Here is a 72,089-nt window from a genome sequence, read left to right as displayed (position 1 = left end):
TCTGTTTGGGAATTTGCAACGTCAGAACTCTTAGTGAAAGTTGATGACTCGGGCGACGTCGACCGAATGACGTTGAATACTCAGTCGCACACAAGAGACATTTAACCATCCAGCCCCAATCAAAGCCACCGCTTCTGCGTTTCCAGCAAAGACGATGGCCTCTGGAGGCAAAGTCCTTCTATATGGGCAGTTTGACACATCAATCAAATGGCAACTGTGGCCTCAATGTGCCTGTGATGTTTTCTCCATAGAGCTCAAGGGAGGAAAAACTGCAGTGGTGTCACTATGCTGAGAATTTTAAAGATTGCGGGAGCATAAAGATACTGCATTCTGTAAAACGATCTGCGTTACAAAGGACAATACTGTAAAGGATGTTTTTTGTAAAACCTGGAATATTTGCAAACTAACGCCTGAGTATAAAAAGCATGCCATAAGAGATTTAACGATCAATACATCACGTTTGGATGTAGACACATGGTTCTCGCTAGTTTTGTGACTAGCCATTATGTGTCATGACGAAACACACAGTCAGGAGACACTCGAGAAACAGTGATCCTCTTACATGATGATTATGATGTGTTTTTATTAAAATGCAACGTGATCACTAAATATGCTCAAAATACGAATCATTTTCTATCATAAACGCATTATTTCACTTCATTATTTTATCAAACTGAAGTTCTCTTGCCAGGTATTTTTTTATCGCATTTTATCGTTTGAATGCAAACACATTAAGATCAAAAAATAGTTTGTGCTAGCGATCATTGGTTCTCGCTAGTCTTGTAACATGGAGCCACTGGGGTGCCATTTTTTTTATCTAGATATGTTTAAATTAAAATGCAACATTGATCGATAAATACACTCAAAATACTAATAGTTTTCTCTCATAAACATATTTTCACAGTTTAGAAGTCATATTTGAAACAACTGGAGTTGTATGATTACTTTTTTTAATGATGAATGGGCTTCAAAAAAATGGGTACTATTCAATGCCATTACAAAGCCATATAATTCCTCCATATTATTGTTAGGACTTTAATTGTGCTCGGCTGAAGAAAAGAAGACAGATACACCTAGGACAACAATAAGGTGACTAAATTATAAAGTAATTTTAATTTTATAACTTATAACTATACCTTAAAGCATTTCTGTAGATCAGTCGTAAAGCATTGTGTTAGCAGCGCAAAGCTTATGGGTTCGTTGTCCAAGGAACAGTCATACTGATAAAAATGTATAGCTTGAATGTGCTGTAAGTCTCCTAAGATAAAAGCATCTGCCAAATGCATAAATGTGAATATAATCAGTTAAAAGCCACTTGTCATGCACTCAACTAGTTTAGTACGACAGCATTTATTTACTTAATGCAAAAGTAACTATGGCACACTATGGTCACGCTGGTCACATTTTTGAACCTGACACATTAAAGGGCACATCTGTGCAGAGAGCGCCAGAACATTTATCCTCCAAAATACCCGTGGCTTAATTTGTTTCTGAAGTGATTATGAGTATACTATTAGCTAATTAGGAACTCTCATTAAAATTTCCTACGACTGCTTGTAATGCATTAAGTCGCACTGATTGAATATGAGATCCTTGATGGCGGCTTGCAGCAGCGGTAATGCATCTAAAAGTTACCCATCGGCATGCATTTTCCAACAGCGCTTGTTCTCTGAACATGGGCGTAACGCAGTGAATGCATCTTTATGTCTCAATTACAGTCCGGTGCAATGAAATTGTTGCAGTTATAGAGCACTCTGTGGCAAGTCTGAATGGTTTGTGTATTGTTTATGTCAAGAACTGAGTGGTTGTGAAAGCAAAAAGAAATAACATTTAGCAGAGTACATGCGTTCATTAAAGCAGAATGTTAATTTCATAAAATGCAAAACAGAAGCATTTCCTAGTGGTCTTAAACCCTATCATACGATATACATATATTTCATAAATTATGTATGTACTCTTTAATCACAGCAGACAAGGTTTGAAAGCGTTTTAATTTGCTTCCCTGTTTTGCTTTCACACCTACAGCTCTGATATCAGTCAATCATGTGACTGTTTATCCCAGAATCCCTTGCTCTCTGTGCTCGCCCTGTGAGATGGTCTATGCTGTTTCGAGGTCACCAACAATAGCCAACATCATAGATAAGCCCTGAGCCACAGGACGCCCAAAGAAAGAGCACAGAATAAATATAATGTGTGCTTTAAACCCATGCATTCGCTTCTAAAAGGAGGCAAGTTTCAGGAGCCGTACATGACAAATGACTGAAATGAGTCAATGTGGGGATGCTGGGGGCGGATATGGAGAATATCTCCTCCTTAAGGGGCTGTGCAATAGGATGCTTTTCATCTATACAGTATACTGTAAAGACAACTAGCTCAAGAGCTCAACACCTAGACTTAACAGTTTCTACTAAAAATAAAATAAAAAAAATACTTATGCAGAATACAAAACTGGCAGCCAGACGCTGCTATTTAGTTTCTAAAATGCTTTGAGATTTAAAAAAAAAAAAAGTGGGTTGTGTGGTTGCTAGGTGGTTCATCACTGGGCTAATTTAAAAAATGCTATTACCGTCCCAGGATAAGGCACAAGAACCTCCTTCATACAAGTCGATGGAAATTTGCCTTCCTATTTAATCACACAGTTGAGCAAAGTAATAGGAAGTGGTAAGCTACACTATATATTTTGTGAAGTAAGCAATACGTGCGAGCTGCTGTGCTGTATTGTATCACAGTTAAGGGCATTGTTAGGCACGACGGAGTACCTGCAACCCCTTCAGCCATGACTTATTCACGATACAGCACTAGCCTTAAATACCATTTTGCTTTTTTAATACAAATATTGAAGCAAAACAATAAGTATCAACGCAACTTTCAAGAAGTAAAATTCCTAAAAGCCTTCTCCCGCTGGAAAAAATTATCCCTGACTGACTGAACAACAGAATGTTTCATTTAGCTTACATTACATTGCTAAGGGTGCTGTGCAATGATACACAGAATGTGTATTACTGTAAATAAAACAAAGCTATTGACCAATCAGAATTAAGGACTGGAACTAACCATGTACACTAACTTGTGAGCATGGACCATATCGCACGGGTATATTTGTAGGAAAAAAAAGGGTTAAAATGATTTTTTTCTTTTATGCCAAAAATCATTAGTATATTATGTAAAGATCATGTTCTTTAACATGAAAACTTGACATTGCCACAACAACAAAACTGACCACTTTTTACAGTGATTGAATTTGTCATTAAAATGTTTATTAAATGTTATTACCAGGGTCGGACTGGGAACAAAATTCGGCCCTGGCAATTTCCTCGTGGAACGGCCCACCACTGGACCGACGACACCCCCCCACTCCACACACAAGCCCACCGATACCAAAATCGCCCCTCTAACCCAATGCTTTGATTTATTAAACATTTATATTAATTTCACAGTATAGTTAAAATTCAACCACCTCAAACTCTCTTTGCCATGAACAAAGCTGACACTGTTTGTCGAAGCACCACAAAAACACTTTACTATTTTTGCACTGTTATATGAAGCAATACTTGTGTAGATGACGACCCCTTTTATCAAACTCTATTGAATACAATAATATGTAAAGTATATTAATGATAGACAGTGCAGGTCTATAGATTATAAATAGGTCTATAGATTATAAATGTGACCGGTGTTATAATGGTTTATGTAGCTTTCTTCACTTTATATTAGATAGAGCAGAAGCAGTAAAAGTGCCTCTCTTTCTATTTCTCTCTTGCAGATTAAAAGATTACCATCTCTTATATCTAAAATGTTTGCTCAGAAAGCAAAGATGGTTAATTAATAATATTTATAAAAATATAAGAAAGAAAGTGCATTGTGACTTTCAAAACAAGAGCCAGTTGTTATAGCCATAGAAACCAGGGCTGCGTTCCCCGAAACCTTCTTAGCTCTACGTCGTTCTTAAGTTGTACCTTAAGCTGTTCCAGCGTTAATACGTGTTTCCCGAAACGTTCTTAGTTACGTATCACTGCTGTAAGGCGTTCGTTCGGAAGGTTGGTCTGGAGCACTCTTAGCTATATCTTATCCCACTTGACTCCGCTAGGGGCCATCACTGTGATAAAAGCTTGTGTAGATTGCAGTCTATATAACTAAATATCTGTAAAAAAAAAGTTGAAGTACACTCCGTGTTAAATTAGGCAATTTTTATTTTATTTAAAGAATAAAATATTCACATAATTAGACATTATTACACTGATGGTTGTTAGATTTTTCATATTTTTTTTCCAAAGGAACATCAGCTTCGAACTATTATTACAGGCTTAAGAAACTATTAAAAAAGAGTTTGGGTGGAGGAGTTGGTGAAACTATGGCATGCAGCTACACAGCGAATCTCACTAGTTCATTTGTGCATTTCAAATCCGTTAAATCTTTAGTTTACCGGCTATTTTAGCTGCAATAAAACAAATCAAGTAAAATCGCAGACCACGGGAGCACATTCATCACGAAATCATAATTGTTGATTTCCCTAAATATTATTATTGATGTTAAGTCGACTTTGCTTCGAGGTTTTTTAATGTTTTCTAACTTTGAGGCAGCTGCATGCCATATTCTTTATAAACAGTCAAAATAAAATGCTCCACTTGATTATTGCTTGTATGAGGTCAACAAATTTTCCACATTAAAACTAATCAAAGCTAAAACCTAAAACAATCATAATATATATTTATATATCATATTTTTATGTTATATTTAAGGTAATCAGACAGGCGCGGCTCCAGAAATGCGTCCATTAAGCGTTATCTGCATTGTAAACGCGCTGCTTGCGCAGTGTCCAAGCACATAAACGCGTGAACTAATGAACAACAATTTGTTTTTATATATTTTAAGTGTAATGCCAAGCCAGGTGACTTGCAACCCCTAATATAAATTATCCTTTAAAGTGAAGGAATAATGGATGCATTGGAGCAGTTTATGCATTATACTTTTGGACATGAAGTTGCGAGTTTTGCATGGGTTTGATATAAAATAAAATATATAAGGTTTATATTTAGTTGTTTGCAATTTGAAATATTTTTACCAGATATTCCTAATAAATGTAACTTGAACTATTTCTGAAATGTTTCTTTAATAAATAACACCGCTCTCTCATAACGCAGCGAAGTACCTATTACATAAAGTGAACAATTGATTGTCGAGCAATCGATATCAACCCATTCAGCACCATCGCCATGGACAGCACCTGGTAACGTCGTACGTAAGAAAGTATACCTTAAGAAACCCGCTAAGGTACAGTTCGGGAAACACGCCTAGAAAAGGTATATGTGTAGTTAAGGTTTAACTTAAGAGTCTTCGTAGCGCGCTAAGAGAGAACGTTATCGGGAAACGCAGCCCAGAGCTTTAACGCATTAGCGCCGACTGGTCGATCAGACCCAGGACCCGAAGTAGCATAATTACTGGGACCGACCCAGACCCAACTGCCCCTTTAAAACATAGACCCGGAACTGTACGGGTCCTCTGTGAAGACCTCTAATGCATACAACTCTGCTCAAGTTCAGAAACATGGACACAACGTGACACTGAGCTTGCCTCGGCTCACAGCCAATTCATAGAGAAACAGAGAGCACGCGAACACATACCGAACTCGTTGGAAGAGACACGTGCTCGCACTCAAATGTCATTATCAAATAGTGTCATTATCACGGAAGAACAAAAAAAAGTTATGCCAGATATTTGGGCGGTTGTTAATATACCTGGGCGACTTTTTCTCGCGGATTTTCTTCCGCTCCCCATTTCTTCTTTTTGGAGCCTCTGTTTTCCATAATGATTTTTCTTAAGTGCAAGGCTAAATGATGCGCTATCATCACTGTATTTTCCACATAAACCCAGCGGCTGCTTGGCATTTGAGGGGTGGGGCATGGGTGCGCGATCGTAACAACACACACTGAACCTGTCATGAAGAAGCCGAAAATATTTTCCTATCACCCGCCCCCAAAGCCAAATGCAACTGCATTTATACATGACGGGCCGAAAATAAATAACTTAAACATTTTGGCATGAAAAAAAAAAAAATCTCGGAGGCCACCGGCCCACATGTCGAGCGGCCCACCGGGCATTTGCCCGGTTGTACAGATTACCAGTCCGAGCCTGGTTATTACTATGTCAAATAGTTTTATAACAGCGTCATGAATATTTTTCTTGACCTCAACTACAGTGGTACAAATATTATTTGTCATTAAATGTCATTAAGTGTTAACACTATGTCAAATAGTTTATAACAGTGTCATGAATATTTTTCTTGACCTCATCTACAGTGGTACAAATATTATTTGTCATTAAAATGTCATTAAGTGTTAACACTATGTCAAATAGTTTTATAACAGCGTCATGAATATTTTTCTTGACCTCAACTACAGTGGTACAAATATTATTTGTCAATAAATGTCATTAAGTGTTAACACTATGTCAAATAGTTTTATAACAGCGTCATGAATATTTTTCTTGACCTCAACTACAGTGGTACAAATGTTATTTGTCAATAAATGTCATTAAGTGTTAACACTATGTCAAATAGTTTTATAACAGCGTCATGAATATTTTTCTTGACCTGAACTACAGTGGTACAAATATTATTTGTCAATAAATGTCATTAAGTGTTAACACTATGTCAAATAGTTTTATAACAGCGTCATGAATATTTTTCTTGACCTCAACTACAGTGGTACAAATGTTATTTGTCAATAAATGTCATTAAGTGTTAACACTATGTCAAATAGTTTTATAACAGCGTCATGAATATTTTTCTTGACCTCAACTACAGTGGTACAAATGTTATTTGTCAATAAATGTCATTAAGTGTTAACACTATGTCAAATAGTTTTATAACAGCGTCATGAATATTTTTCTTGACCTGAACTACAGTGGTACAAATATTATTTGTCAATAAATGTCATTAAGTGTTAACACTATGTCAAATAGTTTTATAACAGCGTCATGAATATTTTTCTTGACCTCAGCTACAGTGGTACAAATATTATTTGTCAATAAATGTCATTAAGTGTTAACACTATGTCAAATAGTTTTATAACAGCGTCATGAATATTTTTCTTGACCTCAGCTACAGTGTTACAAATATTATTTGTCAATAAATGTCATTAAGTGTTAACACTATGTCAAATAGTTTTATAACAGCGTCATGAATATTTTTCTTGACCTCAGCTACAGTGGTACAAATATTATTTGTCATTAAATGTCATTAAGTGTTAAAACTCTGTCAAATAGTTTTATAACAAAGTCATGAATATTTTTCTTGACCTCAACTACAGTGGTACAAATATAATTGTTCATTAAAATGTCAAGTGTTAATACTCTGTTAAATAGTTTTATAACCGTGTCATGAATATTCTTCAGTTCATAATGTTTTTTTTATTTCCTCCATGTGTTTACAAATAAAATCAATCATTGGGTGATTGGTCCATATTGCTGGAAAAACAGTTAATTATATTAAATTATTTAAACGTTTTGTTAGTTTTTTCTTTTATGTCATAAAATTTCATCTGTCTGAGGAAGAACATGTTCTGTTAGTTGTCAATTTTTTATGTGCACATATGTAAGTATAATATTTTGATGTCTCTGTTGCATTTTGTTAAGGTATTTAAAAGTATTTGACAGTATTAACACTTAATGACATTTACATTACAGTTACATATAGGCCTAGTGTAAACCCATAAAGATATAGTTTCTTAAATTTGATCATTATTCTGCTATGTCATGTTTATGATTGATTTATGACAAGTTATGATGTATTGGTTTGTGTCAAGTTGTCATAAGACATCTCAAACAATGTCATCTTTGCATTAAAAATGACATAATTGAACAAATGACACTTAATTTTCTTAATTTTCATGGCACGTGTCAAGTCATGATTATGAAGGTGTCATGTCAAGTCTTATGAACATCCCTTCAAGAAAAGTGTTACCAGATAGGTTGTAAATTTCCTACCGTATATATATATATATATATATATATATATATATATATATATATATATATATATATATATATATATATATATATATATATATATATATATATATATATATATTAGGACCGGGACTCGATTAAAAAAACAATCTAATTAATTAGAGGCTTTGTAATTAATTAATCGAAATTAATCGCATTTTAATCACATATAAATATTTGACCTGAGAACATTGAGAAGTTATTTTTTCACATGGATTTTTAGTATACCATGAATAATGACTGAATACATAAGCTTAAGCAACAAAATAATGTTTATTTTTGTTCAACCAAGTCGTTTTACTCGGAGTCGGGCTAATGTCCACGCTAGCTGCTATGTTTTGCATTGAGATGATACTTGAGGCTCGATGTGCTGCGGGTGATATGTGAATTCCTTGTTGCATAGCTTACACACAACCATGCTCTTATTGACGCTTCCATCCGTTCGTTTTTTATAAAAGAATTTCCCATCCATGGGGGCCGGGGCCAACCAAAGCGATCTCATCAGCTTCTTCATTCATGTTCACTGTGGTTTGTTGTTGTCTGAAGTCATGAATGCTAGTTGGTGCTCCAGTATAATCGGTCCACCGAAACTCATCCAATGAGAAATGTTCCGCTGTGCAAAGATAAGTGCGATTAAAATGCGTTAAAAATGTTTAACACGTTATTTTGTTGTCTAATTAATTAATCTTAATTAACGCGTTCAAGTCCCGGCCCTAATATATTTATTTATCTATATTTGATATATATATATATATATATATATATATATATACAGGGTGCGATTTGTGAAAAAAACAGAGGGGGGGATGTTTTCATAGGCGTCGATTTCGGCGACGGTGGGCACCCACCATATTTCGTCATGAGTTATTTTGTACCCACCACTAGTTTTTACTTTTTTGACTGTTTTCAGTGGTTAAGAAGAGCAATATGAGAGAGAAATTTGGTAATCATTGTCTGACCTAACAAAAATCCATTATAATATTATTATTATTTTTTTTATATATTTCTAATTAAAATATTTCTAATATTCAGAAATGCGCTCTCCGCTCACGAGCTCTGATCGGAACAACCCGAACCTCACTGTCTGCTGAACTTGCGCAGAAACATCAAAATATAACCAGCTTTTTAAAATGGTTTTAAAACTTAACATTTAGACTATTTTAGCGCAAATTATGAGCTTATTGACGATTTTTTATAATTCTTGACATAATGCGTCTCTGTCCACAGCACATTTCAAAACATTTTAATTCATAAAAATAAATAATGAGAACATGAACTCATCACTGCATTTGCAGGAATTGTAAAATATTTTTTCTTATTAACTCATGAAGCAGCCTAACGCAATATTTTTATTCTAATAGCTTATCTTTCCCCACACATATGAACTGTGATCATGCACAACGAAAAACGCGTAAGAATTAAATCTTGAATGGCAAAACTGTATGGCACAATGTAGTGTCAACTTAAATATAAATATGAACAATGTCTTGATTGCAAAGTTAAACCATTACAGTAGAAACAGTTTTACTGCTGCTTTTAAAGTAATAATATTAACTTTACACCGCAATGCGGAGCTACAGTGAAATGATAGAAAAGACAGATGCATTATGTATAGTCACTTAGCCTCATTTGCGCAAACTGGACGCGCCCTCGCCTCGCTAAACGCCTCATCTGCGTGTAACTTCGGCCATTCTCAGTGGTGTGACTGGGACACTAACTCTGCTTGTCATCATAAACAGATAATCAGATTGTGATGTTTATTCCCGCTTTAATAATATGCGGATGAATATGCTGCCTTACACCGTTTCGACACACAGCTCCATAACCATCTCGCATGTGTTGATAGGCTACTCGTGAGGTGTAACCGGGTCTGTAACCAATCAGATAGCGCCGTGGGCGGGACATTGAGCAAGTCTGCATGCAGAGTGGTGAATACAGAGAGGCTGCGCGCGGCAGCTGTATCAGAGCCAGCCAAAGCAGCGCATTTTAAAACAAAATTGACTTTAATCAAACCACGGATCAGTGATAAGTTTTGTGATCCGTCTCGCCACAAGTGTAGTAGCACTGATCACTTTGAGGGGGGGATAAATTTATCCCCACCGGGGATAAAAATAATTAAGCAGAGGCAGGGATACCAGGGCTCTCAAGTTTTATCAAAAGTTTGGAGTGAGATTTCATCTGTTAGGGGAGGAGCCACTTAAATATTTGCAGCAGCGACCCCTCGGCCCCAACCAATTCTCTCAGGTTTTTGGTAGCAGTTAAATTTAATATATTGTTTATAATTGATTAGCACAAATAGAAATTATAACAGTTGGGAAATCTAATTAAAGACAAAGTCATAGAAATTAAATACATTGTTTTATTTCAAAAATACAAATATATAAAAAATTGCCCCAAATGAGCCAACTGAACAGCAACATTGCAGAACTTGCCCTGAGCATTTTAGTTAATTTTCATCTCAAAGTAGCACAGTTATGTAAACTTAGATATTTTTAAGATTAGCTTAAGAAGTATTAAACTAAATGTTTTAATAGTAAGTAGCCTACAAATTAGTTCATGGAGAAAGAGCACTTATTATGGAAGTGTACTTTTTCACATAGTGTGCTTTCTGCTGGCGCTCGTCAGTTTGACTGGGATCCGCTATCTTTGCCTAACAATAAAACTTTACCAGACTCTTATCAAACTTTTGAAGGAGTAACCCCTGTCAATACAATTTGATTAGCTGCCTAAAAAGTGGAGAGATGTTCGAATCAACAAACACCAATGCGCTTGAATCGGATTATATCATTATTGTCAGAGGATATTGCCTTCAATGGACGAGCACAGGTAGGTCAAAACTTGCTAGCAGCTGGCTAGTCAATGTTAACTACTTATAAAGCTGTAATTTGCCTTAGCATGAGGTATTATTTAGCTATCTTCCTTACCAGTATTTGTTTTTTTGCGTTTTAACGCGAGTTCAACCATCATTTGGCCGCGGGATTGTGCCATGGTTTGTTGTTTCTGTGTGTTACGATCGGGGGAAACCGCAGTATCTGCGGTATCAAAGCTGGAAAAACAAAGCCAGAACGCAGTAACATCACTTACTGCGGTTTGCCTTGGTATTAGCATGGATTTTGTAGTTACTGCAATTTTGACACCCTCATTTCTCTGAAACGGGACAAAATTGAACCAGGAGACTTTGTCACAAGACAGAACAGATGTCATAAAGCTCATTTCAAGCCTTAACTCAATTTCGACCAAGTGTGTAGTTACTGCGCTTTCGCTTTGGACGGCAGTATTAGTATGGTTCAAAAACACTATAGTATTTCCTATAATATTTTTCACCTGGGATTGTTTCAGGTAGCCTCTAGTGTTTAGTACTTTCCTAAAGTTAAAGCTAATTCTGATTGCAAAGCAGTTCGATTTTTTTAATCAATAATAATTTACCTCGGCTATATTTCCCAACAACAGTTTTTATTATCTTTGATCACATTTTTGTGATGTCATCCAAGAATCGTAAAATCAAATTGCTATAAAAAAGAACGCGTTACCTACCGCTTTCATCGGATTCTTCTCTTCCAACTGCCACTTCGTCTGTGTGACGTGAGAATCTATGTTGCCTAGTAACGAATGTGCTTGCAGCAGGATCACGAAATTTACCCAGAAACAACAAATTCTGATTTCTGATTGGCTGGTAGGTGACAATTATATCAGGATGTCTAGTGACCGTGTCCGCGGCTCGACAGATATGAACTCGGCAGAGAACTTCTCTCCTGTGCCTCGTTCATTAATTGTATAGAGTGGGAAAAGTTTTCTTATTTTTTCAGCGTGAGAAATACAAGGTGTGGCGTGTGAGCGTGTGAACTGACTGAAATGCGTGATTCTCACGGTGAATGCGTGAGACTTGAGAGCCCTGGGGATACATTGACCAGAAAGGGGGAAATCCCACGCATCCCCCCCGGCAAATCGCACCCTGTATATATATATATATATATATATATCAAAGATTTATTTCTGTGAGTGGATGCAGCAAAATCGTAAACAAAATTGGCCAGAAACACGCCTACAAACTTGTAAACTTCCTACTCGTTCTTTAGGGATTTCCCATTTAACTTTGGTTTCCATTCAACCTTACAATTTCCCAATTAAAAAATGTACCCTTATGATTCAGGGTTACTTTTATAATGTTTAATAATTATGTTTTTTTTTTTCAAATTACTATTTAACTTTTTGCCTAAAAATTTTCTTCATTGGCGTTGTGTAGCACTTTCATTTTTTAAGAGTGTAAATCATAAAGAAATAATTCATAAATCTCTTATAAAGTAATTAAACAAAGGAATTTTGTTACTCTGTTACAATAATACAGCTTTGTAGAATCAAATTTCATTAAGTACAGCTTTGAGAATAAACTCTTGGCTTTAACTCCAACTCTTAAAATGCAACCAACCGTCGCTTGTGTCAGAACACTGACTTATTATGTGTGGTTTACAAATCCGTGTATTAATCACACGCTGTTATTGCCACACTTTTGCCAGCTAAATACCAATGCTGTGTGAAACATCAGAGAGCTCCAGCCTCCAGGGAAGACATCCCAAGGCCAGTATTTAACAATCGTGTACAGGGTTTTGCTTAAGCGCACACTCATTAAGTAAAAATCTGAGCTTGCAAACTAAATGAATGCTGGTAGGTAATCAGTTAAATGTTACTTTGTAAGCAGAGTACAAAGATATATGTGTGCGGGCGAGAGAAAGCCTGTGAGAGAGAGAAAGAGAGAGAGAGAGCAAGCAGTCGGTTTGTCTGATTCAGCTTGGCTGGAGACCGGGCCAGACTGTCTTGCTCCATGTATCTCATCTGTCACTGACTACTTCCAGCGATGCAGGCCTTTCTCACCTCACAAAAAGAGATTTCAATCTTTCCCAGCCTTCTGTTCATCTCTAAAAAAGCATTTATTTGGGTCTATCAAATGAACTCTGACCTGCCGATAAGGGGGGCTGCTGTCAAGCAAATAAGAAGGTGATTCAGCACTTTCTACATTTATTTAGTGTTAAATCTGTAAAGCCGGACCTACGAAGTAACACACAGAACAGGTTTACACAGGGGCATTCATGAGGATTCGATGTAATTATGTGCACAGCTCAAATTGTCATATAGAAAATGATCAATTCTTGCCCTCGTATTACATTCTAACTCAATCTAAGGATGGCTTGATGGTTTAAATATTTGTACAGTCTATGGCAATTGTGTCATATCTCATGCTGATTTTGTGTTCCTTTTTTAATAAACAACTCTCGAGTTGGTTCCATTCTGCATAGATTTTTTCGAGTGCAATTTTAGGTGTACTAAGAAATTAAATGTTTCTCCAAATGATAATAAATGGAGACTTTGGCTAAATCTCCAGCTTTTCAGATGTTATTATACTGAAAAAGATCCAAGTAAACTTGTGTCTACTTACTGTGAAGATTTTTAGCGGCATCTAGTGGTAAGATTGTGAATTGCAACCAACGGCTTAGTCACCACCTCACCCCTCCCTTATGAAACGCATAGAGAAGCTACAGTAGCCCCCACAGGACAAAAATGTCATCGTCCGAGACAACGTAGGGACAAATGCGATCTATAAAACAGTTTGTCCATTTACGGTTACCATAGAAACATGGTGGATCGAAATGGCAACATCCATGTAAGGTGACCCGCAGTGTATAAAAACTTCACTTCAAATAACACTTCACTGGCTTAATTCCTCTCACCTGCGGTTCGTCAAGCCCTGATTCCGTTGTCCTGGAAACCAGGAAGTGAGAAGGTCCGTCCTCGTATGTGGCCCGGTGGGGAAACCTTCCGGGCGGAACCAAAACTTCCCTAACTCGCCTCCGCCCTTAAAAAGATCGTCACCTTGTGACATCGCGTGAAATTATCGTGTGCTTGCGTGAAACTATCACGCGCGCACGTGAAACTTTTGCTTTCACGTAAGCATGCGATAGTTTCACGCGAGCATGCGATAGTTTCACGCGAGCACTCTATAGTTTCACGCGAGCACGCGATAGTTTCACGCGAGCACGCGATAGTTTCACGCGAGCACGCAAAACTAAACTTAAAAAAAAAATTCTGCACATGAAGGTTTTGCGTGAGCACATGAAAGTTTCACGTGAGCACATGAAACTAAACTTTAGATTTTTTTTACTCCAATGTCACCTTAGGGGCTCGGTACTCCATGGCACAAAATTCAGTTCTTTTTTTTGTGTCACTTGCACAAATTTCTATAAATAATTTTTTGTGTCCATGGCACGACTTTCTTTTTCGTGTCATTTTATGTATTGTTTTCTCATTGTTTATTCCTATTTTCTTACCATTGTTGCTTGGGGTTGGGGTTACAAAAAATGACACGAAAAAGAAAGTTATGCCATGGACACGAAAAACTATTTATAGAAATTTGTGCTGAGTGACACGAAAAAGAAGGCACGAGAAAAGCAGAATTTTTGTGCCATGAACACGAATAAATTAATCACATTTTTGTGACTATAACACGACTTTCCGTGAGATCATGTTGCATAAAAACTAATGCTGATATGACTTATTGATCACATCATTTTAGAGATCTTAACTGTTCTGAGCTTTGCCAAAGTATATAATCAAACATGTGAAATTTCAATATAAGCTTCTTAAACGTTTTTCACGAAGACCATGAAGACTCATGATATCCACATGTATGGTATAGTGCCATTTATTACTACTATATGTGCTCACATTGTCTCATTTATCTTAATTTTTCACCTCTGAAACAAAGATGACATTTAAATGACACATACCCGAGTCTCTCATAGGCCTCCTGAGATATGAAAGAGCGCCTCTGAGCAATAAACCTTTCCCCCGAGTGGCCTAAATAATTTTACCTCAGCTTAGAAAGATGGCACATGCTGACACTTGTTAGCTCAAAACATTTCCACACACAAACAAATGGCTGTAACCGTTTTCAAGACGAAAGCTAAACAGGGCTCATGAATGTTTCAAATGGGTTTAAAAAAGTGCAACCCAAAATACAAACCCAAATTTACAGAATTCCTCACTGGTGACACAGGTTTGCTTCAACACTGCCACCAAGTGGTGTTTCAAATGACCTGTTATGAGTTTCATCCACTGAAGATGACCAAACCAGTTCTGATCAAAGATCATGCATCTCCTTTAGAGTTACAGAAGTGCTCTCAGTGTGTCAAACATTTCAATATGAACTTCTTATAATAACTTCTTATTATGAAACTAAAATGATCTGAGCTGTGCTATCCACACTAATTTTATAGCCCTATACGATTGTCTCATTTGTGTCTACTATTAAATCTCCTGAGACATTTAAAGAAAAACAATTGAGACTAAACTTAATGCTTAAAAGAAACATAAACGAGACTACGTTAAAGCTTCTATGAGCTTTGAAAGGGCAACCGCCAAGCAATAAAAAAAATCTTCTGGGACTGCGACTGTCTATTAATAGCCAACGGTTTGACTGAAGGTTATAAATCCTCTAACGAAAGTTTTAAGTGCTGTGAGTCATGATCTCTACTCATTCTTTTCGCTCAAGTGAAGTATATCTCTAAAGGTGACACGGCGAAGGAGGTATTAAGGTAGGTACTTGCAGTGTTTATCACAGGCACCATCAGTGTGTCTGGTGAGATAAAGAGAGAGGTGACGACAGAAGCTATGCTAGCTTATAATTATGTAGCGGCACGGCTGGCGACTGACCTGAGCGAGTGATAAGTGTGTGTTTTTACCCGACCCCTCAAGACCTTCAGTCCTGTCAGGTTTTAAACACACAACCACACGTACGCAGAAAGTAAGTTATCAATTGCTTGTGCAAATGCTTTGTGATGAGGTCTTGAGAGAGGCAGACGATGACTGGGAAGGTATTACTCGATAAGTGACAGCTTACGAAGGTTGACCTGCTACGGTGACATGCCGGGCTCTAATCGGTAGCTACAGCTTTCAATGTGGTGCGGAGCCAAGCCACAGAGTGGTGCTAAATAATTTAACAGGTGCAATATGTTCATTTCTCGAAAATGGCCGCCTGTCCCTTGGTTTGTTAACATTCATCAGATGTTAACCGAAATGTGCAACTGTACCTCTTGTTTTTCCATCCCCTTGTGGTCAGTGGAAGTGATTTGGTCCAAACGTGACCCATCTTCTTTGGGAAGTTTCACCTTTTCCCAGGTTTTCAGCAAGGCCAGGTTTCCATGACAACAAAGTGGAAAATCATGCTGAAATTCACCTTTCCTGTCTCACCTCATATGGCGTTCTCAACTCACTGGAATGTAGACGGCGGTGTTTCCATACAGCTGCCCGATTTCACCCGGTTGGCTGCTGGAAACTGACCTTGAGACGATGACCCCTGAGTTTTGAAAACAGCTGCTTAATTTACAATCTGGTAAAGCCTGCTAGATGCCATACTGTAGATATGTTCAGGTGAAACAGACAGAGTCGAAAGTTTGTCAGCAATAAACTAGGTGACAAAGTTTGCATGAACTTCGTCACCTAGGAGAACGGCAACAAGGAGAAATCCCAAACGAGGATATCAAATTCTCCCTGTTCGAAACGGTTATTCATTGGGGACTCAACACTCGTGCATATTTCGCCGCTGTCGCGGTTTGCTAAGAGACAATCTCACAAACGCCAGACGTTATCTTTCCTTGTCATTCCAAAGTGCCAGAGGTTTGACAAACGTCCTCTTGAGGAAAAAATACGTTAAGTCTCTACGTTAACCATGAGGCGTATTGCATGAAACCTGTCAGTCATGCAGACAATGGTACTTGGGGTGGCGTAGGGCGAGTTGGTGACAATAGCGGGCGGGGCTGTCAGATCTGACGGGTGTATTATTCACATTGACTAATGTGTTTGAATAGGAAGAGGATAGGAAGTCATGGATCAAACCACCCTTAATCCAACTGGTCCACTATAATCCTCATCTCCTCGAAACGTGATGGACAAGTCCATTATGGCACTTCAGAGGCACGGAGTAAATTTGGCAGTCGAGCTAAAATACGTGGGCTTATGCATGAGAGAAGAAGAGATGCTCTTGACACGCCTGACATCAATTGTTGGAGCTGAGGGGAAAAATCAGACGGTTGGAGAAATCACTGAGACAGCGGTGAGGATAAGCCACTTTACTTTTGTGCTCCGTTACAAAGAGCGAGACACTATTTGGGCATCATTTTGGTATAATACAGCATGCCAATGGCTGTAAAAACAAACTTCTTACACTTTGTAAAGAAACATATTATTTTCTCCTCAAATATACTGTTTAGGAGGCAGTTTTATATGATGTTAACATTCTCACGCCAAAACAATCTGGACCGCTCTTGAAAAAAGCCATTACTCAGACATTTGGTGATCAGACAACTACCATGTGCTTTCTCCCACGCTCAGATACAAAACACAGAGACATCACCCATGAATAGAAACCATACACTTAAGCTCAGCTCCAGATCACTACTTCCCAGGAATATATTTCTGTCAGTTAAAATAAAAGGATGGGAATGGATGTTGTGCTTTGTGGCCCTGTGGGTTCTCCACGTGCTGTTAGGATTCATTAGGCTGAATAACCCCTATGGATTATTTTAGCTTCGGGGCACAAGCGCACTGACAGGTCATTATTGCGCGTCAAGCCGGGACCGACTGCAGAGCGAGTCGCAGCAATGAGTTTTTTGAATCGCACCTCACCCCACACCTCGCAGGACTGCAGTGTTCTGAATGTCCTCTCGCCTGCTCCACAGGGTTCTTGCCGGGGTGTTTGCAGGCTGCATCTCCCCTCGGGTGCCGCCTGCAGAAGAACGCCTGACAAAAGTAACTGATGTCAGAGGAGACGAGACCCTGAAACTTTAATTTAGATGTGATGGGCTGATTTCCCTGGACGCAGATCAAGGTTGGGCTGGATTACAGTGTGGTGGGGTTGGGTAAACACGTTTAGAAATACAGTGCTTGGACAAATATTGCTCAAATATTTCAGGATTTGTTCCCAATCGCTAACCTTGAATGTTACACCTCTGCAATAAATTTAAGCCATACAGAAAGCGGTGTCTTAGAATAGGTTTTGCATGCATGATTATTTAAACGAGATAGCTTTAGACATTACAAAATAAGCGCATTGTAGTCCCATTGAGCAGTTTGTTATAAAACTGTTGTAGCATATGCCTACAACCAAAATTTATCCAAGTTTAACTAGATATATTTATGCATGAAAAGGGTACAAAAGTGGAGCAGTACCTTTTTTAAAGAAGTACACATTTGAACCTAAAGAGTGTATATTAGTACCTCACAGGTATGGTACCTCACAATCTGTACTTAAATTGTAAATATTAGGACATCCCAGTGACAGCTTTTGTACCTTTATTCTGTGAGTGTGCAGAAATGGCAGATTTTAGCGTAATACCTTCAAACCAGCCCTTCAATGTGTGTTGTCAATAAATACCAGATTGCAAGTTGCACAGGCACCCATCCCAGATACAGCACATGCTTTCCAAGAGATTCCTATCAAATCTGGCAAATTCAGTCTGATGTCAGCTTCAGTACTTGGTGTGTCTCACTCACAAATCTGCCACTTCACAGGGTCAGGAGATACACTGCATAAACCGGCAAAGATAATAAATACCCAGATACGAAGAAATCAATAGGACTTGATATTAACAATTGACAATGTCATAGAGCTGCTTTGTGTTCCGAGCAGAGATGATCAGGATACATGCAGGCAGATGGTATTGATTTGCTCTCCTGTTTAAACAAAGCTCTGTAATGCAATTCTGAGGGTAACTGACAACCAAGGAAAAGCTATTATTTCTCAATATTGCAAAACAAATCGTAATTAGAGGATGGGGCCACAGACGATTGAAAAACGGCGTTCGCAAGGAGCCCTTCGGATCGATAATTTCTTTTTCACTCGACCCCTCATAAACGACTCAGATTAATATTGTTTAGATCATGAACCCTCCCTGCGCTGAGCGTTTGATTGGCAGTATTCGGCGAGAGTGCCTGCAGATCTCCAGAAATGAGAAAGAGCTTAACCCAAAGACTGCTCTGAGGGCCGCTCACCTCTAAAACGTACGCCTCCACTGCACTTGGCCCGGTTAGCTGAGACTTTAATAATAAAATAGTGGAGAGGGGGATTTATGAACGGGTCACTTAAAGTGCACCGGAAAAATCTCAACCGCACAATACAGAGAGATGATTAACCGTAACCTGCTTGAACCCCCAAGAAATCCACAATGAAGTCATGGGGAATGTCAATCTCATATATTCATAACCAATTAGCACATGTTGCTGATATCTTTGAGTCAATAAACAGTGATCCGGCACTCCGAAGTCATATAATTCAAGTTGCTCGAAAATGGTCGGGGAAGAAACCTGTTCACATTCCAATCAAAAGCTCTCAAAATGCTAGATTGTTTCAAATATGGAGTTTTTGGGGATCTTCTTAGTTAACAACCCAACAGTTGGGTTTATCCACATTTTAGCTAACTATGACAACCCATAAGAGTATATATGTTTTTAAATAATCTGGTTAAAATTCCTGTGTGCGGGTTTCTGTAACTCAGTTGGTAGAGCATTGCGTCAGTTAGCACAAAAAGTTGGGTTCGAACCCTAGGAATAACTGAGGGGCAACCTACCGATCTCTCTGAAGAAGCCAATATGGAAGTGACTTAAACTGCAAATCATAGATGGGCCGCTAGAGGCTGGCTCCAAAATGGAGTCAATTCCATAGACCCCCATGTTAAAATTCCCAACTTTACAACAGAAAATAATACTTTTGTACCTGGTACAAAAACTGATTTTGGTCTGTATAGCTAATTTTGCCCTTCATGACAATTGTAAGGGGGGTGAATTTTTTATAATTAATCCGTTTAAATTATATTAAGCCTGCATAATAAAGGGCATGGCCACTTGAGTGATGGTTGAACTGCTGTCACTACCGTTGAGCCAGGCAGACGTTGTTTCAGCAACCATGCTTGAGTGCATGAGTGATGCACAGTGACATGCAGCCAAGATGGCGACAGCAGGCTCCGCCAACTTTTGGCTTCAAAAAAGCTTTTCACAAACCTAAGGGTGACATCACAAACATATTTTTTACAGTCTTAAAGGAACATGCCCACATTTTGGGAATTTAGCTTATTCACCGTATCCCCCAGAGTTAGATAAGTCCACACATACCTTTGTCATCTCCGTGCATGCTGTAACTCTGTCTGACGCAGCCCCCGCTAGCTTAGCTTAGCACAAAGACTTGAAGTAAATGGCTCCAGCTAGCAAACTGCTCCCAATATGTGACCAAATAACGCAAACATTTTCCTATTTATGTGTTGTGATTTGTATAGTCACACCGTGTACAAATAACAAGGTGATATGAGACACAGCGATCTTTTAACACTATACATACTGGGAACTATATTCTCAGAAGACGAAGCACTGCTACATGGGCGGAGTGATTTGCACAACTCTGACAGAACTCTCTGCTCCTCACCACCCTTACGAAAAAGAAGTTTATTGAAGTGTGCTATAAGTATTCTTATTTTAAACTTAAAATAAGAAAGTATACTTTTAGTTTACTTTTTATGTACTTCTCTAAAATGTACTTTAGGTACTTCTCAGAAATATACTTAAATTGTACTAACGTATACCTGACCTATACTTACCGAAATGTCTAAGTATATTTGGCCTATACTTGTTTACTGACATATACTTAAAAGTATAAAGTAAAAATGCAACAACGAAAGCTACATCAAGAAAGCTGCAAAAAGCCATATGAATAGCCCTGGTGAAAAATAAATATACATTATTGTATTTCAAGTATATTTAACTTTGCAATATTACATTACAAATATACTTTGATAGAAATGTACCATATTTGAATATATTGATAGTATGCTTACAACATATTTGCTTACAATTAAACTTTCAACATTTTTCAAAATAATTATAATTTAGTATATTTTCTAAAAGTATACTTTAAAAAAATATACTTGGAGTTAAAGTTCTGTGCAATTTTTTAAAGTATACTAATTTGAACTTATTTTCAAAGTTTATTTAGGTATACGTTATCTGTTAAAGTTATCATTATAATAATGCACTGACAGCATATTTATAAAATACATCATTTAGCATCCTTTAGAAACAGTATATTTTAAGTAAATTTTGAAAGTATATGTAGTGTACAAATGTATATTATCTTTATGGAGACTCTTTAGTGTTAGTAAAGTAGTAAGTTATTAATTTTGTGCTGCAGGTATACTTGCAAGTATTCTTTTACTGTACTTTAAGTTAACTAGTGTACTCATACTGAAAGTGTACATGCAAGTGTTCTGTTGGTGTACTTTTAGTAAACTAGTAAGTTACTAATTGTGTGCTGCAGGTATACTTGCAAGTTTTCTTTTACTATACTTTTAGTTAACTAGTAGTTTACTACTCAACTTTACTTTAAGTGAACTAAACATCATACTATAAATATAAATATATTGCACTTAAAGTACAATACAATGTTCCTGTGTATTAATTTTTTTACTTGTACCTTTTAATTGTACTTTCAGTTTGAAGCTGAATCTTTCGTATGCTATCAGTGAGCTAATCAAACAAAAATAATAAATACAAAAATTATATATATATATATATATATATATATATAATGGGACACTACAGTGGGACACTGTAGAAATTGTGAGTAAAAAAGGAATGGAATAATTTACAAATCTCATAAACTTATATTTTATTCACAATAGAATATAGACTATCTCTGCCTATCTTGACTTCTGAGAGACACAAGCGCACTTTTTATACCCAATCATGTTGCCAATTAAGTTGCAAATTGGTCCTTTAGTTGTTCCTTATATGTACATTTAACTTTTATACTCTTATTGCTACCTGTCCCAACTTTTTGGGAATGTGTAGTTCTCATAAAATCCAAAATGAGCCAATATTTGGCATGACATTTCAAAATGTCTCACTTTCAACATTTGATATGTTATCTATATTCTATTGTGAATAAAATATAAGTTTATGAGATTTGTAAATTATTCCATTCCTTTTTAACTCACAATTTCTACAGTGTCCCAACTTTTTCTGATTTGAGGTTGTATATATATCTATATATATGGCTGAACCCCCTGAATATTAACTTTCGTTCTGGACTCCATTTCCCATAATCCCGCATGCCTGGACTGATTAGTCTGCCACCTGAAACTCATTGGACAGCCTATATAAACTCTCTGGAAACATTCAGTCAGTGCAAAGTCTTGATTTGTACCGGCTGTCATTGCTGAGCGGTTTGCCTGCCTGCTTATCTATCTGTATTTATTAATCTTGATCTGGTTTATGAGTACTGTATGTTTGTTGCCTGCCCTGACCCTTTTGCCTGTTTCATGACTACGAGATTTGCCTGCCTTACATTGCTGTGTTTGCTGTTGTTTGACCTTGCCTGTTGGAATATGAGTGTGTTTAATAAAAACCTGCAGATGGATCCTCAGTGTCAAAGTGCTTTGTTACACAAGCAGTATACAATAAGTAACCTACTAGTTTACTAAGAGTACACTAACAGAACACTTGCATGTACACTTTCAGTATATGACTAGTAAACTACTAGTTAACTGAAAGTATATTAAAAGAACATTTGGAAGTATACCTGCAGCACACAATAAGTAACCTACTAGTTTACTAAGAGTACACTAACAGAACACTTGCATGTACACTTTCAGTATATGACTAGTAAACTACTAGTTAACTGAAAGTATATTAAAAGAACACTTGGAAGTATACCTGCAGCACACAATAAGTAACCTACTAGTTTACTAAGAGTACACTAACAGAACATTTGCATGCACACTTGAAGTATAAGTCTAGATAACTACTAGTATACTCATGAGTTCACTTGCAGTACAAATGAAAAACTAATTGTGCACTAGTTGTACACTTAAAGTTGACTACTCTTACACTTATAGTACACTTGAAAGTATACTTCTATATACTAAAAGTGGGCCAATTTATGCTGCGTTCCAGGCAACCTGTAACCCGTAACTCACGACTTCAAAACCACGACTCACGACTTTGAACTGGGAGTACATCGATCTAGTACGAGTTCACGGGTGGGAAGTCACGGGTTTGACTGCCGTTCCAGAGCACTTTCACCGGTAGAAGGTTGTAAAAACACGAGTTACAGTCTGCCTGGAACGCATAGGGTCGTGAGTCGTGGTTTTGAAGTCGTAACTCACGGGTTTAAAAACCTGCCTGGAACGCACCATTAGTCCCAAGCGGTATTCAAGCAGTACACTTACAAGTATACTACTAGAACATAAATGTTAGTACACTTACTACATAAAGTATACTTAAAACTATACTCCAACATTACTTAAGTATACTTAATAAAATGAACTTGAAGTATACTTCTTTTTCGTAAGGGCAGGGGGCTTCTCGGGTGCTGTGGGCAAATCACTCCGCCCAAGTAGCAGTGCTTCGCCTTCTGAGAATATATTTCCCAGTATGTATACTGTTAAAAAATGTCTGTCTCCATATAACCTTGTTTGGGAGCACGTATTGGGAGCAGTTTGCTAGCTGGAGCCATTCACTTACAGTCTTTGTGCTAAGCAAAGCTAGCGGGGGCTGCGTCAGACAGAGTTACAGCACGCTCGGAGGTATTGTACACCGGAAGTGCACATTACATAGAGCCAGCTTAGTCATATAGCGCCTACTTCAAATGCAAAATATATGTTAGCAGCCAATGTTAATCGCTAAAGATTTGGGACAAATATGATGTTATTTAATGTTAAACTATGTGAGTGGTGCTCTGTGGCTTGACAGGGACTTGAGCAGTGTCCTGAGTCACAGCGGACAGCTCCGCCGGTGTGCATACATTCATAGTAAATAATGTGTTCTGATTTTAGATTCATGGCGCAACGCTTCTTGGCCAATGTGCAACCCCCTTTAGGCCATTAGGTGGGAAATGCTACTGTATAGCTTGGTGGTAGAGCATTGTGTTAGCAGCGCAAATGGTCATGGGTCTGAACCCAAGGAACACACATATTAATAAAAATTGTATACTTTGTAATGCACTGTAAGTCGCTTTGGCTAAAAGCGTCTTCCAAAATGGTTAAATGCCATTGCTTTAGCTACGCAAAAGGTTGCGGATCCGATCCCAGGAAACACACCTACTGATCAAATGTATTGTAATGCACTAAAAGTTGATTTGGATAAAATCATTGAGCAAATTTGTAAATGTCGTAAATATGGTGTAGTGGGCAGTTCTAGACAAATAACGCAAAAACGCTTTCGGAAACCCAAGTTCTAGCTTGGCATCCTTTGCCAGTCCCCCCTCTCTACTCTGTACTTTTCTGACCTCTCCTTACAATACTGTCTGTCAATTAAAGGCTAAAATGCCCCCCCAAACAACATGCATAAAATGCATAAATGTCAATGTAACATTCATTACCCCATAACCTCAAAACCAGTATTCTAGTCAAAAGTTTACCTTCAACAAAGTAACAAAATTAACTACAGCCCTTTGATATAATTTATACAAAAATTGTTGATCGAGATTACTATGCAAAATATGAAAAGGTCGAACTCTCAACCTGTGTGCACAGGGTCATCTTTTTTCACACAACAGGTTTAATTGATCTTGATTGAAGGATTAAATCTCATAACTGCTGCATGCATGCACAATTCTTTTGATATTAACTTTGTCACACAGAGGACACGTGATGGATTATATCAATTTAAGCAATTACTGTTTGGCTTATGGTCGACTTCATACAGTGTCTCTGAGTTTACTTGTTATTGATTTTAATGCCAGCATTCACTGGAGGGAAATCCCAGGATGTCTCAGTAATGTGCAGCCAAAAATCTTTTAAAATGAACTCGTAGCTCTGCCAGAAACCATCGGAATCACTCATACTGCGGTTTTGCAGTCTTAGCAGTTATTTAGTAGGTATAAAAGATCCAATACAGTAAGCGATTGCAATTTTGTGGTTAAGTTAGACAGACGCCTAGGGGAACATTTGCCTGAGGATCTTTTGCTCTTTCTAGCGTGACATTTTTAGGTCAAATCGATCCTTGAAAAATGACTAATTTTACATTACGTCACGTCAATTAAAATTTCATCATTATTACTTAAGTGTCAACTAACTCTCTCCTGCCTTCTACAAGCGTCTAGCACATATGTGAAGTGTGATTTTTCCAACAGCTACCTCCTTACACACGCATACCGACGCTTTCTCTCACACGTAATGTCATTCACTTTCATTGGTATGCTGGGTGCGATCATCCCAGCATCCTTTTGAGAAAACCTCCCACCTGCTTAAGGAGAATGATGAGACATTAGAAGACGTGTTCTGTTCAATAATTCATGTTATTAATAATGAAAGCTACCGACATATCAGTGGATGAGAAATATCATTTCTGCACAATTTTATGAGGCTGTAACGTATTGCTACCTCTGCCATACTGTTGCCTTGCTGAATTTTTTAGCCTTTGTGATCAATTTAGTCAGGCATGATGCATTGATTGATAATATCAACCACAGCAACATATTTCTAATTCTCTGCTGGAAAATCCAGCTCAAAGAAATTGTTCACACAAATATGAAAATTCACAGTTTACTCACACTCGTGTCATCCCAGATGTATGATTTTCTTTTTAAGTTGAACATATATGAAATATAGTTTTTTATTAAAATGCTGTCACAATGTCTTCTTAGGGCTCAGCACGGCAAACTCTACAATGTCAGATCTCATACTTGCATGTTATCCGACTAGTTGTCATATGTGTTTCATAATGTGTCATAAAATAGTTAGTTCACCCAAAAATGAAAATTCTTTCATCATTAACTCACCCTCAAGTTGTTCCAAACCTGTACAAATTTCTTTGCTGAAACAAATTAAGATATTTGTAATCAAGCAGGAAACAGGAAAAAATACTATGAAAGTCAATGGTGCTCAAAAATGGTTTGGTTACAAACATTGCTCAAATTGGGGTCCTTGGACCCATTTGAAAACCCCTGCTTTAAAGGGACACTCCATTTTTTTTGAAAAAAGGCTTATTTTCCAGCTCCCCTAGAGTTGAGACAATTGAGTTTTACCATTTTGGAATCCATTGAGCCGATCTTCGGGTCTGGCGGTACAACTTTTAGCATAGCTTAGCATAATCCATTGAACCTGATTAGACCATTAGCATCGTGCTAAAAATGATTACTCAAGATTTTCAATACTTTTCCTATTAAAAACTTTAAAAATTTTGATTTTCTAGGCCGATATGGCTAGGAACTATACTCTCATTCCGGCGCAACAATCAAGGACTTTGCTGCCGTACCATGGGTGCAGCAGGTGCAATGATATTACGCAGCGCCCGAAAATAGTCCCCTTGATAACTTTCAATAGCTGGGGACTATTTTTGGTACTACATAATATCATTGCACTTGCTGCACCCATGGTACGGCGGCAAAGTCCTTGATTATTACGAAGAGAAAGTTTCACTCAAGAGCTACCACAACCAAAAATCTCATCACCATCATGTTCCTCTTTGGCATTCACTGAGGATGTAGAAAAGTATTAGTCACAAAAAGTCTCAGAGGGAGCTGTTCTTACACATTCCGATCACTGCCCACCCCGACGGCCCTGAAATATCCGAACCCACGATTTATACATTTCTCTTAGATCGCCTTTGCAGCAATTCTGCAGCCATAAATTCTTTACAGCAACACAAATACGTCCGTCGGGAATAAGCAAGGTTATTCCAGATGAAATAAGTCGAAGATTCAGCTGGGGCTTCAGACAGCAGGAAAGAAATGAGATGAAAACCATCGGTGGCCTTCATTTTGTGCTAAGCTACACCCGAGCCATTTAGCATGCAGCATTTTGGTGAAGATATCTTCTTCATGTTTTCACAACTCTTGTAAAAGGTACATAGGTTTATAGGTCATGTTTTGATGGCTGGTGTGACCTTTTGTATTATTTCTTTATCCACATTTAAGTCTTTGGTAGGAATGAGGCTAAGACTGGCATAGATAATATGAAAAATAGTTAGCTTTACATTTAGGACACTGTATCTTGCGATACAACTAGATAGGGTGTGCCCAACTTCGTGTTTTTACAGTGCACATGCACATGTTTTGGATCAAGGCAAGGGTTTAAGATGTTATGCCCTATCAAACAAAACATGATTAATATTATAATTATCTGTACAGCAAATTACTGTATAGCCTCTCTGATGTCAGACTGAAACGATGACCTTCCTGATGATTCTTATCAAAGGCATTAAACATCAATTATTCAAATGAATTACTTCACTTCCCCTCCAAATGTTACTCATTTGGACAACTTCATCAAACTTTCAGGAGTTGCATGCATGAAATATTCAGTCAAGCCATCACTCATTCCATAATGAATAAAGCACACCTTGGCGACGACACATTTACTCTCGGAGCGCAAAAAAGAAACAAAGTTAACCAAGTTGTGTCCTTCACGGGACACTTGATCGTTCATCTTCTGCTTTGTTGTCTAAAGCAAACAGTGTTGTAGAGTCTGACATCATAGAAATGAGAAACATCTTAACAATCTTATGCTGGGTACACACCAAAAGATTTTTACATCTTATAAGATTTTCAAAATGTGATAGACCACAAACATTAGGGTTAAAAAAAAACATTTTGCTCCTATTGTGTGTGGTGTGCCATAATGTGTCAAAGACAGCACACAAACAGATTTTCAACCAGTCTCTCAAACGTGAACACAGGAAATCTCACAAAATCTCGCGAGACTTCAAAATAAGCATGGCGGACGATATGCAGTTAGAAATTTCAATGATACTGTTTGGAATGATTTTCACAGAAAATTCAAGGAATAAAAGAAAAGGGTTTTGGTGAAGTCGTGGAGACAGCAGGAACATGGTCTGTACAAGTTCACTCTGCATCAACTTCACTTTGCGCTGCGCCATAACTGCTTCCGTCTTCCATCATCTGGCTTTCTAATTGGACATTGTTTCGATTCACTTGATAATCTCAAGAGCGTGCACGTGTTTGTCCTCGGGGTTCCCCCCATGCATCAGGATTTCTGACATGCTTAAAGGGATAGTTCGGCCAAAAATGATATTAAACCCATGATTTACTCACCCCCAAGCTGTCCGAGTTGCATGTGTCCATCGTTTTTCAGACAAACACATTTTCTGATATTTTAGAAAATGTTTTAGATCTTTCAGTTGTAAATGTAATGTTACGGGGTCCACGACCTCCAAGTCCAAAAAAGTGCGTCCATCCTTCACATAACAAATCCAAACGGCTCCAGGATGATAAACAAAGGTCTTCTGAGGGTAATCCGCACGGTGTTGTTGTAGAAATATCCATATTTAAAACTTTATTAACGTAAATAACTACCTTCCGGTAGCGCCGCCATCTTAGTCGCGTCCGCATTCAGGATGAGAGCTTACACAGCCTACGGAGGCTACTCTGCTCCGAATTTGTCATACGTCACTAAGAAAAGTGCGTACACTACGCTAATACTCTCTCCTGAATACAGAGGAGTCTAAGATGGCGGTGCTACCGGAAGGTATTCATTTTCGTGGACATATGCAACTCGGACAGCTTGGGGGTGAGTAAATCATGGGTTTAAAATCATTTTTGGCCGAACTATCCCTTTAATATTTACAATGTTACGATTTACTATCTTTTAGTGTGTACCCAGCATTAGGTATCGTTCACGTCTATGGTAAAGTTTTGTAAAAACCTATAAGGCTTTGTACGTGCAGTACAGTACAGTTTTGGATTGTACCAGATAGACGGATGGAAAGAAAGACGGACAAGATGCTTGCTTGCTATCTATTTATAGATGCACATCTGTCACATTTCAACCCTGCTGCTCCTCCAGTGCATTACGTCATGGCACTCCACCTTTCTTTATACAACATACCGATCCTAGCAGAAGTCTGACGTGACCTTTTCCGTAGGGATGGACCACAGCCATTTTGTTCATTTTGAAGACCATGAAAGCAGACAACAGTCATCATTCATGATATTCGGGCAGTCAGTGTGCTTTGGTCACAGTGAGGACAGCTCCTTCCAGACTGCATGTACGGATGCCCCGATAGCCCCGTGACTTCTTGGATCGTCGTAGTTATTTACAAACACCAAGGCTTTGTCAAAAAGCATCTCAATCTTAATTGTTCACCTCTAGTCCTGAGACAAAGGTAAAAAAGCTCACTAAGTGGAAAAACAAAAGTTATATTGTGAAGTGAATATATATGGGTGGTTCTCACGAAATTCAGATTTAGAAGATGTCCAGCATCAGAATTTTTAAAAAGCCCTTGAAGACAATTTTCTTTTTTGTTGCACATATAAGATTAAGGTCTGAACTTACTATAACCATTATTTTTAGAGGATTTAAAACATATTTCCTATAGAATTTATTTACATGTTTTAGATTATCATTATCAAAAATGATCATTACCGCAACATGATATTACATTAAATATATGCATTTACAAACACATGTTTCGGGAATGAGAACTAAAAAGTTGTCTAGGTACTATGACAAACATAATTTTAACTTTTTTATCTGGAGAGAAAAAAGAACTGCTTACCTGGTAGCCATCTTGAGTGTCGCAGTCAATTATGTCCCTTCCAACTATTTTTTTTAAATGTTAGTTCCTTGAGGGCTTAAACAATGATGGAAAATTGTTGCGGAGGATGACAAAATTGGTCTCGGACACATTTATATTCCTTATTATTGTCTCTACATTTACCAATGATCACCAAATAGCACATGTTTCTTTACTGTAAATGTTTATAATGTAACATGCACTGAAGCTTTTTATTTTTTAGATTTTTTAATTATAAATATTTCCATAAAAACCCAAATCCAGTCATGGACACGTTGAGATAATGAAAATTTTCCCCTTAGATGTGGAAAACAACAAAGTTGGTTTGTATGATGTCATTTTAAAACATGTGCAAAATATTACATGAAGAGATGTTTGTAACTGTATGCTTCTTATTTTGATACTCTTACTTTGCATTTACTTTTTTATCAAAATGTTTCATGACACCTCATAAGTCTAATTTCGCGAGAATCCCCCATATTTATTTGTCTTGGTTTACAGTAAAATCTAATAAAAAATATTATTAATAAAGCGGTGTCTGCGTTGAAAAAGTTCTCCATCGTTACAGGTCTAAAGCTTTGATAACCACATACCATTGAGGTTTTGCTATAGGTAGGAAAGCACAGCAATGTCCTTCGAGGCGTCCTGGCGGGCAGCGTTGTGCTGAGGGCTCGTGGTAATGAACCAATGCAGCTCCAGCAGGTGAGATCCACAAAGACGTTGTCATCAATCACACGTGTGCGTCGGGAGGAGGCGGCGCTCGACCCGCGGCTCGTACTTCAATGCCACCCGTGAGGAGTTCCCATCTGTGAGGTACTCGCTGCTGACTTCAATGATGACAAATGCGCCCGCCGCAGTGGAAATATTGAGAATTACCAAGACATTTATCAGGTATAATTTCAAAAGTGATAAAAGAGGCCTTGTTGGGAATGCCATTGGACACAGATGGAAACGAATATTCTTTTCTTAGGCAATAGAGAGCATTTGAATATCAGCAGGGCCATTAAAATGTTTCCTACGATTGTTATTTAGTTGGGTTTATCCTTGTACAGTAATGATATCGGATTTTACTACAGTATTAAAGTTTAAGATAAGCCACGAGATATGCATATTGTTTCATGCTACTTATTGAATATTACACAATATAAAGCACATTTCATTTTTCCAAAAAATCTTATTTCAAATTATCAACTAGTCAAGTGAATAATCTGATGACCAGCAAACAAATAACAGCTAATCCTTGAGTCATTTGTGGTGGTGTATAATTTTGTTTGTTTGTGATCTCTGCTGTATAGACAGCACCATCTGTTGCCTGTGCCACTGGAAGATGACTCAACAGACTGATAGTTATTTCTGAATTTATTCTTCTTCACATCAAAGACAAATCCAACAATACTGGTACCATTACTATTAAATACCAGGACCGACCTTTTTATCCAGCGCACACAAACAACCCACAATAATACAATGATGTTAAAAATAAAAGAAGTATTTACATACGCAATGTGGTTATGAGGTCTCAAAACTGTCTGGCAGTTTCAATAAAGGTTACAGACCAAAGATACAAGCATAATTGTATTTATATTTTATTGCAAAAATATATAAAAAAAGAAATTTTTTGGCCCAACAGGAATCAACAGCAGCACTCTGCAATATAATCTGTGAGGGAAAAAGAAAATATTAATAATAAATTTAATGCGTAAATTTATATTATTTTATGTTAAAAAACAGTGGTGAGCAAGAATTCATCGGCATTTGGAATAAATATATATTTAGTTATTGCTATCTGTACATTTTTTGAAAATGTGCTCATTTTCCAGCTCCCCTAAACATTTGATTTTTACCGTTTTGGAATCCATTCAAGCTGATCTCCGGGTCTGGCGCTATCACTTTTAGCATAGCTTAGCATAATTCATTTAATCGGATTAGACCATTAGCATCTCGCAAAAAAAATAACCAAAGAGTATCTGCCTAGAAAATCACAACTTTTAATTTTCTGTCTGTCTTGGTACACAATGTAACTACAGAAGAGTCAAGTTTAAAATAGAAAAAATATCTAAACTCTTTGGTTATTTTTTAGCGCAATGCTAATGGTCTAATCAGATTCAATGGATTATGCTAAGCTATGCTAATAGTGGTAGCGCCAGACCTGGAGATGAGCCGAATGGATTCCAAAACGGGAAAAATCAAATGTTTAACTATAGGGGAGCTTGAAAAAAGTGGAGTGTCCTTTTAAAGATAACATTTTCCTATACCCTTTTATCCATGCGTATAATTTAATGTAAACTTGCGCACAACATCTGCAAAGGATATTTTAAAGGATATGATGTAAAGTTGAACTTCCTGTAGACTCATGACTGAGGTACTATGATGCAACATCGATATCTTAAACAAACAGAAATCTTTGGTTAAGTTTAGGATAAAATAACCAAGACTTCCACGTTTTCAACATGTTGTCAAAGCCTTTTACTGACCCTACTTAAAGATACAGATACAGTTTAAAAAACACATTAGCACCTGAATGTGTCCTCTTTCCCACCAGTTTAGGATTTTTTTCCTCCTTTTGTTGGATTGGCAGATTCTGGTTTAGGTTTTGCAGATCGGGCAAATTGCTGGAGTTTGGATTAAGGTGGTAACAAGCAATTTGACTCAACATGTGATTAACAAAAACTAGGTCTAACAAAACCTTAAACATATAAATATCATATATACAACTTTATAGTGTTTTCATTTATAGTTATTTGTGAAATCAAGTCTCAAGTCTTTGGAGCATCAAAGTTTGATTTCAATATTTGAAATGACAATATTAGTCAATATTAAATATATCAAGGTTATATTTATATATTTCCACATGTTGATAAATATTCTTTATATTTTTATGATTGATGATCTTATGAAAAAAAAAAACAGTAAATCACTCAAAGGGTCAGTTTTTAGGACAGGGTTTAGATCAGTGGTCTCCAACATGGTGCCTGCCAAAGCACTTTCTATAAATAGCCTCAATTGAAATATTTATTTATTGCATTTTTTTATATTCGCTTGGCTTCTTTTATAAATGTGAACATTTTAAACAGTGATAAAAGTTATTAACAAATAAAATAAAATCAACGAGTAAAACAAAGAAGTTTTGAGAATTTAAAAAATGTAGCACTCCAGATTGTTTTATCGATTGTGGTAGCCCTTGCTCACAAAAAGGTTGGAGACTCCTGGTTTAGATTAATTGAGGATCAGGCCTCAGTTATATTAGGTTTATATAAATATACCTAACAATAAATAATACTGGTGTGCATTTTGAGACAAAACGATTGGGCAGATTAGATTTATATTAAGATATATTAGTGCAAGATGTTATTTAAGTTAAAGGATTAGTGCATTCTCTTAAATAAAAAAATCCAGATAATGTACTCACCACCATGTCATCCAAAATTATGATGTCTTTTTGTATTCAGTTGAGAAGAAATTATGTTTTTTGAGGAGTTTTTCTCATTTTAATGGACAACAACATTTAACAGTTTTAATGCAGTTTAAAATTGCAGTTTCAAAGGACTCTAAACGATCCCAAACGAGGTATGAGAGTCTTATCTAGAGAAACAATTGTCATTTTTGGCGAGAAAAAAAATACACTTTTAAACCACAACTTCTTGTCTTCCTCCAGTCGTGCACCAGCGTGACCTCACGTAATACGTCATCACGTCATGAGGTCACAGATGACGTATGCGAAACTATGCCCCAGTGTTTACAAGTGTGGAGAAAGAGTACCATTGCAACGTTGTTGTATGTTGAATGATGCTAGTCATTTTATTGTTTAAAATGGTCCGCAAATGTGCGTTTTATATATGTAACACGTGACGTGACGTGACCTTTCGACGTCATTGTGCAATTAGGTGAGGTCGCTCTGGCACGTCACACAGTCTGAGGAAGAAGAGAAGTTGTGGTTTAAAAGTGCATATTTTTATTTTTATTGCCAAAAACGACAATCGTTTTGCTAAATAAGACCCTTATGCCTCGTCTGGGATCATTTAGAGCCTTTTGAAACTGCGTTGAAAAATTTGAGAAATCCTGGAATGTTTTCCTCAAAACATAATTTCTTCTCGACTGAACAAAGAAAGACATAAACTTTTTGGATGACATGGTGGTGAGTAAATTATCTGGATTTTTTTTAAGGCATCTCAAACATGCATTTTAGTCTGAGACTAGGATAAGCCCTGTCCGGGAAACCGCCCTAAAATGATTGATGCTAGCTGGGTTTTCACAGGCATGGTCACGTTTAAATCATACAGTATATACATGCAGTCTACCTGTGAGGTAATGTTAAAGACGACCACCCAAATAAAGGATACCACTACTAAAGGTTTGTCATGGAGAACATATCCATTGGTTTCCTTCAAGGCTTTCTCTGCACTCTTCTCGCTTGGCAGGCCGACGAAAGCCTGGCCTTTCATCCGCCCCTCTCTCATCAACACAATATCGAACCTGGCAGGACCAAACACACACATTAGCACGTGTTCATGAAGAACTCTTTCATTCATTGTTCCCAAGATACATTGGAGTAGTGTTTGCTTTTTATTGCCTTTGATTTTGATCAGCCCTAAAGGCCGTAGACAAGGGCCTGAGGCCGAGGTGCTTACATGTTTCTCTGCTCCTCTGAGGAGATGTCGATATACCGGCCGTAGATGAACTTTAGATCCTGTGGAAAGGATTGAGAGTTATGTAGATGATGCATGTAAAGGACATATTCACAAACTTTCAAGGACCCGTGGGAACCCTGTATATCAGTCTACCACAACTATAAACTATTTAATAATGTTTTGTCTGTCTATATAAACCAGATACTTACTTTTTCTTCAACTTGCTTTGCAATATTTTTTACGTAAAGCCTGCAGGTAGGTTCTCCGGGTTCGTACTTCTTAAACACAGACAATTTCTTTATCTCTGCAAAAACAAAAATGAATATATAAACTTATATAAACACAGACTTTCAAATAATAAATACAGAAAGCCAAATAAGATAAGTAACATATGTCAGTGAATGACTACGTAAACTAAATATTTATGTAATCACAGAAAATTGTCTGAAGCATATGACGTCTGTCTGGTGCACTTCAAATCAAATATTAATTTCCTCTAAAGATCCCAACGCTCAAAGGCAGATCTTTTAGCAGAGCTAATCTATTCTGTTTGATCTGTAGATCTACAAAGAAGAGCATGTGAACGTGTGCACGACTGAAGAGTCTTTCACCATCTCGAGAGAGTCTGCCTCTCTCTAGCTCTCTCCTGGAGATGAACTCGGAGGGTATGTCTTCATCTTCATCCATATCTTCCTCTTGTCTGGGGACCTGAGCGCTTGGGTAGATCTTTCCGAACCCTTCTGTAGCTTCCTGAACGGGAGCCTCCGTCTTAGCCGTGTCTGGAAAATAAGTCGCATAAACATGATTAGAACGTGATTCGAACTGTCACTTCATTTCAATCCGTCTCATAAAGGCTTGCTGTTTTGCCTGTCGCACATTTTAACAATGACAAGTAAAACAAGAAGCATTGACTATTGAAAAAAAACTATTAAATTATTTTGCAAATGAAAATGTAATCGATTACAATTCCAATCGCAATCCTGTTAACACTATTAAAGTGCATGCAAAATGAAATACCAGATACAGAGAAAACCAGGCGAGTGTATTAATCTCTTAGGTTTAGACCAGCGTGTTTACGTAGGGTCATGCTCCACGGGGCATCCTTTCAGGTTCTTTCATCGCACAGTTGGAGATGTCACCTGCCGCTTGGCAGTAAGCCGTAAGCAAACGCGTACGAGGAATTACGGGAGGCAGCGAGGCTACACAAATCCTCTTGAAACTTGTCTGACAGATCTAGTTCTCAATGTGTACTAGAGCAGGAAGTCATTTCAGATAAGTTCCCCTCAAAGAAGTGCATTTCATTTGATGTCTCGTCATTTAAACGTATTGTTTATTATTTGAAAGCAAGCATACTGAAACAAACTACCCGCCTTAAGCCTGTTGGTTCGAAAAGCTGTTTGTTTCTGACTCTGAAAGCTTTTTCATCACCGCTTTTTGTAGACATTTATGAACAACAAACAGAAAAGATAAAGTAAACAAGAGGTGGGTGATTTTAATTTGAGCCAATAAAGGGAAACACCTTTAGCGAGTCATCCATCGGTTTTGTTTTATAATGTATGCATTTTATATTTGCGCATATGTCAGATGCTTTTATCCAAAGCGACTTACAGTACATTCAAGCTATACATTTATATCACCAATTAAGCAAGATGAACACAGTTTTATAGTGCAGCCACGCATAGGGCACGTTTATGCATCGATGCATCGCGTTCCCCATTTAAAATACCTGTCGGAAATCGATTCTGGATCGCAAGGCTCCGATTCTTTGATTGATTTACAGCTCGTGCGTGTACTACGGCTCTGTGATCAGTAGGAAGTCCTTATCAATCCAAAATCACTATGAGTTTGAGTCGTTTATAATGTGCATTTAAAAAAAGCAACACTCGTCAAACACAATTATTCTAAATATTCTTTATTATCATGAAAATACCTGAAACAATCTGAAGAACAGTGATATAAATATGCATCTAGATATTTCCCAGAATAGTGTTTGTAATGATACTTCTTCTGTGGCACAAATGGAGTTTCTGCACGAGAGCGCCCTCTGGCTTTTGGATGTGGCAGCATTTCACTGTAATTCATTAAAACTCATTCATTGAGAAAACACAAATTTGCACAATTAATCGTCACAGACCTAACGTTAACATTTTTTTTTTTCGAACACAACATTGTCAAAACAATCCATAAAAAAGACTAAATCTACTGTATTATGCATGCCAGACCAGTAGATGGCGACGTTACTTTGTACAGAAACACTGCATGCCTGTTCGCATACGCATTCTTTTACAGAGCAATAAATACAAACAATCATGATTTTGTTTAGATGGACAATTATTAGGTTTATTATTACCGTGATGCTGGCCTACAAAGCGACAAAATTTTGTAAACTTTGTTGGATAAGCGTAGTAAACTCAATATCTTAACAAGCACAAACACAGTCCTGTTGGCCACCATTGTTGTTATGGTTGTTAAGTAGTACTCACGCATGGCCGTGGACAGTATACGTAATACGAATGTGCAAGACATCATCATTTTCACTTTTTTTTGCACTTTAAGCCTTGGGTATAATGTTTTTTTTTATGCATGAGTTAGCGTACAAACACAGTTGAATGCACAGCCTTGCTAAGCATGGTTCGTTTGACTCATACACGTGCCCTGACATTCGGCGCAAACGCATTGGGAAAAAAATTGCAATGCCTCGCGTGGCCTACATTAGAGATGAAACGTTATGAAAATTTTACATCACGGTTGCAATACCTGACCAAATCACCACGTTATCAATATTATCATGGTTTTGCGACTAATTCCTAGAAATGTAAACAAAAAATACTGATGCAGGTTAAATTTCAAATTGATTTTACATGTAAGTGCACTTTTGTTCACAAAATAATATTAATATTTTTAGGGCATTTTTATCGCGTTTAACCATTAAACCGGTAATCATTACATCTCTAGTCTACATAATGTCACACACCGCCAGATTTTTGGAAATCCGATGGTGCGTGTACAGTACGTGCACACTTCTGATGACAAAAATGGCGTCATGCACACTCCCCACAGACCCTCACATACGCATACAAAATGGACAATAATTCGGCATTTACACAGAAACAAAATGGCGTCGTTTTCATTAACTTGCACGTTAAAGCTGCCGTTTTTCATGATCCCATTTTTCAAACTTTAGTGTGTAAGGTTGCTGTTAGAGCATAAATAATGCCTGCAAAATTATTAAGCTCAAAATTCAATGCCAAGCGATATATTTTCTTTAAAATAATTTACTTTTCAAGGACTACAGCCCTCTATTTCCCGGTTGAATGACTTCAATATAAGAGTTTTTTAACTAAACTCCGCCCACAGGATTACCTGGCTAAGCTAAGCTGCTGTCGAATCACAACACACTAAACAAACTACACAATCAGAACTCGTTATGTATTTCGGAAGGAGGGACTTCATAGAAGAAGGAAGACATCAGACAGGACAGTGAAAACAGCGCTATACAGAAAAGTAAAGTGTTTGAAAAATACTGTTTTTTTACATGTGAAACACGAACACATGTTATATTGCGCACCGTAAACACAATCAAAGCTTAAAAAACACAGGAAAAACGGACCTTTACAATCCCCCCAAAAATATTTTTTGTAAACAAACAGAAACATTAAAAAGTTTCCTTTATTTCAACATTTTCGGAAACTTTGTCGTATAAAAGGCCACTAAGTTCCTTTATTCTCTGCTTCCCAAATAAACTTTCAGGGTTATCTTGAAGCAAAGGAGGGTCTTAGCCCCTTACGGCGAGGCATCTTGGCCTGATGACAGCCCAATACATTAAATCTTCTCTCCAGGTGAGTCACTATTCTCAGGGCTAATCGCCGTGTTAATTGAGCAGGTCTGCTCAAAATGGATGGGTGAACTCAGGGGCGCGTTCAGTGATTGGGTGGATAGATAAATAGATGATGGGATAGAAGGAGTGGCAGGGCAACAAAAAACACGCAGCCTTACCTTCAGTATCTGTGAAATGCGGCTCCTGATCCTGTTCGGGCCCCTCGAGGACGGAGGACCCCTCCGCTGATATATGAAACTCAATCTTTTTCTGTCCTAGTGATTGAGGTTGTTCGAACACGTCTTCTGGCTGCAAGACTGGGCCTGAGGCGCTAATAGATACAACATTGTCCTCAACATCAGCAATATCTCAAAAGTGCATAATTCAAAGGTTTTATTTGTATTGCTTTCTCAAGTAAATAATAGTAGTCTATGAAATAAAGTGCAGTTTAGTTTAAAGGAAAACACCACAGTTATTCAATATTTTACTTTGTTCTTACCTCAAATTAGACTAATTAATACATACCTATCTTTTATCAATGTGTGCATTCAATCTTTGTAAATTGCATCGTGAATGTGTTAGCATTTAGCCTAGCCCCGTTCATTCCTTAGGATCCAAACAGGGATGAATTTAGAAGACACCAAACACTTCCATGTTTTCCCTATTTAAAGACTGTTACATGAGTAGTTACACAAGGTCGAAGTCCTTAAATAGGGAAAACATGGAAGTGTTTAGTGGCTTCTAAATTCATCCTTGTTTGGATCCTAAGGAATGAATGGAGCTAGGCTAAATGCTAACACATTCACAACACGCTGTACAAAGATTAAGTGCACGCATTGAAAAAAGATAAGTATGTCTTCATTCATCTAAGTTGAGTTAAGCACATAGTAAAATATTAAAAAACGGTGGTGTTTTCCTTTAACTGAATGAAAAATTGAAAAGCTTTCGGTTTACCCATGAATATCAGGTTTGGGAACAAACAGGAGATCCTTTAATCGAGGTTTCTTCCTCTTAGAAGAAGCCTTTGCTCTCATCTGTCTTTTGCATGGCTGGTTCACAAGACCCATCAGTCTGATCATCCTTTGTGAAATAAAGAAACGAGAAGCTAAATGTTTCAGTTATCAAAGAGAAATATTTTTTTTTTGCTATATTAGCTACCTTTCTTTGTCTTCATCATCTCCGCTCTCATACTCAGATTCGTCGCTACCCGACGCCCCCTCCTCTGGAAGCGGGGGGTTCTCTGGAGGGTAGGGTGGGGGCATGGGCGGCAAAGGGCCTGGGGGCAACTCAAACTGAAAAGGCACAAATGAGTGGGTTATTCTTTCTCAGCGGACCCAGCGCTACCCTGAACAAGCCTCCAGTTCATCAATATCAACAGAGCGCTTTTATCGATGAGGCTCTGTTAAAAGCAAAGCATTACGGCTGAGGTCGACCTTTAATTCAGATGTGATTCACGTTGCGCATTCATCTAGAAAAGCGTAGCTTTTTTATGTCACGCTGAATCTTTCATCTCAGTTGTTTGTAATAAATTTAACATCCCTGTCAAATCTTAAATCCAAATCACTCAATTTCGATCAAAAAATGTATATAAGAAACTTACCATTGGAGGAGGAGCCGTCACTGGACCAAATGGGGAAGGGAGGTTCATTTTATTCATCAGGTGAAGAACCTGCAGTGAAATATTTGTTTATATTGTGAAGAAAAGAAGGTATGTGTGTGTGTTGTCTTTACACAGCTGGTACTGTGAATTTCTTAGCCACAAACATTCATTTTGACCCTGTCTCCATATGTAACCCAGATTGCATTGTAGGATTATATTTAGGTTCACTGATGGCTCCAAAACTGAGCTATGAACTGATTTAATATTACGGTGGTCAAAAAAACAGCCCTCTTTGTTAGAAATCTAGCGCCACCAAAAGACTTTCAAGGGTATGACACCCATCTCATCCTCTCAATAGCTTGAGGGATGATGTTAAATACATCACTCATCCCTCCCACATGAACATGATATTAATACCATCAGAATAATATTGCGGCTTGATGGTTTAAAGACTGGACTTGATTCAAAAATCACATTAGTGAGAGCGAAATCTTTTTTTTTTTTTTTTTATGTATTTCTGGAATCTGGGATTACCTACAAAAAAAACTCAATGCATTATCATGTCAGCAAGAGAGAGGGAGGAAGAGAGATACAGATTCATAGGTAACCACACTGACATGCTTTTTTACACAGCGATAAATAAAACAGCAAAAAATAAAAAAAGAGAGAGATATTTGTAGCCTCTGCTCACTTGAACGTAGAACTTGGGCACACTGAGAAGCGTGTGTGCAATGTTTGTCAAAATCCCACTTGAAGGAGGAGGGTAAAAATATTTCAGCGTCGGATTTCTTTGAAATTTCAACCTGTGGGAGGACCAGAAAAAACAAGCACTTGTAAAAATTGCAGTTGTAACCCTCGGATTGGAGACGGAATAAAGGAAGAAAGATTTCCAGAGAATGCTACGCATGACGAAATGCATCAAAATAATAGTGAAATATAAATTTGTCAGCAAGGGACAACGGTGACACCTGGTTTCAGATGGAGCAGAGCAGCTACCCAAAATAAGCAATGTCTTTAAAATTGCTTTTTTAGGTTATGTATAAAAAACCGGCAGTACTTCTATACTTCTAATATTTATATATATATATATATATATATATATTTATATTTATATATATATTTATATATATATATTTATATATATTTATATATATATATATATATATTTAGTCCTGCTAAAACAAAACAAAATAAAACTTACATTTATTTTATACTAAATATATAATAAAATATATATAAAAATTCTAAACTTATTTACACTTATATCCAACTGTACAATAAATCACAGTAACATTTAACACTTTAAAATCTGACTCAATTGCATACCATGCACTTTTCTGCAAGCATACTGTCATCCATCTGTACCTTATACCGACTGTCACATTTTACAAAAACACGCCCCCGGTCTGAGCGCGAGGCGCTTTGAGCCGAATTAAATAAATAAAAATCTGTCACGGCTCTGCTTGTTAAGTGAAGGTGAGGAGCGGGCTCTTCGTGCAAAATTATATCTTAGCCCACGGTCTCTTTATCAAAGGCCACCTGCTGCCACCACATGGCAAGAACAGACGGCCTGTCACGGCAGAACAGACACTTGGAGATATGGTCCTGTAATTGGACATGAGAAGGATGGTGACAGCCACTCTCCAACTTTCTTTCTCCTACTTTTTATTGGCTGTGGGCACATCCTACAGGGTTACGACCAGGGCCTGAACTACTGACACAGGGTGCAGGATGTCAACAGATAGCATTAGCCTGTCTTAAATCTCCACTGACATCATAAACACAGTGGCAATGTGAGCGATCACAGAGATGTAAAAAGCACAAAGTAGGGGCACCGGCACACCCACCCCAGATTTGGAGCAATGCTGTTGTCCACCAGAGGAACGTTGTGTTGCTGTTTTTCCTTTCCCTTCTCTGCTCGGGTATCAGCTCCACTAAAACATAAAATAAAACTGATGTGACTTTATACATAAAGGTACTTATTCAAATATGGACACCTGTACACTTTTCAAGTATATTTTTTGTAAACTAAAGTATACTTTATTTTCACCATCATGTTTTTGACTGAATTTGGTAATTTTTTTCATCATATGTTTTCTTTTCCGGTTTCTAAGTTAGTTGTGTAAGATACCAAATCCAATGCTATGTCATGTTACTAAAACATAGCATCATTTTGAAATATGTTTGCAGCTCTGAGCAACTTTTTTGGTGGGCTTGAAAATATTCATAAATGTCATAAATGTGCCTGTTTTATCAAAAATTGTGTGTCAAATGAATTTTTGTTCATATCTTTAATGTTGATTGAATAAGGTCACGTCAAAGATTTAAATTATAATGAAATGAATGGCTAAAATCAGACTTTGATGCTCATTATCCCAGAATTTGATTTTGAAACTGTAGTATGGTTATATGAGGGATGAATAGTGTAGATATCTGTTTATTATAGGCAGATATAAAAACAATATCCACTTCAAGTATATAAACAAAATAGTTTTAAAATATTTGCCTGCAAACGTAATTTTTAGCAAGTGTTACAACTAACCCCCTGCCTGTTACAATTAACCCCACCTATGGGGTAAGTTGTAACGTTTGCACTTCTGTCACGTTTGGTGTAATTGTTCAAGAATGATAAGTACTAGAAACAAACTTCAAATGTTTATTTGTAGCAGAGATGTGTGTGTTGCTTGTGTGAAAATATAATTAATTAAACTCAAATATTTTTTGAATGATTCAGTCAAATCCTGTAAAGCGTTAGGTTGCCCCGCTCTCCCCTATATCACAAAAAAAAGACGCAAATCTATAAATAAAGGCATCTGAAATATAGTAAAGCATGGTAAAATTGTCTTCATAAAAGTTTAAGTAAGCTAAATAAATCGCGTTAGTTGTAGTTTAAATCATTTATGGGCTATAAAAGCCCCCCCCAAAAAAAAAAAAACATTAAAATGGACAGACATCCTAACAGAACTTAGTTTAGGCAATCAGTGCCAAGTTCAGACAGCTTAAACTGGAAGGAGAAAGTGTGGAGTCTGCTACAGGAATAGCTGAAAGTCTATTATCATTGATTTTTGCTATCTACCTGTCAGAAACAGGTGGGTCTTTCAATACAGTGACATTGTCCTGATCCTTTGCAAACTCAACGACAAGCGTGTGACCAAGGATTTTCAGCTGATGAAGTCTGTTCAGTGCCTGCATAGGAAAAGAATGAGCGATTCGGTTTACTAGCATGTGTCAAAATAAGCTCCTTAACACAATACTGCTTTGCAAAAATGCATAAATTTTTGGTTTTACCTTTGACGCTGAAGCTTCACTGCTAAAACTTGCGAATGCCGTATGTTTCTGCAAGGAATGAGATAATTTGTTGACATTATTGAGAGATCGGTGCATAATTTACCCACAGTATATTACAACTTTTTTACACGCAGATCTCACGACTTACTAGGGGTCCTTTGTCTGACTGCACTCTGACGGAGGAGGCACCAAAATACTTCAGGAGATCCTCCTTCTCATCTCTGTTAAGTTCTTTGGGTAGATGTCGTATGATGAGTGTTTTGCTTTTCTTCGTTTCAACCTCTGCCTCAATCTCAGCCATTATTCTCTGTACAAATACAAACAGTCAGGTAAATCAGTAGCTATCTGCTTTCATGCGGTATGTGGACGAATGTAAACATGGTTTAATGTGAGCACAGCACACTCCTGTTGTCCACATCTGTTGTCATTGTAGTTCAGTGGGATAAAATGAATAAAGACTTGCTGTGTTATAAAGTAAAAGTCACAGAAATCGATACTGTAAGGATCTTCAATTCTAATTTAATTTCCACAACTTTTCTGTTTATTGTGCATTATGTTAAGTTTTTAACATTTTTTTATAAGTTTTAATATCAATCATTTTTATAGTATACTTATGCACGTTTATTATAAGTTTGAATCCAGTATGAACATGATCTGAAAGTTTTTATTTGAACTACAACAATACATAAACATTAAACCAAATTATGTGTTCAGCATTTTTGGGGATGTTTCATAGCCATGAAAATTATATAATTTCAAATAATTTTATTATGTTAATGGCTAAATTGCATATACATAAAAGTCAATTCTCAGGTAGGAAACAATTCTTTTTGTGTTTAAAAAAAGAAATAATACACTGTGTTGAATTATTCTTGTCCTCTTAAAACCAGAAAGCTTCTTAGACTTTAAATGTTTATGTAATGTTGTTTATTCCCCCATGCAAAGTTACCAGCTAAAACATAAACAAATAGCTTTTGTGAACTGAACGCAACTTCCGGTAAACTTCCATATAGAAAACAACAGTATTTTTACAGTAATAGTTTATTTCTCATAACAAGTGAAATAAATGACAATCAAATTAACTTCGTTAAAATATTATTTTTAACACGTATCAACTATTACACTGAGCTAACGTTACTGTGTAAAATAAAATTAATGTAACGTTATACAATGTTAGCTACAGGTTCTTGAATTCCTGCCTGGCTGCCAAACCTCTCCGCGCAGTTGTGAGCCATTCAACAAAAATAATGAAAAATATCTATATGATATGATATCACAACTATATATAAAGCGTTGTTTAAGCAAAGACAACGCGTTTTCGTTTATTTTATTAATACTATAACCGGTCATTTTACTTTTCATGAAGTTACTAACTGTAGCGCCTCTGTGCGGAACTGAGTTTAGACGTCGAACGTACTAGGGAAGGACATTGTGGTAACACAATGACAACCGCTAACGCGCAACAAACCATAAAGCCTGTCCTTATACTAAAGACTTCAGTGATATTTGGGTTTGCAAAAGTCGTGATGCACTTGTATGTTCAAGTGTGTGAATAAAAGCAATGTAATTAAACATATAATTTTGGAAGCCACTGCTTTTGTTTCGAAGCTAATCTGCTACCTCAATAACATCAACATCTAACCAAAACATGTGAACGGGATAATACCTCATACTTTAAATAAAGCAGGAGCAAGTAAACATGTGGTACACATACACTTCTAACAAACTTTCTAACAATAAATTAATTAAGTGTTATAAAATAATAAAGATATCGGACGCACATACCTGATTCAAAATCACCCACTTCCAGTGTTCAGCGTTTGTGGGCGGGTCTAGCTCTGATTCCTGATTGGTCGTTGTGAGCTACTCACCTCCTGGTTGGCGCGTTGCCCGTGTCATTCATAAACAGTCCAATCCTACACTCCGAAACACAGCCAGAAGATGGCGCTGCAAGTTATAAAATAAACCTCTTTCTGCTTCTCTCAGATTAAACAGCATGTAATTATAGGGCAAAGTGAAGGAGTTTGTTTATATAAGTACACTTTTAAGGAAAAAGTACTTAAAAAAATGCTAAATTAAAAACGCAGCTGCTGAGATGCTTTGGAGCATCTATAAATAATAGTTATAGTAAATATAGATTTGATAGCTAAATCATGATTATAGAAGTCTTCTTACAGTATATCCTACTAAGGACTCTTGATTTTCCATTGATTTCTTCTCGGTAATGCCCACACACTGTATGGAGTTCATACATGTCTGGCACCTGGCATACAACCAAGACAAATTTTGGACTTCCCTTCCTGATTCGTGCTCATAGTGGACCTCTCTGTGTGCCATTTCTCCTATTTTCTTACCTCTCAGGTTTTTCAAAAATGCATATTTAATTACCTAAAAAATAAAGAAGAGTGGATTCCATGGGTAGTTGCCTAAAATATTTACATTTCCTTTGGATGGCATAGCAGGCCTGTAGTAGCAAGGTAGTGATGTGCTGACATCATTGTGTCTTCATACACATCACTGATAAGTTTTACATGATTCTCATGTGGGTATAAATTACTTTCAGTTAATTTTAGTCTATTGATTTTATCATGAACATTTTTGAACTACTTGCAACTTTACAGCAACAGAATTTAGTGCATGATAGCATTTGCAGTTAAGCGTGCAGTGGGAAGAGGTAGGGGTGGGCATGATTTATTGTTTAAACTTGGAGATCATCCTCACTATTGTCAGACAGTCTCCAAATTCCACTGCAAATTAAGTCTTTTCGTTGTTGACAACATGGGCATTCCTTACAGAGGGACACTTACAATGCCCCTTTTGAGTTTGGCTGCCTCTGAAATTTCACAGGTGTAGAGAGGAGCGGAAGGTATCCAATCCCTGAGCGAACAGTCAGAACCTGGAAAGATCAGTTAAGGGGGCGGCCTCTGACCACCCTGTCAGCTGGCCTGACCAGTGACGGAAACAGTCAGAAAAGCCCTGTGCCCCATCAGCATTGCCTTGTGAAGCCTAAATCAGCATGTGAACATACCTACACATATTTTAGCAGCAATAATGTTTTGCATAAAAGTCAGCATTTGAAATTTGAAAAAAAATATAAAGTGTGGAAAGTTTCTATTTTTTTACTCTATTAGTTTAAATATCATGCCTTTAAAATGAGGTAAATGTTTATTTGTGGGCTTCTGTATTTGAGCATCCAGGGTTGGGCTTTACAAACAGATTCTCTGAAATGTCCCTTGAAGGACAGAGCAACTTTTAGTTGTTTGCCAGTAACAAACATTAATTTGGGTGAGGGATGGTGAGAGATGAGTGTGACAGGGTCTGTCTGTGGCAAATATGCTTTCTGGACCAACACAAATGGTTGTGCCACATTCCTTTAGCTGTAATTTGTATGACAACTCCAAGCAAAGCTATTTGGGAATGTGTGATGCCCCAAACCATTGCAAGTTGAATGTAATAATTGTCTCCTATTATCCCCAACATCCTATTTTATTTAAAAAATGCATCAGCAGAGGAAAGAAACTTGTTCGTAGGTAATTTTATGGGGTTTATCATTTTATTTGGTTTTTCATTAAAGGCACTTTAAGCATTTAGATTGTTTTAAGCACACACTGCACTTTTGTTATCTGACAAACACTGAAATAATTTTAGAGAGGGAATAGCACACAAAAGCTGCATATGAAATTGGGTACTGCAACAGTACTGAATTAGATAAAATACCTAACGCTTTATGATTCAAACAGGTGGAAGCAGTATGAATATATTTTGGACATAGAGCCATGTTTTCATGTCATGTGACCTGATGTCCTTTGACCTATGACATAACCACAACAACCACGACCATAATTTACTTATGTGTTGATTAACAAGTACAAGTTTCTAAAGTATCTAAAGGTGGTCGATCTTTTTCCTACTTAGCCCTTAAGCTCTGGAATGATTTGCTGAAAACCGTTCGGGCATTTTAACAAAGCATTCACATAATTTGTCTAGTAAATATACTTATCCTACAATAGTTAGCGTTTCTGGAAAAAAGCATTCACATAACTCGTCTGGGTAATATACTTATGCTGCAATAGCTAGCCCTTACGAAATGAAAATATATTTACCAATATATCACCTGAAATATATTGTAATATATCACAATATATTGTTTTACTTTCAATTTACCAATATATTATATATTGGCAATATATGGAATAATATATTGATAGTACATATATTCTATATATGTGTAATATATTGCAGTATATTGCAAAATATACAAATTATTGCCGCTTTCAATATATTGTACATTAAATATAATATATGTGTTTATATATTAAAAAATGTATGCAATTTTATATTTATAAATATCCGCAATATTGTATTTCGATTTATATGCGAAAATGTATTAACAATATATGTACAGATATAGTGTCACATGTATGTTCACTATATGGTAGAATATATTTCAAATATATGTAAATACATGAAATATATGTAGATATGTGTTCGATATATTGTGGAATACATTTTAAATATATGTAAAATTAGATGGAACTATATGTACATATTTATTGTAAATGTATGCACAATATGTGTACATATATTAGAACATGCACATACAATGTATGAACATATATGGGGATATAGACAGTATGACATGATATTTTCCAATATACTGCAATATATTTTTGTTTCGTAAGGGAGCCTATCTGGAACCAAGTATATTATAAACCACAATACTGTGTGACACTTGCATTACATATGAACGGCCCCAATGCTAATAGGATTTTGTTTCTCTTTCCCTGTCTCGTCCTCATTCCGAGGACAATGGGACTAACAGACCCAGTTCCGGCTATCATGGAGATGATCACGCGACTGATCTACTGGCCTTCCTTCAAGCGATTTTAATCCACATAAAATTGTAAAAAAATAATCGTACCTATTATATAATATATTCTCTATACAATCAGCTATGTCTGGCTCTCTCCCAATGGGTTTTTCCCCTCCTAGGACTTTTCCCACAGGGTTTTTCTCCTAGGGTTTTTTTCACCCCCAGGTGGAGTCTGCTGGCATTGGCTTAACTTAGCATCATCTTATACACATTACATTATTACTACGTGCGCTAGTATGGTTAATCTGAACCGCTGTATTGTTCTGCTTATGTTTTATGATTTTTCTGTGTTTTTTTCCTGCATCTATTAACACTTATTAAAAAATAGTGAAAAGCGCTATATAAATAAAATTGAATTGAATTTGGCATCCGAGTACTTTTCCCTTACTGTTTTTCAAATACTACGAATTCAGAAATGCCACACTCTAAAAAGTGCTGGGTTGGTTTAACCCAGGGTTGGGTCACTATTGGAAAGAATACACGGCTGGGTTTAAATGACCCAACTACTAACAATAACCCAGCAGTTGGGTCATTTTAGCCCAGAAGTGATGCCTTGAATACTGATTTATATAGTATGGAAGTACATTATTTCGGATGCAGGTAACAAGTCAGGGAGTCATACACTTTTTGACCAATTAAATGCTGCCAGTGTATCGTGTCAGTGAATCGTTTTGCATGTTTAGGTTTGCTGCAACCGGATTGGCTGATGTATTTTTGGCGGGCAATTTATCAAGATTCTGCGAAAGGAGTTGTAAATCTTTTACAGCAGTTTTGAATCACACTGACAGTGATTTTGCAACAGCTGCTTCCCTTTGCTGTTTTCATGTCTGAAAGGAAATTAAACCAGAGAGCATCATCAGAAATGATCTGTACTGGAAAAAAGCCACATATTATCAGAAAATTCCTTAGGTCATTGAGTACAAGTAGGAAACAGATGAAAAACTATGCCAATCTGTCTGTACTACCATGCCACACCCTCTCACCTGCATCTACAAAAGCACCTGCCAGTGTCCTTAAACACACAGGGCATTTTATTTTTAGTTTATCTCTGGTCATAATTGTAATGAATAGTAACGGTGTGCCAGTGGAGCATACAGTTATCACTCCTTTAATAAGTCCCAGGACAATAAAAAGCAGGTCCATATGAGAGTGATATCAGCACAAACCAGATTCCTGAGCAATGTGCCATGCAGATGTCAACTTTGCCAAGTGGAAACAGGCTAGACTAAAACTCTTTTATGCACTTTATGCAGTCATGCTTGTATCTGTTTTTGATGTGGGATTAGAACAAAACACACTTATGACAGAAAAATGACCCAGACAGCATTTTATTATGCTTTGCATAATTGTGGTGGACCTACAAAGCACAGTTATGACAAACTTCCACAGTTAACATGCTGTTGCAACGTATGAACATCATACTGCAGTGATTTGAAGTGAAAGTGACGTAATGACCAAAGTATGGTAACCCGTACTTGGAATGTGACCTCTGCATTTAACCCATCCAGCAAGTAGTGAACACACACACCTGAGCTCTTGGGTTACAAGCCCGACTCTCTAACCGTTAGGCCACAATTGCCCATTTTTGACTGTAACCCTTTGCTTTATTATAGTAAATGTACCCCAGTGATTTTACACAATAACTTGGACCTCTATGGTGGCAAAATCTCCTGTTGTTCAATTTTTTGCGCACCACGTTTTGCTCTTGGTCATGATCTATACCATTAATTATAGGAACTATACTGTGGTTTCATTCCTTTGATCGCAGAAGCTTTGAACTGTTTGGCTTCGAGTGAATTCACCAGAGAACTGCTTTGACAGTTCAGCCAGGCTTAAAACGAACCTTGCATCAACATGAAATATGAGATTAGAGTCATTATTTTTAAAGCCATTTGGGATGTTTTCCAAAATCTCATCTCTCATGCACGTATTATCTGATGTGTTGAATTGCTAAGCTTACACATACTCGTGTTTCAACGTCCCCTTGTGGAGAATATGAGTTGGGTTTGTAATTCGAGAATGCGAGGCAGGGTGCTCCACATTTGGGAAAAAAATGGGACATCCACAATTTAATTAATGATAAAGTGGTCCGAAAATTTGCACTTGAAGAGTTTATATTAGGGGTGTGCGGGGCAAAAACTAACGCGGGGTTAGTTGTAGCACAGACTGTTGTTGCACAAGGTTGAGGGTTTTGTTTTTCCGGTATTTTTTTCATGGTGCCAAAAGACGATCTCCCGCAAATTATTGGAAATGTATAATGTTTTTTCAGAGAGTTATTGATGAACAAGTGTTTTGGTGGCAAGTAAGTACATTTTTTCATCATTTGTTTTTTCCGGTTTCTAAGATGGGTGTGTAAGATACCAAAACCAATGTCATATTATGTTATATTAATCAGTGTCTTGTTGACTAAAACATAGCATTGTTTTGAAATATGTCTGCAGCTCTTAGCAACTTTTTTGGTGGGCTTGAATATATTTTGACCCAGCGGGGTTAATTGTAACGCTGTGTTACAACTAACCTCTCAGGACTTACGATATGAAAACCGCTAACGTTAGCGTAATTCTTGCCATTGTTTTAAATAAGCTACACATGAATGATTGCTGGCTGCCAACAAAATAAATGTGCCTGTCTTATCAAAAATCGTGTGTCAAATTTATTTTTGTTCATATCTTTAATATTGATTGAATAAGGTCACGTCAAAGATTAAAATCATAATGAAATGAATGACTAAAATCAGACTTTGATGGTCATTATCTCAGAATTTGATTTTGAAACTGTAGTATGGTTATTACAGACTGGGTCACATATAAAAAATGTTTTGTCATAATTGTGCTGCTTTTCTCACATATTTAGACATTTGTATCTATTTATAATTGAACTATTGTTAGAAAAGGGCTGGATGAATGAATACAGTGTGGATACCTGTCTATTATAGACATATATATAAACAATATCCACTTCAAGTATATAGACAAAATAGTATTAAAATATTTGCCTGCAAACTTAATTTTTAGCAAGTGTTACAACTAACCCCCTGCCTGTTACAATGAACCCCACCTATGGGGTAAGTTGTAACATTTGCACTTCTGTCACGTTTGGTGTAATTGTTCAAGAATGGTAAGTACTAGAAACAAACTTCAAATGTTTATTTGTAGGAGAGATGTGTGTGTTGCTTGTGTAAAAATATAATTATTCAAACTCAAATCTTTTTTGAATGATTGTGCCAAAACCAAATAGCTCAAAGATACATATCGATAGCAAATTTAAACATATCTGTAACTAAATGGTACATACTAGCTCCCTTTTAAAGGGCACTGCTTTCAAAATTAGCTTTCAAGCTTAAAGATCAAGCTGTGTAAAATGTAAAAAATAAAAGTTGATTCACTTCAATGCCAAACCCTAACTACAGCTGAATATTATAGCTACGTCATTTATTACCCAACTTAGAAGTGAATAAGACTTTAAGGTGGCCACAAGGTTTATGCATGAGGAGAACATGCTATTTTGGTTATTAAGTCCTGCTAATCAAAGATTTGTTTAAGCAGTTTGCTGTATATATTTTCTTTTGATCTGAGTTTCCTGTACCTCGCCCAATGCATCGGCTCTACGAGGCAGTCGTAGCCCAGCCACCAATTTTCTTGGTGATGCTGCGCCCCACCCAGAGAGCAGTGTGGACCACACAACCACAAACAAATTCACAGAAACCACTACAGAGGTCTCCACCGTGGATCTACATGTCCTTGGAGATCTACATTGTAGGGATATACTTCGTAATACATTTCAAGACATTGGCTCATTCAGCGCTACCCTGGAAATGTTGAGAATGCATTGCAATACTGCAAAAATTTAAATAAATTACAAAAATAAGTATATGTGGCCAATGGTAATAACTGTTTAAGTCATTGTTTTAGGAAGTTTTATATCTTTCTTTAAAAATGTATTTATAGAGTTGAGTACAAAAAACTCGGGTCAACATCAGAGAGTCTGAGGAAAGGCGTAGCAATGATCTTAGCTCATAGCCAATAAACCACTCTGTTTTTCACTTACTGCACACCTATATGTTAAAAGGTGCTCTAGTTAAAACATATGACCATCGTAAAGGTATATACTGCACTAAGGTATAGCCGTAAGGGATTACTTGAAGCATCTGCACTTGAAACTAACAAGCATAGACATGCCGGTGGTTGAACTATCTGTTATTTGAAAGATGAGGGTCTGCCCCCTCTTTCAAACCTGCATACAGCCTTTGGTGATGAAAATGTCAGAAAGTTATGTTTCAAGGGCAACTCCCCTACATCCAAAAGTGCTGAAACATTGTGATTACATCAATGGAGACGTTTTCTTCCATGAGGGGCGTGTGTGGATGAGGGATGTGAAGATTATCTTTTCCTGTTTTTTCACACCTTAAACATCTTATTATCTGAATGGGAAGACGGAAATGAAAAGGGTCATTGCTTGGGTGACTATATAGGCATCACCTGAAGAACATCCTGTACCCAAGAAAAACTAAAGTACGGCCGCCGAATGTACTAAATTATGCAGACTTTCTTGTCAACATGAAATAAACACCTTCACTCGAATATCACTTGAATTGTGAATTGTAAAACTGTGCACATACTGTATGGGTTGTACCAATTCAACCACATAAGTGTGGGCATACTGTATATTAGTTACTCTGTAATTAATTGTGGCTTTTTTTCAGACCTCAAAGTTAATCGTATGTTACTTTGGTAACTAATTATTGACTACAAAGTCCAACATAAATACAGTAGTCTGATGATGCCTACAGAAGCATTTATAGTCTGTCTGGCAATATATTACTGCCCTGGTTAGGAAAAACTGGTACTGCAACTTTAAAAAGGTCGAACTATATACCATTTAGGTAGACCTACAAGTATGCTACATGTTTTACCATTATGTACCTAAGATGCACTCTTTGGGCCCTATTTTAACGATCTGAAACGCAAGTGCGAAGCGCAAAGCGCAAGTGACTTTATGGCGGATCTTGGGCGCTGTTGCTATTTTCCCGGCGGGAGAAATAACTCTTGCGCCAGGCGCAAATCAATAAGGGGTTGGTCTGAAGTAGGTTCATTATTCATAGGTGTGGTTTGGGCGTAACGTCAAATAAACCAATCAGAGCGCTATCCAACATTCCCTTTAAACGCAAGTGCGCAAGTTCCATGGCGAATTGCTATTATTATGACAGATTTACAGCATGACAGCATAAATCGGGCACGCCGTGTAACGGGAGGTGGATCTGCCTCTACACATGACCTGACGCCAGCAGAGGACATCGCTGCGTCCACCCTCACCGCTTAAAGCCAAGAAACGCAAGCAGTCCAACCCCAAAGTACACTTACAAATCAAGTTCACATACATTAAGGTTTCTTATGAAAAATTTTCATTATTATTTACATAAAATAAACGTAATACAGCCACACAACAAACTTATGAAAATATTTTAATCGTTATTTGCATGATAATTTTTTAACGCAGCCACACAAAATAAATAAAAACTATCACCACAATGCTCACCACTATGATTCCTCTTATCTCATGTGTTAATATTTTTTATTGTAACAATTTATGATTTGCAAAAATAACTGTTGCATCTGTGTAGATTAGATAAGCAAAGTGTGTGCGCGTTGTGCACGCTATACATTATGGTCAAGCATGCGCCCTTAAAATAGCATAATGAACGACACGCAACCCGCCACTGACTTTAGACTAGTTTTTTCTGGTCAGTGGCGCAATTGTTTTTTGAAACTGCAAAATAGCATCAGGGATGGTTTGCGCCGGGACACGCCTCTTTTTTTGCGCTGAAACGCCCAGGGAGCGCAAGTTCATTCCCTAGTTTGCCAACGTGTGTCTGTGGAGGGAAAAACCCGCTGTGCGCCGGTGCAAAATACGAATGCTACATGCGTCACTGACAAAGTCAATTGCGCTGGGTGCAAGATAGGACCCTTTAGGTACAAATGTGTGTGTTTTAAAGGGGTCATAGTGTGAAAATCTGACTTTATCCATGTTTCCATGTTTCCAAGTACTATAATCCCCAGTGCTTCTATTAACCTGGAAAAAGATCAACCCAGTAACTTTGTTTTGGTAAACTATTCTGTGCAAGCATGTGAAAATTAGGTTGTTCAGATTTCGCCTGTTTTGTGACATAGGTAGCAAGTCTAATTACAATAAAACTGCCCCTTAATCTACACTATCCAACCACAGCACTGCCATTTAATGCAGAAAGAAAGAGAGAGACAAAAAATAATTGACAGCACAATTGAGTTTCAATTTCACCAAACCACCATTATTCGCGATCAGTGTTTGCATTTCATCCGCTCATTTAAAGGACAAATGCAAAAAAGTGGCACATTTAACATGTTATAATAAATCATCTGTGGGGTATTTTGAGCTAAAACTTTACATACGCACTCTAGGGACACCAAAGACTTATTTTACATCTTAAAAAAAAAATCATAATATGACCACTTTAAAAGTCTCTCTCTCCCTGACTGAGCATGCTCGCTAAAAGATAAGGCACAGGTTAGAGCACCCAGACCCTTGAAACCTTTGAATCCACCTTCGCAACACATATGTCACTCACACAAGCGTTTGTAATTAAGGAACTTATGCGACGTGCCATTGTGGAAACAGCTCTTGAGGAATAGTAATTTAAATGATTACACAGTAACACCCAGTCATCTGCGTGTGAGATTTGCGTGTCTTATTTTGGTGCATCTTAGAGAGGAAATATGTAATTACTGCATGTGGCTGTCTTCACTTCCATCACCCTGAATGCTGGAAATCACTGATGAGATCTCTTTAATCTCTCAATTATTTCTGCTATAGACATCAGTGAGATAAAATGCACTGTCAGTAAAAAAGGTACAAAACCTTTTCTGTCACTGGAGTGGTAACCACAAGTCAAGTCAATTTCTATATGAACTTAAACATTTCTCATCAAATATACCCAAATCCCAATTTTCTTATGCAATCTATAAATTTTAGTTCATTAAGTTCTATTTTATTCTCCTAAGCAATGAATGAATTAATTCTGATGATTGACAGAAATAAAAAAGACTATGATTATTTACATATACTTTAATTAAAAGCTGTAAAACTTTACTCTAACTCAGTTTACATTTGGTGGATGCTTTTATTTGAAATGTCACACTTTTTGAATAAAAATATGTATTGATTGTTGCTTGGAGATTTAGGAATTTGTCCTGCAAATGCAATGCGCTACTAATTAAGCTACAGGAACATTTGGCCTGGAGGAATTTGATGAGTAATGTTGGTATCTCTTAAGCTTAACAGTTCACTCACATCAGTAGGTCAGGACCATGTGCATCACTATTTTCTGTATCCGAGGCTGGGCAAATATCCCCCGGTGTGTCCGAGTGCTTTGTTGAATCAGTCTGGTGTTGCTGGTGTGTTTGATCAGATGTTTCCAGTATCAGCGAGCTGTTGTCTCACCGCCCAGATGCTGCTGAAATCTTCAGTCAAGCTGCGTTTTTCAAGAATGGAAATATCATTAGCTGTTGGAGCAGTCAAATAAATTTAGAGTTGTTATGTTATCCATGGGGGCAGGATGACGGATCCCCACCTAAGTGTTTTAAACATGCTGTTCAGGAATGAACTGTAATAGTCAAATTTGCAGAAAGTGGTTGTTTTTGTGGGGACTTTCCATAGAAAAGACTTTTATACTATGCAAACTGCATATTCTATGCCCTAAACCAAACCTAACGCTCATAGACATGTTTTAAAGGCGGGGTGCATGATCTCTGAAAGCCAATGTTGATATTTGAAATCACCTAAACAAACACGCCCCTACCCCAATAGAATCTGGACCTTTTTTGATAGAACGCCCCACACATACGCAACCCAGGCAACGGTGTCGGTTAGTAGACACACCCCTTACTGCTGATTGGTTACAAGTGTGTTTTGGTACTCGGCCCGACTCCCTTTGTGTTTTTCAAAAATCATGCACCCCGCCTTTAAATGTATACATTATAAATACATGTATAAATACATTTAGAAAGTAAAGCTTAATTAAATAATATTTTTTAACAATTGAAAATATATTTAGTTTTATTAACCTTCATATTTCAACATATATTTTGAACAGCCCAGTCTCACGAAATTTTGTTAGATAGTCACGTAAATTTTTGATTCTTTTTCATAATATTATCACAAATTTTCACGCATTTTCATGATCGTATAACGAATTCCTGTTTTCGTGTGATTATCACGTATTGGTTACTCAACTGTTTTGTCCTATTTTCTTACCGTTGTTGCTTTGGTTTAGGGTTAGATTTACATAAATTGACATCCCTACCCAAACCCAACTCCATGGGTGACATATAAAAAATATATGGTATAAACCAAAACATAAATGCAAGCACCAAATCTAACCCTAAACCAAAGCGACAATGGTTTGAAAATAGGAAAAAGCATTTGAGTAACCAATACGTGATAATCACATGAAAACAGGAATTCGTTATATGATCACGAAAAAACGCAGAAATTCGTGATAATATCACGAAAAAAGAATCACAAATTTACGTGACTATATCACGAAACCTTGTGAGATTGGGTAGATTTTGAAATGTATTTCAGGGACAAAAATACATTTTTTATAACATAATGACATAATTTTACAACCATACAGAAAAAAAAAATTCTGGCCAAAAAAAGTTTATAACATACATATAAAAAAAGCACAATTTTTTGCAGTTGAAAATATATTTACTTTGAACCTTTTTAAACCTGCAACATACAAAGTTTTTCTTCCAATGTGATGTGAATATGAATGCTTTTAAATATATTAATTTTTAAAATATATTTTAAAATATACAAAAATAGACAAAAATGTATATTGGTGAGAAATACATTTTTGTTAACATATTACAAAACATATTTCAGCAAATACATTTGTTTTGAAATATATTTAAAATGATATTTAAAAAATATATATTTTTGCCGTATGGGACTGCACACACACTCACACACAATTAAGTTAGTTTGAAAGATGGTGCACTCACAAACAAAATAAGTTACTGATTTTATACATGCATCCATCCATCTAATCTCTAATTTAATGTTATGTTGTTGAATTTGAATGCAGTGCAATAATGTAATTGCAGTGCTTATGCATGTTGGCAGCGGGTTTTATGACAGTATGAACACTAGAAGAGTGTTTAAAGTACATGCCATAATTACACTAACTGTTTTCTTTAAAAAAAAAAATCCTGTTTAAATAAACTCTAAATCTCAGCCTCCATCTCAGGTTAAAGTGTTTCCACTCCCACAAATGCAGTAATAAAACAATTCCAACACTAACATGTTTTATTTTTAATATTTGTTCCTGTTTTTCCGGTGGCTACTTGTAAAGGCATTTTTTGACAAGAAATGCAAGTGTTGTGTGAATTCTCAAGAAATGAATAGCATTTGCACAAACTGGGACAGATGGATAGACAATGTGTGGTCCACTTAAATGTTTACAGTGGAAGTTCTTTAAATAAACACCAAAGACAGGCACTTTCTGCTGGATGTGAGACATTAAATGAAACATTAATGTTTAAGAGGTTATTCCTTTGTCTGTATAAATAACATTTACATTTGTTAAATGTCATGGCATATATCACTGAAATGTGTAAAGAATGAAAAAGAAACTGTAAAGAGATTTATTGGAGACAGTAATGGATAAGTAAATTTTTAGATCTGCCATCAATAGAATGTCTCTTTTGACCTATTCCAGAGGGTGATGCCAAAGCCCTGGCACCCTGATGCTGGAGGATCCGTGCCAAGATCATATTTCAGCTTCTACAGAGGCCTGACGAATGGAGCTTTCGTGGTCTTGTCTGTACTGGCTACTTTGGGGGGTAGGGGGGTTGTAAATACCCTTTAGTACTGGTGACAGACCACCCATCTACTCTTGAGACACTGGGAGATTCCTGCTCACCTCACCCTTCCTGTGGTCCATCTGGGATCATTTGGTTTGACCTCCACCGACAGACTCACTGACCTCTTATGGGTTCTCTCACACAATACGTCCTTGGTGAATCTCAACAACCAACCAGCTACGTAAGATCTGGTGTGGCTCTCTAAACTGGTGTGGTAAACTGGGGTGGCTTCTCTGTGAATACAGTGAATTTATGTACAGTAACACATGTTCTTTGTCTGGTTTAGGAGGGTTACTCACTTTTTGTGACCCTGATCCAGGGGAGTGGCTAGATTGAAAGTTTGAAAGTTCTAATTATACGACATAAAAATGACTCAGATATTCTTCAAAATATCTTCTGTTTTCAGAGTAGAATGAGCCTTGTGCATATTTAGAAAAGCAAACACTGTCTGAAAAATGGTCAGAAATGGTCCCTAACTGTCACTGGGGTGGTACCCTTTCAAAAAAATACACCTTTGTACCTAAAGAGTTATATCTCAGAGGTACATACTGGTCCCAAAGAGTGCATATTAGTAGCCCAAAAGAAAACATAATTGTACCCAACGTATCTGTACATAAATGGTGCATATTAGGAAATTTTTAAGGGCTACTGCCCCAGTGACAGCTTAATTGGGACCACTGTTTTTCTTGACAGTAATGACAGAATTTTTATTTTTGGGTGACCTTTTTCTTTAATTTAGGTTTCTTCGGGGTTTGTTCCTTGTAAATGGATTTCATTTTCTATCTTCCTATTCTATTTCGATGGAAATATATTCTGAAATATATTTTGGATTATGTAAGAAATATATATATATATATATATATATATATATATATATATATATATATATATATATATATATATATATATATATATATATATATATATATATATATATATATATATATATATATTATTTTTTTTAATACATTTTTGTATTTTTAAATATATTTTAAAGCAAGGAAATTCATGTTGCATTGTTAGAAAAAATGTTTTTTTTAAAGGTTTGAAAAGGTTAAAATTAAATATATTTTCAACAAAATATTCTTCATAAAATTAGATTGTATTTAGCATTGTGGCCAATAATAATTTTTTTCCCTTTAGTTTTAACCTTCATCAACATATATTTTCTAATTTAAAAATATATTTAAAACATATTTTTGGCCAGAGAAATGTATTTCTTTGCCATATGGGGCTGAAAACACAAAATTAGTATTTTTATTAAATCAACCAAATTCGTTAAATCTAATTACCGCCGATATTATTAAAGGGATAGTTCACTTTTAAATAAAAATTCTGTCATCATTTACTCATCCTCTTGTTGTTCCAAACCTGTATGAATTTCTTTTTTCTGATGAACACAAAATAAGATATTTTGAGAAATGATCGTAAGCACACAGCAGATAGTGACCATTGACTTCCATAGTAGAAATAAAAATATGATGTAATTTAATGGGTACCGTCAACTGTGTGCTTACCATCATTTATCAAAATATTTTCTTAGTCATTTATCACAATACTTCTAAAAAAAATGTCCTACTATGGAAGTCAATGGTCAATATCTGCTGTGTGTTACCATCATTTCTCAAAATATCTTCTTTTGTGTTCATCAGAAAAAAGAAATTCATACAGGTTTAGAACAACATGATGATGATGACAGAATTTTTATAGTAATACTATAACTATATGTACTCATAAAAAATCTATATGTGTTAAAGCATTAAACCTTACACCTCCCTATAGGTAAAGAATGCTTGCCCAGACAAAATAACATTCCAGAGTACGACTGAATGAACTACTGTGAGTTTTGACATCTCCAGCTTTGACTAACTGTATAAACCCTTGGGTGTGTTTTCACAAGAGAAGTGAGCTGCTATATATTATCTAGACGACAAAAATGCACTTCTTTTTGATCGGCAGCTGAGAAACAGATTTAAGATTACATTTGCATCTTTAAAGGTGAAGTGTATCAGTGCTATGTCCAAAATAGCCCTCTTTATAAGCCAATATTTGAAGGTACAGCCATTTTCAGCTGTGTCTGAAACTGGAGTACAAAGAGGCAATCCCATAATGCAACTACACTCAGTGACAAGCTGCCACTGTGAAGTTCGCACTTCATTTCTGTGTTTTGGCAGAAGACACCTGCAGCACTTCCAGTGCACTCAGTGTTTGAATTCGCTCACTTATTTTTATTGACTCCTTTAAATGGACCTTATTATAAAAGTAAGGCAGGAATTTCATACATAGCACTGTGTCCCTAAATGCTCCACCCGTCTACCATTGGTTGGACAAACACATGCTTTGCCAAAAAATTGCCTTTAAATAAGATGTTAAATTTGCATTTATGCATTTGGCAGATGCATTTGTCCAAAGTGACTTTAGTTGCATTACAAGGCAAATATTTTATCATTATTTGTTTTTGCTGGAAATTGAATAGGTCATTCAAATGTGGCTCCCCTTATGATGTCAGAAGGGGATAATACCTCCCCTAAATCTGCACTTTGCATCTAACCACGACACTGCTATTTAGTGCAGAGATCAGCTCATTTGCATTTTAAAGCACATTTTTGCTCACACCTACAAAGTGGCAATTATAACATGTTATAATAAATTATCTATATGGTATTTTGAGCTAAAACTTCACATACTTTTGTTTTATTTGACATCTTTAAAAAGTCATGCGAAATGTCCCCTTTTATGTCATCATGACAAGCTGTTTGCATTTATGAAACTCAATTTAAAGCTGTTTAGAGTTTGCATATGCTAATTATGAATATTTACCCGAATAAAGTTAGCAGCAGTGCAACGTAGTCATTCTGAAAATGGAAACAATATTTAACCAAACTCCTTTTTAAGTTCCCACCACGGTAAACCACATCGAAAATAACCATCTTACAATCCCAGAATGCACAGTATACTATCTAGAAATCTGGCCCTGTGGATACTGTAGTCTTCCCAAAGTACAGCTCTGTGTATTTTTTTATATTTATTCTCATAAGTTTAACGTCGATCCCCAGATTGAGCGAGCATGTTCTGTGGGAGTTCTTTGTTCGGCACAGAGCACAGGTTGTATGTTGAGTGACTGAGCTCTCAGTCGGCTCTGGACCTGAGAGAAGAGAGAAAGACCTCTTTATACTCCCTGAGGCTCTGTGTATTTAGACCCTGATGGACAGAAGCTAGTGGCTGGTTAGTGTGTGCCTGTGAAAACTTCTCCTCTTACGATTTAAGGTCATGCTGTAGGAAACAACCTACTGGCTACCGGATCGGTGATGTGAAGCTGTAACTGTTCACCAGAGCTGAGTAAACTGGTTAGTAATTTTCGCTACACCGCCGTCAGAAAAAATGGTCCTTAGCTGTCACTGGGGCGATACCCTTTCAAAATGTACACCTTTGTACCCAAGAGTTTATATTAGTAACTCAAAGTACACAATATACTGGTACCAAATGTATACATATATCTGTATCTATATATTAGGACCTTTTTAAAAGGTACAACTGACCGAGTGACCCTTAGGACCATTTTTTTTCTGACAGTTGGACAGTGGAGTCCAAAGGAGCACACTGGAAATTTGGAATATCTTTTTTCATTTAAATAAATGTAAATAAATATGGAAAAAAAACTGATCTTTTGGGAGTAAAATACTAAATGCATCAAATTAATATGCATTTTTAAATAAACTTAAACTTTGCTCTTGATGTGTTACATGCTCTCACACTTGTAAGTTGCTTAGGGGTACTGCATCAGTGACAAGTAGGGAACATTATTTTGGTAGTGTACTTGTAAAAAATGTAAAGATTGAATGCACTGTAAGTTTGCTTTGGATTAAAGTGAAATGAGAAATTAATGCATGCATTTTGACAAGTGATCTCTGACTCTTTATTGTGGATGCCAGTGCTGCTGAACACAAAGGAAGATATTTGTAATGAAGCAGGAAACAGAAGCACCATAGACTTCCAAAGTAGAAAACATTTGTAGAAAAAAAAAAAACATACATACCAACATGAGGGTGAGTAAATGATGACAGAGTTTTCATTTTTGGGTGAACTATCCCTTTAAAGTGTCTATCATAGGGCAGAGGGCATTTTGGGAATGTGTGCGTATATAAAGGGTTTAATATCCTTCCTGTTCATGTGATGTTTTCAGAAACATAAAACGTATCGCAAATTGATTCCATATAGCGTACATTTTCAGATTTCTAGGTGTTTATTTGAGGCTGGCTGTTACCTGAGCTGGGAGGAGAATAGGGTTATAAGATTTAGTTCTGGTGCTTTAAAAAGGATATGTCATTAAAATCTGACCTTTTTCCATGTTTAAGTGAAAAAGATCAACCTAACTTAGTTTTGGTAAACCATTCTCTGCGAGCATTTAAAAAAATAGGTCATTGACATTTGGCTCCCCTTGTGATGTCAGAAGGGGATAATACCACCCCTTAATCTGCACTATCCAACCACGGCACTGCCATTTAGTGCAGAGATCAGCTCATTTGCATTTTAAAGGACACACCCAAAAATGCAAATTTTTGTTCACACCTACAAGTGGCAATTTTAACACGTTATAATAAATTATCTATACGATAGAAAGATTTATCTTAAAAAAGTCTTGTGTTGAAATGTCCCCTTTAAAGTCACTCTTTAACAGTCCGGGATCTGAATGCTTTGTTTTACTCAGTGGTGGTCGGTGACTTCTTATTTCGAGGGCGCTCGATGCGAAGTTCGTTACAACCTGTATGTAACCCGTCATGTGTGTGGTATACTTTTTCAAAATATGTGTTCTGCGCTTTGAGAGATCATGTGTGCATCATGTGTCTTGTCAAAATAAGTGCCTGCTGCAGACGCGTCTAAAGGGTTTATGATAAAAGAGACGCTCGCGTTTGCCAGATACTCGCATAATCTCATGCATAATCAGAGTTTAGTGTTAAGGGAGTTTCTTGCGTGTATTTTGTGAACGTGAGCGTCTCTTTTATCATAAATGGTTTTGACGCGTATGCAGCAGGCACGTATTTTGACAAAACACGTGATGCACACAGGATCTCTTGACATGCAGAACACATATTTTGGAAAAAGGAACCACAGACATGACACTCCGAACACTTCTTTTGAATTAGCGCCCCTCGGATGAGCAGTCACGAGCCGCCACTGGTTTTAATATGAGAGATGTAAGACTGTTAAGTATGCCAGGTCATTACTCCAGGTAAAAATGCAAACACTTAAAATGTTGCTTAAAGCATGCATAATATATCTGATGGATGACAGGATGTTGTATGTGTAAATCTGAACATACCTTAACACATGTTCTTGGCTATGAGGATGACTTTTTATGTATTTAAAATACTATTAATTTATGAAATGATCATACCTGTGTGATTTCCACCCTGGCCAAACAAATACACTCTGCACATGCATGACAACATTTTGTAAAGCAACAGGAATGTGCTATAGTATCAGTAATGTTACTGTCAGAATAAGATTTGACCTTTGATCTCACACAACATTCATCATATAGAAAAAGATAAATGACTGCAAAACATTTTGGAATCATTACCAAAATATAGTCAGCCCTTTGGCATCAGTTTTTTGTAAACCACAGGCTTATATAATGCAAACTGTAAGATACTGTATTTTTTTATTTCATGAGTAATCATTCTGTCACCAAATCAGTAATCATGATCAAATGTGTTATTTAATAATGAAATAATCTTATCTCAGAATCTCAACATCTGTGCATGTTTCTGCAGAGAGTTCACACAGCAGCTTTCCAACTTGCCCTAAGGTGACGACTAAACACTTTTCTGTTATGAAATATCAAAACAGATCTTGCATGAATCATCTGACTGATTTGATATTTCGGTGCACAATACATGTGTAAATCATTTGTTGGTAACACTTTACAACAAGGTACCATTTATTAAGATTATTAAATACGTTAGCTGAACTAATAATAAGCAATATGTGGGATTCCCATGTGTCCCTGAAATCCTTGAAAGTTTGTGAATCTGGGGCCCTGGGAAGTTTTTAAAAATATCCATACATAGATACAGGTCATTGAAAGTGCTTGAATCTATTTTATGCAAAAAGTTTTCTGGAAAAAAATCCATATTATTCCCTGTGTAATGTAGGATAATATCATAAGATTTCTAGCCTTTAAAGCACACATGCTAAACAGTTCGCTTTAAATGTTTATATCTTCTGTATGCGAATGTTGATTCATACCAAAATGTTTTTTTGCATAGTTGTGTTTGACACATGAAAACGTCTCGGGTTACGTATGTAATTGTTGTTCCCTGAGAAAGGAATGAGGCGCTGCGTCTCCCTTGGCATACTTCCTGCGTCCCTGTAACACCGTCTTTGGCAATATTTCAGATAGCGATATACTTCCTGGCTCCCGCGGCACCCTGTCTTTGTTGTTAAGCCTCACCATTGGTTAACATTGATATACACATTCAGACGCATTTACCCCTGGAAGCATCCCCAAAGTGTCACCGCAGTTACGCAGCGCGAGTTCCCTTGATAGGGAACTGTAACGTGTCCCCAAATTTAGGACCTAGAAAGTCCTTGAAAGGTTCTTGAATTTGAAGTTAAGCTGTGGGAACCCTGAATATATTATATCAGTATTTATTACACTTCGTTAATGTTATTTATTACCAAAACAACTGTGCATTGTTCTTGTTGCTGTGAGCACTAACTAAAGTTAACGGAAAAAACAGTGTTGGTATCATCATAAGGCAGAAATTGTGTATTTATACATATTGTCATGTAGTTTTCCCAGCTGGAAGTAATTGCCTTTTTCAATCCATTGAATGAGACATACTGTATAATTGAGTGTGGTTCACTGTCCGGAAAAAATTGTGAACAGATGATCCCTATAGCTGTCACTCGGGTGGCCCCCTTTTTAAAAAGTACACTTTCTTTGCACCTAAAGAGTTCGTATTAGTACCTCAAAGGTACATATTTAGGTATGTACCTAAATATTAGGACTTTATAATAGGTCCTGCCCCAGTGACAGCACATTTTTGTTGTGTACTGGACAAATGTCATTTTATACCACATTTCTTAACATGTTGCAATATCTGATTAATTGGCTATGGATCCTTTAAATTCCAGAGAGGGGATACGTGGTGGGCTGTCAGTCATCCTGTCAGTCAGTCTTAAGCTAGGGACACACCTAAGGACTTGCTAAAATATACTAGGACTGGACACAACACACTTAAAGATTGTTTCTTGTAACTGTAAACAAAGACTGAGCACAACTGGAAAAGACTGGGTTAATATAACCAAATTACGTTCATAATCTGTGTGAAAATCCTTAGGCGTGTCCCTAGCTACAGCTCCTCCCACACGCAACCTTCACATGTACTCCTTCTGAAGGATAAAAACTGCAAAACATCAGAAAGTGTTTACTGTTGTTATTTTATCTTCTTTCATCCCTCTTCCTGCTTATTGACATTCACAGCCATGATCTGAAAGGATTCACAGCGATACCGGAAATGTTGGAGATTGTTTGACTGGGTTATTATATAACTTGAATATGGTTAAATAGTGGCTGTGTCTGTAATGGTCAATCAAACTTTATTATACTACAAGTTAGTTTTAAACACAACCGCATTAAATTGTAAGTAAATATTAACTAATTAATCAAACCATTGAGGCAACACGTTTTACTTACTTTATTGGTACATTGTAAAAAAATTAACTATAGTTATGGAGCTGTTTGTCAGTAACTTACTGTAGATTTACATTTATGTTATTTATGGGCAACATTAAACATGAACAAATATTTGTGTATAGTGCATTATATGAACTAATAGTAAAAAATAAATTTTACAGCATGTATTGAACTTTGTTAATGTAAGTAGCCTACATACAGTATATATATATATTTTTTTTTTGTTATGTTAATTTATTGTGCATTAACTATTGTGCATTAATGTGTGTTAAAAGATAAACATTTATAAATTAATTAATAAATGTTGTAATTAACTAAGTAAAGTTAATGCTGTAAAACTATTGTAATATTAAAATAATAAAATAACAAAGTTCATGCATTTCAACATATCATGCAATAATAAAATCTCTATATAAAATAATATACTTGCATAATAAATTTACAAGCAAACAAAATAATGAAGTTATGGTAACATTTTATAATACGGTTCATTAGTTAACATTAGTTAACGACATTAATTAACATGAACTAATAATGAACTGCACTTATACAGCATTTATTAATCTTTGTTAATGTTAATTTCATCAATTACTAATACTTTGTTAAAATCTTGTTAACGTTAGTTAATGCACTGTGAACTAACATAAACAAACAATTAAAAGCTTTATTTCTATTAACTAACATTAGCAAAGATTAATAAATACTGTAACAAATTTATTGCTCATTGTTTGTATATGTTAGTTAGTAATACATTAACTAATGTTAACTAATTAACCTTATTGTAAAGTATTACCGAAGTTATTTTATTATAAAAGTTAATATTATGCATGCATGTGACTTAATCTAAAAAAAAAAAAACTCTCTCTCTCTCTCTCTCTCTCTCTCTCTCTCTCTCTCTCTCTCTCTCTCTCTCTCTCTCTCTCTCTCTCTCTCTCTCTCTCTCTCTCTCTCTCATTCCCAGGCCACTCCAGGGAATGTCTCCCTGGTTCATGGGGGACGCGCAAGAGGGCGACCATGGGAGGCTTTGGAAAACTGATGGGTGGATCCCAAGCCAACTTTCAAGCCCCGTGATTTGCTAATCGGGGTATGTTTCCCTTGTCGTTTCCCTGTAATCCCGGGTCTGGGTCCAGCCCTCTTGACTGTGAGGCGATTCGCGTCTCAGTTTGATTAAAGCCCGAATCCCTTCAGTCTGAAGGCTGGGCGCGAGCAAAGACGCATCGAAGGGGGCCTGGCGAAACCAAATAGCCCTCACCTATGGCTGTTTAGAGTAGATCGGACACATTTGGGATTGTAGAAGGGACATCATTTTCAAATAAGCAGAAGTCGCCCCGGGTTTTGTACACTTGTGGGCGCTCGACCATGGAGAGGCTAAGGTGGTCCCCAATGTGGAAAACGAAAAGGTGGCTTTTGGATTCCTCTATTACCAAATTCATCACAGTTTCATCCCTCGTCCTGATTCTGCAGGCTCCAAATGTCAGAGCAGGTAAGGATAGGTTTGGAAACTTTTTTTAATGAAGTTTAAGGGACCGCCAGATCGGAGAAGCACACATCCGTTGCCTTTGCGCTTAAGGATTTTTGCGCGTTTGATTTCAACTTTTCGCGACAGGTGAGGTCAGACCTAGAGACCCCTGTATGTGTGTGCAACAAGCTAGAAAATCACCAGTGCAAATGAAATCTTCAACATCTCGAAATATTGTGTAGTCTGGAGTTCATTTAAATAAAGCCACCAGTTCCCCAAAAGGTTTTCACGAGTAGCCTACATTTAACCATATATCACATTTCTAGAAAAGTGAATTATGCGTTGCTTTATTATGTTTATTTTTAAGTTGGTCACAATTTCAAACATACAAATTGCATTTAATCCTAAATGTAGCTAAGAGATATGCATATAACAGTTGTCTACAGAGTTTGCGCATGACCTGGTTTGTTTACCATTAATTCTTTCAGTATTTTTTACATTTCTTAATGTGTCCAAACTACAAAAACATTTTACTTCATATTATTTGTATATTAAGTTCTGGTCTAATATAATCTGTGGCAGGGTGGGGGCAGGAATGTGTCAAGTGAGTCTCAAGGAAAGATAGTTTAGGATTTACTTTGGGGAAAAAAAGCCCTTTGTTTGAACCTGTGGTCCGTTAGGTGTGTGTGGACACGGTTAGCAGGGTGGAATTCCTCAGCATTTTGCATCCATGCAAGAAAATGAAAAGTATCTTTTGGATTTTTGGGCTTCTAGGGATGATATTTTATGCCACTAAGATTGAGACAAATGTGATAGAAGGAGATTATCTATAACTGCTTTATTAATTTGTATGAATATAAGACTTTATTTTGTTTGCTTACATTTTGACCTGATGTTTGCAAAGTTGCTGTATTGTAGCGTATGGTCTTTAATTAAAATAAGGATTTGATTTGTGGTAATTGATATCAGGGAGGTCCAGATTTACAATGGGCGGGACACACATCACGATTCCAAGAGCTTCAACAAGTGATTTGATTGTGAATACATAAATCGGATAATTGTTTGACGTTTCTGAAGAAGATTGATCAAATATTCTAATGCTCAGTTTTTAACAAAACATTTTCTTTAACTTAAGACATTTTAACCCACAGTTTTACTTACCTCCATTTCCCCAATACTAAACCCACTGAAGTCCATGACAGCGGTCATACAAGCTTATTTTTAGGACCTGCATGTTTTCCTTGTCTTTACTGAGTTTGCTACATCTTGGTGGGAATGTTTCTTAACTAAGTGCTGAGAGGTTATTTGATGACTGTCCTCTCTGCTCATCCCTATTATTTTGGAGTCTTCAAAGGGCCCGGAGACATCTAGAGGCCCCAGCCTGGCCTTATGATAGGTCTTACCCACCCTTACGGGAATAGAGGTCCTCTCTGAATTAATTGATGTCCCTGGTCAGTTTCGGTCAAAAAAAAAAGAAGATGCATTGCTACTTGAAAGGAATTGGAGTATTTATTTGATCCTTTCTGTTCCTTGTAACGCATAGGTTACATTTATGTTTGCGTATTAACCCCCCATCGTAGCTGATAATGTAATGTATTAAACTCTTTAGACTTATGTTGCATCTCCCGTGAAAGTATTTGTGCTGGATGCCCTCTTGAGCTGGCACTGTACTGACATGTTTCTTCAGCCCTCGGGGCTCAGAAACCTCAGATGTGCATTCCTTCAAACAATGCACACATTTTAGAGATCTATTCCTACTCTTTTAGCAGACGGTGCCGATCAGGTCTCCATGAGATGAGTTTGGCTACTCTAGGAGGCATGCTATCCCATTTAGGAAAGCGAAATCACAAATGAGATCTCAACTTTTTCTCCTATGCAACAGTGAGATTATTTGAAGCAGAAACTGAGACGTTTGCTTGAATCAGGTGTTTCCCTAAAAGACCCCTAAAATCTCACTTGGGGATCTCAAATGGGCTCAGATTTGCCAAGAAATCCAAAGACTGCAATTAAAAGTAGAGATTTAATAATAAGCTGATCAGATCCAAGACCAAATGAAATAAGTTGTGCATTTTTAAAAAACGTATGCATACATACAATTCTCGTTTTATTTGAATTTTTGGAGAGGTAAGATCTCCAATAAGTTTTAAGCTATGAGGGCTATGAAAGTGCAAACTGTACATTATGCATAGTAGTTTAAGAACAAGTTTAATCTAATTTTAGTCCATTAAAAGTAAACATAATGTTTAGATTTTTATAATTACAGTACAGTTTTAATATTTGTATATGAGGTGAACAGGTTTCAGCATTAAACTAAAAGGGTGCATTGTTCGTTGATGTTTCGTTACTGTGGCAAAAGTTGGAAAAATATACAGGGAATTTTTTGCAGGAGTTTGCCTCACGGAGAGCCTGTGGCATAATGCAGTCTTGTTCGAGCAGCAGGCATGTGTCAAAGAGGGGAGAGTGAGGAGTGAAGGGTGAGAGAGATATAGGATAAGAGAGAGAGAGAGAGAAAGAGAGACATTGATTTCATAGAGTCCCAAGGAGCAGCAGGTAAAACGGTTTCCAGCTCTATTCATTAAATTTCAACCTTTAAAATGTACAAACATAAAAAGGTTGCACATTCTCACTGTTTTGAATGTTTCTCATAATGCTTAGTTGACGTGAGAGCACATGTCCTCCAGCTCCATTATTTTAACAAGAATCTCTTCCTGTTACAATAACAGGGAATCTCTTAATTATATGATTTATGCAAATTTAGAACACGCCCATTCTTCCTTTAGCGCCTCCCCCCATTTTTAGTCACCAGAGAGAGAGTTTATGATTCTCTCTCTCTCTCTCTCTCTCTCTCTCTCTCTCTCTCTCTCTCTCTCTCTCTCTCTCTCTCTCTCTCTCTCTCTCTCTCTCTCTCTCTCTCTCTCTTCAATTTCACACTCAATGTCTAATCAACCCTCTCACACACCCCTGTCCAATGCAAAGAAATACAGAGAGAAAGTGTGTGTGTGTGTGTTTGGACAACCGTCTGGTTAAAATCACACCAGGTCTTTAGGTGAGCTGTCCTAATGACAACTCATTCTCAGTTGGTTTTCAAAAGGATTTATGAGTATTGACATTTTTCTTTGGCACTTGCATGGCAGGGTCAAACACAGGCTAAAACGCCACATCTGGAATATATGAGGTCTGGAGGAAGTCTGCCTTGACAAGCATCTTAGTGCATCTGTATAAATACACAAACATCACACAAACCAGAATCAGATGATATGACCAAAGTGTTAAATCGTGAAATTAGTAAATATAGCTCTCACTGGGTTGTACCCCTTAAAAAGATGTGTACCCCTAAGTACATATGGATACATTTGATACCAATATGTACCTTTGAGATACTAATATGTATTTTTGAGGCCCTAATAAGAACTCTTAGGTTCAAAAGTGTACCACCCTTTTCTGACAGTGTACATTATTACTTATACCTGAAAAAAAGCTTGACAAAAATGAGTACATACATACATCACTCATTTTCAATGTGTATTTTCAATGTAAAAATATATTAATTAATGTGTGAAATATCAAATATTGAATATAAATATCAAATATCAATAATGTGCTGATTTTTCTGTGACAAAAAATGACAACACCCCAGTTAAACTCTATAGCTGTATCCCAATACGAAGGCTAAATGCCGTCTTTTGAAGAGACCTAAAATGACTAGCCTATGGAGGATTCATGGTGTTCCCATCCACCGCCTCTGTCAGTGCGACACAGGAGAGACGTTTCTGACTTACTAAATAAATATGGAACCAGAAAAAGATTATTTTTAAACCGATCCATTCATTCTTTCCTTCACAGCCCGGAGAAAGGTAGAAATGCAGCTTTCGGAGGTCACACCCTTTGAATTGGGACACAGCTTACTGTATATCAATGTGGCGAGATGCGAAGTTGCTAGGCAACCGTAAAGAGCTAAACTCTGCTTCCTTGCCTTGAATGATTTAAAACTATTTCCACTTTGTATTACTCCATCTTTCTTCATCGCTTTACTAAGTAAATAATGTAAAAAAGTCTCTACAACAAACAGCAAAATCTTAGTCTCACAGCCCTGACACAAATGTTTGGATTTTTTGTGATTGCACTTTTGCAAAAGTTTATTTTAATGTCTTATAGATGTCTTACATTTGTAAATTAAAGTATTTATAGATTCTTAGAGAAAATGTGGGATCTTTCGAACCCAGTCTCAATACACACGCCAAATTCCAATTTCCAATTCCAGTCCTTGCCATTCACTTAAACAGCGCATCTTTTTATGTCGTTTTATTAATTGGTTTCTTAATTTTTTGCTATTTTTTACCATTGTCGCTTGGGTTTAGGGTTAGAACAACTGTGTCTTACTTAAAGGGGCCATGGCATGAAAATCTGACTTTTTACATGTTTAACTGCTATGATTGGATCCCCAGTGCTTCTATCAACCTAGAAAATGTGATCAACCCAGTAACTTAGTTTTGGTAAACTAAATTTTTCTACAAGCACATGTAAAAATTGGTCGTTGAAATTTGGCTCTCCTTATGATGTCATAAGGAGCTCTTATTATAATAATACCGCCCCCTTAATCTGCACTATCCAACCACAGCACTGCCATTTAGTGCAGAGAGAAAGAGAGAGAGAGATAAAATAATTCACAGCACAATTGAGTTTCAATTGCAACAAACCACCATTATTGTGATTAGTGTTTTTACTTCATCCGCTCATTTTCATATTAAAGGACACACCCAAAAAGGCACATTTTTGCCACACCTACAAAGAAGCAATTTTAACATGCTATAATAAATTATCTATATGGTATTTTGAGCTGAAACTTCACATATGTGCTCTGGGGACACCAAAGATTTATTTGACATCTTAAAAAAGTCTTGTGCCATGGCCCCTTTAAAAATGACATCCTAACCCAAACCCCAATTCTAACCCCAACTCCAAGCGACCATGGCTTAAAAATAGACAAAAACATGGAGAAACCTGTATATTAAATAACAAGCGAAATCCAAGCGAAAATGGTTTAAAAAACATAAAAAATTTGAGAAACCAATAAATAAAACGACAAAAAAGATGCGCTGTTTAAATGAATGGGAAGGACTGGCGTATCATATGCACACCAAAATTGGAATTTGGCGTATATATTGCACGATTTTCACACTTTGTGCTATTTATACCCATCTACATGAGACTGGGTAGGGGATCTTTCAGTGCAAGCACAAAGAGAC

The 72,089-nt window shown here is 36.8% G+C and overlaps 2 protein-coding genes across 3 annotated transcripts in view; one reads left to right on the top strand and one right to left on the bottom strand.

The window, feature by feature from the left end:
* Window positions 1–30,920: 30,920 nt before the first annotated feature.
* On the bottom strand, window positions 30,921–44,764 carry rnpc3 (RNA-binding region (RNP1, RRM) containing 3). Of its 2 annotated transcripts, none has more exons than XM_065258487.2 (16): window positions 44,693–44,764; window positions 43,056–43,214; window positions 42,908–42,955; window positions 42,696–42,805; window positions 41,467–41,553; window positions 40,311–40,422; window positions 39,620–39,688; window positions 39,178–39,311; window positions 38,974–39,099; window positions 38,199–38,350; window positions 34,814–34,981; window positions 34,412–34,506; window positions 34,203–34,261; window positions 33,915–34,047; window positions 32,092–32,186; window positions 30,921–31,233 (listed from the first exon to the last, which is right to left on the bottom strand). In XM_065258487.2, exons 2-15 carry the CDS (start codon window positions 43,206–43,208, stop codon window positions 32,118–32,120), a joined length of 1,515 nt encoding a protein of 504 aa, XP_065114559.1. In that variant the 5' UTR covers window positions 43,209–43,214; window positions 44,693–44,764; the 3' UTR covers window positions 30,921–31,233; window positions 32,092–32,117. The 2 variants fall into 2 exon arrangements, with proteins under 2 accessions (XP_065114559.1, XP_065114558.1); XM_065258486.2 differs by lacking the exon at window positions 30,921–31,233 and adding an exon at window positions 31,517–31,959.
* Window positions 44,765–66,498: 21,734 nt separating this feature from the next.
* Window positions 66,499–72,089, top strand: part of col11a1a (collagen, type XI, alpha 1a) — an 83,101-nt gene continuing 77,510 nt past the window's right edge. The window contains exon 1 of the mRNA XM_065258485.1: window positions 66,499–66,867. Coding sequence (XP_065114557.1) covers window positions 66,744–66,867 — 124 coding nt within the window. The 5' untranslated portion in view covers window positions 66,499–66,743. The remainder of the gene's footprint in view (window positions 66,868–72,089) is intronic.

The sequence above is a fragment of the Paramisgurnus dabryanus genome, chromosome 22, assembly GCF_030506205.2.
Source record: "Paramisgurnus dabryanus chromosome 22, PD_genome_1.1, whole genome shotgun sequence".
In the NCBI taxonomy this organism is placed as follows: Eukaryota; Metazoa; Chordata; class Actinopteri; order Cypriniformes; family Cobitidae; genus Paramisgurnus; species Paramisgurnus dabryanus.
This window is presented reverse-complemented; position numbering and strand designations above follow the sequence as displayed.

What these genes read in the sequence shown, in the direction of transcription:
- rnpc3 (XM_065258487.2), bottom strand. Translation starts at nt 43,208, where the DNA reads ATGGCTGAGATTGAGGCAGAGGTTGAAACGAAGAAAAGCAAAACACTC. An exon ending in GTGAAGCTTCAGCGTCAAAG is followed by an intron (nt 42,806 to 42,907) that starts GTAAAACCAAAA and finishes TTTCCTATGCAG; the next exon opens with GCACTGAACAGACTTCATCA. An exon ending in GATGATGAAGACAAAGAAAG is followed by an intron (nt 39,100 to 39,177) that starts GTAGCTAATATA and finishes TATTTCACAAAG; the next exon opens with GATGATCAGACTGATGGGTC.